This window comes from Staurois parvus, unplaced genomic scaffold (genome assembly GCF_062004578.1).
Source record: "Staurois parvus isolate SC_StPar_1 unplaced genomic scaffold, SC_StPar_1.0 ptg001011l, whole genome shotgun sequence".
Taxonomy (NCBI): Eukaryota; Metazoa; Chordata; class Amphibia; order Anura; family Ranidae; genus Staurois; species Staurois parvus.
Window position 1 is genome coordinate 1,471,861 of NW_028318807.1, and position 72,089 is coordinate 1,543,949.

The window sequence follows — 72,089 nt, forward strand, 5'->3', positions numbered from 1 at the left end:
CATAAGGGGGGATAAGATCTCCATGTATAATACATAACGGGGGATATGATCTCCATGTATAATACATAAGGGGGGATATGATCTCCATGTATAATACATAAGGGGGATATGATCTCCATGTATAATACATAAGGGGGGATATGATCTCCATGTATAATACATAAGGGGGATATGATCTCCATGTATAATACACAAGGGGGGGATATGATCTCCATGTATAATGCATAAGGGGGGATATGATCTCCATGTATAATACATAAGGGGGGATATGATCTCCATGTATAATACATAAGGGGGGATATGATCTCCATATATAATACATAAGGGGGGGATATGATCTCCATGTATAATACATAAGGGGGATATGATCTCCATGTATAATACACAAGGGGGGGATATGATCTCCATGTATAATGCATAAGGGGGGATATGATCTCCATGTATAATACATAAGGGGGATATGATCTCCATGTATAATACACAAGGGGGGGATATGATCTCCATGTATAATACATAAGGGGGATATGATCTCCATGTATAATACATAAGGGGGGGATATGATCTCCATGTATAATACATAAGGGGGGATATGATCTCCATGTATAATACATAAGGGGGGATATGATCTCCATGTATAATACATAAGGGGGATATGATCTCCATGTATAATACATAAGGGGGATATGATCTCCATGTATAATACATAAGGGGGATATGGTCTCCATGTATAATACATAAGGGGGATATGATCTCCATGTATAATACATAAGGGGGGATATGATCTCCATGTATAATACATAAGGGGGATATGATCTCCATGTATAATACATAAGGGGGATATGATCTCCATGTATAATACATAAGGGGGGGATATGATCTCCATGTATAATACATAAGGGGGGATATGATCTCCATGTATAATACATAAGGGGGGATATGATCTCCATGTATAATACATAAGGGGGGGATATGATCACCATGTATAATACATAAGGGGGGATATGATCTCCATGTATAATACATAAGGGGGATATGATCTCCATGTATAATACATAAGGGGGATATGATCTCCATGTATAATACATAAGGGGGGTTGCTGTAGGAAAGTCCTGGATTCTTTCTTGGATACACAGAATATAACTGGATATAACATTTATAGGGAAAGTTGATCCAGGGAATATCCGATTGCCTCTCGGGGGATCAGGAAGGAATTTTTTCCTCTGCAGGAGCAGATTGGATCGTGCTTTGTTGGGTTTTTGCCTTCTGGTGGATCAGCTGTGGGTGTCGGATTATAACTTTTATTTTTAATGGTTCAACTAGATGGAATGTCTTTTTTCAGCCACACTAACTATGTAACTATGTAGGTCCCACACCGCTGCCTCCCATCTCCTGAGACTGCACTCAGTGACTTGGGTCTGAGACACTACAGACATATCCCTCCACCCGGCACAGCCAGCAGATAACAGAGCAAGGAACCCTGGGAGAAATGTTCTGTCAGAGATCTTACTAGACCCGTACATGGGGAAGAATACCCAACTCACATGTCCCAGGGGCCTAGGTAGAGCTACACCTATGGTGAAAATGAACATTTTTCTGCCAGCTGAACCCCAGAACCTCCATAAATCCAGTCTAGATACATAAATTGTGTCTGCAGCACAGAGAAGGAAGATTATCCGAGAGAAATCCAGGAATACAGGACGGGGAACACAGCTCAGGAAAGTGACCAGGGGATTACAGGCTGATATCACCCAGTCCCCGCCCTACTCTGGACCAATCAGTGAGCAGTATGGGTGGAGGAATGGATTTAGTGTTCATGACCCACCTGTGCTGATCTCTGTAGGAGTGTCCTCCTCTATAAATGTCCCCGTTATTCCATCCTCCTCCATAGACTGCTGATCATCCCTCACATACGCCTCTTCTTCTTCTGCTTTCACCTCAAATTCTATATCGATTGGATCTCCACTCTAAATCAAGGAAATTAGAGAAAATATCATCTGTAAAAAAAAGCTCACATAAAAAAAATACACACATCATCTTTCAAAGTCCATGTTCTAGATGCTCCATCCCACTAACCTTGTAATGGTGAGGGATGGTGTGACCTTCCTGTGTGGAATCCCGGGAATACAGAGGACGGGGACATCTCTCTGGTGGGTTCCTGGTATTAGGTGGCTCCATCATCTCCTTGTGTCCTTCTGAAAACTCCTCCATCACTCCATACTCCTCATCCTCCTCTTTATACTCTTCTTTAACATCAATATTATCATCCCCGAGGATTCCACTCTGAAAGATATAATAAAACATTCATTGTAACAAACATGCTGTGTATAAATCACAACTACCAATAATTGTCATCATCTACCTGATGATGGTGAGGGATGGTGTGACCTTCCTGTGTGGAATCCCGGGAATACAGAGGATGGGGACATCTCTCTGGTGGGTTCCCATGACTGGATCCATCTGTAGGAAACACACACACTGACTGAATCCATTGTTTCTATGTGTTTATCAGATGATGGGGGATCTAGGTGGATCCTCCGTACTGCTCTCTCCTTTACAATAAAGTCTCCTCTTACCCGGTGATGTGAGGGGCGGCTGATTGTCCATCATGACGTCCTTGTAGAGATCCTTGTGTCCTTCTAAATACTCCCACTCCTCCATGGAGAAATAGACAGTGACACCCTGACACCTTATAGGAACCTGACACACACAATGATACAGTCACCATCCAGACACATCCCTTGTCTGTTACTGGAGAATGTCCCAGAATTCCCGGCACCGCTCACCTCTCCTGTCAGCAGCTCCATCATCTTCTTGGTGACTTCTAGAATCTTCTGCATGTTGTGTCTCTCAGGGTTTAGGGAGTCACATGGAGGCACTGTGATGGTCATATGATCACCTGACTTCAGAAGAGGAAATCTCTATATTGAGGAACCAATAGGAATATCATGTTAGACTCCCAGAATCCTCCTCACCTCTCCGGTCAGGTCTGTTTTATTAATAGATATGAGTAATGTCATGTGACCTCCCAGAATCCTCCTCACCTCTCCGGTCAGGTTTGTGTTTTATTAATAGAGATAAGAGTGATGTCATGTGACCTCCCAGAATCCTCCTCACCTCTCCGGTCAGGTCTGTGTTTTATTACTAGAGATGAGAGTGATGTCATGTGACCTCCCAGAATCCTCCTCACCTCTCCGGTCAGGTCTGTGTTTTATTAATAGAGATGAGAGTGATGTCATGTGACCTCCCAGAATCCTCCTCACCTCTCCGGTCAGGTCTGTGTTTTATTAATAGAGATGAGAGTGATGTCATGTGACCTCCCAGAATCCTCCTCACCTCTCCGATCAGGTCTGTGTTTATTAATAGAGATGAGAGTGATGTCATGTGACCTCCCAGAATCCTCCTCACCTCTCCGGTCAGGTCTGTGTTTTATTAATAGAGATGAGAGTGATGTCATGTGATGTCCCAGAATCCTCCTCACCTCTCCGGTCAGCAGGTAGATGATCTCCAGGGTGAGGTTTAGTATCTTCTCAGTCACGTGACTCCGGTCCTCCTCCATCCTCATTGGTGCCATCATGTGATCTATACAGGTCTCCTTGTAGACGGATAACTTTGGGAAATGAAAGTAAGAATGATTTGGATGGTATTGGTCACAAAATAATAGGATGTGGATGTGAGGGGGGATTAGGAGGGTTGCTGGACATTGAAGGACTACTCCCCCCATGGGAAGACATTTAATCTGAACTGTTTAGTATTTGCTACATCATGGAGGTCCTGGGACCCTCTTGACCTTCCAGATCAGAAATCCCCTTTTCTCTGTTGGGTTTGTTTGGTCTCTGAACTGGATTTCATGAGTTTTAGATCTGCAGACAAGGAATGATAAATATGATCCTTCCTATGACTAGTTTGCTCTGAGGCAGTGCTGTGAGGTCAATGTCGGCTCATCATGAGGTCCAGGAAGGGGAACTTGATGACTTTTGGCTGGAGTTGCTGACTTTAATAGCCAGAACTCTGACTGCAAGGCTCCAATCTCTGGCAGCCTGCTGACTGACAGGAGTGATGTCACTGTCACTCTCTGCAATAAGAGAAGAGGTTGGATTGGATAGCAGGAGGATGCTACTGGTGTAATAGAGAGCTCTGGGGGGGGAGTCTGTTCTCTTCCCTCCAATGACAGCCCATCGTGGGTAGGAGGAGAACAACATAAGGGAAGGGTTAGTTCTCTTCATTGCCAAGTATACTGTGATATCCAGGACATTGTACAGAGTGGTGGTGGCTTCCTGGGGCTCTGAATTCCAGCACCGGGCACTGCCAGAGCCTGCGTAATAGGATGCTATTGGAATGTCTCCAGAAGATGTTCAGCACTGACCCCTGACTACCTTTTAGTCGATAATACACCAACAGACCTCCTCTAAGAACAAGTACCCACCAAGGGGTGAAAGACCGCCCTCCTTCATTCCACTTGGTATACTGGAAAATAATGAGATGGTAAGAAGGTGAAGGTTGTCTTCCTTTCATGATAGGAGTTCTGTAAGGAGGTCTGGAAAGTAAATACAGCAATGTAAGGGGCTCTATGCTCCATACTCCTGACCCCGGCACTCCATCATTGAGTTGGCTGCATAGTGTAATGATTGCCCATTGGCTGCCTGTGTAGTGTCATCATTGCCCTTTGTAGGCCATGTATGGTCAGGATGGTCCTTGTCTTGTCTATTTATTGTCAGTGCTGTTTGTTTAGAGGACCATATTACTAGAATTTATCTCCACAATGAGGAGAATGTTCCGGCCCCGGAAGTGGGGGAATGTTCTGCCCCTGAAGGGGTTCATCTGGGTTCCCACACTATATATGTGTGTATCATCATCTGCTGGAGATAAAAGACGTCACAGTGACTATGGAGGAAGAGGACGGACGTGACTATAGAGGAAGAGGACGGACGTGACTATGGAGGAAGAGGACGGACGTGACTGTGGAGGAAGAGGACGGACATGACTGTGGAGGAAGAGGACGGACGTGACTGTGGAGGAAGAGGACGGACGTGACTGTGGAGGAAGAGGACGGACGTGACTGTGGAGGAAGAGGACGGACGTGACTGTGGAGGAAGAGGACGGACGTGACTGTGGAGGAAGAGGACGGACGTGACTGTGGAGGAAGAGGACAGACATGACAGGGGGTTACTGGGTGTAAATAGGAAATAACAACTTATTACCTCCTCTGCTGCCACGTCCACAAATGTCTCCTCTCTGCTTCCTCCCAACTCACCTCTGGGAATGTCCTGCCTGTACCTGACATCACTTCCTGTCTGTACCTGACATCACTTCCAGTCTGTATTCCATGGAGAAGTCCTGTCTGGGGAGAAATGAGATCACCATCTTGTGGATTTCATAGGAACTGCAGCCCCAAGAAACATCCCTACTAACCATTCCTGCATTGTATCTACCTTACAGAGATACCAGGGAAGTGCCAAAATAACTAAAAAAAAGTAAGAAACAATAAACCTAACTCTTATGCAACCAACTGTTTAAATAATATATTTTACTACAGATAGAATAGTCTTAAGGACACAGAACACAAGATAAAAACAAAATACATAATAAAACAGAGACCTCCAAAACAGATCTTTTTGGGTAAAATATGCAAAAATACATCCTAAAGTATAAAAATATCTATCAATCCACTCATAATGAAGATGTTAGACATAAATGACAAGGATGTAATGGTCACAGAGGAATGGTGGTGGAGATCTCTCACAGTAAGAACACTTCCTTGAATGGTTCTATAAATAAAGAATGAATCCTGGAGGGAATAAAGCTGTAAAGCAATAAATAATATATAAACTGGGCCATCCACTTCATCCATAAAGACATTGTGATTGAAGATCTTCTAGATCACATAGAAGGAGGACTCATCCATGATTTCATACATTTGTTTGGAAGGATAGAACAATCCTCAGAAGGGAACATGTAGGATGACAGGAAAGGCTCCTGACTGGTGAGATCCTCCAAACATAATGATGACATCCATGAACTGGAGCGAGCTCGTTGGGGTGATAAAGCCAATCTGGAAACACTGTGTAGACGTTCTCCAAGAACTCAGCACACTCCAGGTGTGGAGAAAGTCTCCAGGTGGGTTTAGCCTGTCATTTATCATAGGTAGGAATGTCCACACATGAACTTCCACAGGGGCCCCCAGACTACATATAGAACCTGTACTGTGTCCCCTGTAATGAACTGCTTCCCACCAGGCCTATAGAAGAATGACAGCTGAGCGGGATCTCTCCCATCCTGGGTGGACATCATATGAAGTCCTCCAAGTCTAGTGGCTCTGCTGTATCTTGATATGTCACCTGCTGTGTCCACCAGATGACAGATCATTGTACCAGGCCAGACCAGTACCATGTGATTGCTGCGACCAATCACAGTGATCACATGACAGTTGTACACAATGAATGGCTTTCATTCATATCCATCCATTGTGTACTATTGTGATAATCTCTGTGATTTGTCGCTGGCTCACTACCTCTACTGGAAATGTATTCCCGGCATCAACTACTCTTTCAGTAAAATAATACTTTCTGAGATTAGTTGTGAACTTTCCTCAAGTTAGTTGGAGGTCGTTTCCCTATGTTCTTCATTCATGTACTTCATAAATACCTTTATGTAAGTGAGATCTCCAGAACTGGACACAGTATTCTAAATGAGGTTGCTGGTGACCCCTCTTGTGATACAAAGATCTATATAGAGGAATCAGGACCTCCTTCCTCCTGCCGGTGACCCCTCTAGTGATATAAAGATCTATATGGAGGAATCAGGACCTCCGTCCTTACTCCGGTGACCCCTCTAGTGATATAAAGATCTATATAGATGAATCGGGACCTCCTTCCTCCTTCCGGTGACCCCTCTAGTAATATAAAGATCTATATAGAGGAATCGGGACCTCCTTCCTTTTGCCGGTGACCCCTCTAGTGATATAAAGATCTATATAGAGGAATGAGGACCTCCTTCCTCCTGCCGGTGACCCCTCTAGTGATATATAGATCTATATAGAGGAATAGGGAGCTCCTTCCTCCTACTGGTGACCCCTCTAGTGATATAAAGATCTATATAGAGGAATCAGGACCTCCTTCCTCCTGCCGGTGATCTTTCTAGTGATATAAAGATCTATATAGAGGAATCGGGATCTCCTTCCTCCTGCCGGTGATCTTTCTAGTGATATAAAGAACTATATAGAGGAATCAGGACCTCCTTCCTCCTGCCGGTGACCCCTCTAATGATGCATCCTAGAATTCTATTCACTTTCCTTACTGCCTGGCCACACTGTTTGCTCATTTTGCAATTGTCTGAAATAAGTACCCCCAAATCCTTTTCTTCTGAAGGGCTGGCCAACACTGTACCCCCAATGTTGTACTCTCTCAAGGGATTGTTTTTCCTGGGTGCATTATTTTACATTTAGAAACATTGAACTGCAATTTCCACTTTTTTACCAATCTTCCAGCAATGCCAGATCCTGTTCCATGTTACAGACACCTCCAGGGATATCCTCCCTATTACACACCTTTGTGTCATCAGCAAAGAGACATCCCCTTACCCAACAACCCTTTAGTTCTATCACTTACATATAGATTACATAGAACAGCTCCCAGTACAGAACCTTGGGGGACACCACTAGTGACTGCTCTCTGTTCTGAGTGAACCCCATTTACAACCACACTCTGGTATCTCTCCTTTATCCAACTGCACATCCACTGAACCACCCAAGGGCTAAGTCCTAGCTTGTCCAACTTCTGTATTAGATCATTATGTGGAACTGTATCACATGCCTTGCTGAAATCAAGATATTCTATGTCCACAGCACCACCCTGGTCCAAATCATTGGTGATATAGGCAAAAAGTCCAATCAGATGAGTCTGCCCTGGTCTGCCCCCAGTAAAGCCATGCTGCTTTGGATCCAGCAAGTTGTGTGTTTCTAGATGATCAATGATCCTTCCTTTCAGGAGTGATTCCATTAACATGACTACCACCGATGTTAGACTCACTGGCCTGTAATTGCCGGCTTCTACCTTGCTGCCCTTCTTGGATGGAACACACTGTGCACTCCATTACATGAACAATATTGGGAGTGCTGCAATCATCATCTGATCAGGATACACAGGGGTATGAGCCAATCATAGATCAGCAGGTGCCTACAGGTTACCACCCCACAGGGTTATGAGCCAATCATAGATCAGCAGGTGCCTACAGGTTACCACCCCACAGGGTTATGAGCCAATCATAGAGCACCAGGTGCCTACAGGTTATCACCCCACAGGGTTATGAGCCAATCATAGATCGGCAGGTGCCTACAGGTTACCACCCCACAGGGTTATGAGCCAATCGTAGATTAGCAGGTGCCTACAGGTTATCACCCCACAGGGATATGAGCCAATCGTAGATCACCAGGTGCCTATAGGTTACCACCCCACAGGGATATGAGCCAATCGTAGATCAGCAGGTGCCTATAGGTTACCACCCCACAGGGTTATGAGCCAATCATAGATCACCAGGTTGTCGGAACTGTTCTGGGCTCACAGAATGAAACAGGAAGGCTGAACTTATCATCTCTACATGGACATGCTGGAAGCCATTTTGTTCTGTATATTCTATTTCATGGTTTCTGAACACAGATTCTAAGAGCATTCCAAGGTGGTTACAGCTTATGTTCCCAGGTTATAAATCTGGGGGGAGGTATGGTGGGATCAGACGGCTACAAGATGGAGACTAGACATGACACTAGAGATGAGCGAATCGAACTCGGCGAAGTGGAATTCGTTTCGAATATTAGAAAAATTTCGAATCAAAATTTTTCCTAAAATGGCGGCGACATGTGCGGCGACGGAGCGGGGATGTCTGGGAAGGCGCGCAGACAAGGCGCGCTGACCCATAATGCATTCATTCATGACATGTGACCGCATTAGCCAATCAGCAGCCAGCCAGCCAGCCAGCACAGTGTAATGGTCGAGCTATAAATGGCGGCCATTTTAGAATTCTCCATTTGCCTCCAGTCATTCAACAGAGGCAGACCGCTCTGTATTAGGGACAGAGTTAGGGACAGAGAAACGTTACTTGGGGACAGAGAAACGTTACTTAGGGCCACAGAAACGTTACTTAGGGCCACAGAAACGTTACTTAGGGCCACAGAAACGTTACTTAGGGACACAGAAACGTTACTTAGGGCCACAGAAACGTTACTTAGGGACATAGAAACGTTAGTTAGGGACACAGAAACGTTACTTAGGGACACAGAAACGTTACTTAGGGCCACAGAAATGTTACTTAGGGACACAGAAACGTTACTTAGGGACAGACACAGAAACGTTACTTAGGGCCACAGAATCGTTACTTAGGGCCACAGAAACTTTACTTAGGGACAGACACAGAAACGTTACTGAGGGACACAGAATTGTTACTGAGGGCCACAGAACTGTTACTTAGGGCCACAGAAACGTTACTTAGGGCCACAGAATCGTTACTTAGGGCCACAGAAACGTTACTTAGGGCCACAGAAACGTTACTTAGGGACACAGAATTGTTACTCAGGGACAGACACAGAATTGTTACTGAGGGACACAGAATCGTTACTTAGGGCCACAGAAACGTTACTTAGGGCCACAGAAATGTTACTTAGGGCCACAGAATTGTTACTTAGGGACAGACACAGAATTGTTACTGAGGGCCACAGATTTGTTACTGAGGGCCACAGAACCGTTACTTAGGGCCACAGAAACGTTACTTAGGGACACAGAATTGTTACTCAGGGACAGACACAGAATTGTTACTGAGGGACACAGAATTGTTACTGAGGGCCACAGAACTGTTACTTAGGGCCACAGAAACGTTACTTAGGGCCACAGAAACGTTACTTAGGGCCACAGAAATGTTACTTAGGGCTACAGAAACGTTACTTAGGGCCACAGAATCGTTACTTAGGGCCACAGAATCGTTACTTAGGGCCACAGAAACGTTACTTAGGGCCACAGAAACGTTACTTAGGGCCACAGAATTGTTAGTGAGGGACACAGAATTGTTACTGAGGGCCACAGAACTGTTACTTAGGGCCACAGAAATGTTACTTAGGGCCACAGAATTGTTACTTAGGGACAGACACAGAATTGTTACTGAGGGACACAGAATTGTTACTGAGGGCCACAGAACTGTTACTTAGGGCCACAGAAACGTTACTTAGGGCCACAGAAACGTTACTTAGGGCCACAGAAACTTTACTTAGGGCTACAAAAACGTTACTTAGGGCCACAGAATCGTTACTTAGGGCCACAGAATCGTTACTTAGGGCCACAGAAACGTTACTTAGGGCCACAGAATTGTTACTGAGGGACAGACACAGAATTGTTACTGAGGGACACAGATTTGTTACTGAGGGCCACAGAACCGTTACTTAGGGCCACAGAAACGTTACTTAGGGACACAGAATTGTTACTCAGGGACAGACACAGAATTGTTACTGAGGGACACAGAATTGTTACTGAGGGCCACAGAACTGTTACTTAGGGCCACAGAAACGTTACTTAGGGCCACAGAAACGTTACTTAGGGACACAGAAACGTTACTTAGGGCTACAGAAACGTTACTTAGGGCCACAGAATCGTTACTTAGGGCCACAGAATCGTTACTTACGGCCACAGAAACGTTACTTAGGGCCACAGAAACGTTACTTAGGGCCACAGAATTGTTACTTAGGGACAGACACAGAATTGTTACTGAGGGACACAGATTTGTTACTGAGGGCCACAGAAACGTTACTTAGGGACACAGAATTGTTACTCAGGGACAGACACAGAATTGTTACTTAGGGACACAGAATTGTTACTCAGGGACAGACACAGAATTGTTACTGAGGGATACAGAATTGTTACTGAGGGACAGACACAGAATTGTTACTGAGGGACAGACACAGAATTGTTACTCAGGGACAGACACAGAATTGTTACTCAGGGACAGACACAGAATTGTGACTGAGGGACACAGAATTGTTACTGAGGGACACAGAATTGTTACTCAGCGACAGACACAGAATTGTTACTCAGGGACAGACACAGAATTGTTACTGAGGGACACAGAATTGTTACTGAGGGACACAGAATTGTTACTCAGGGACACAGAATTGTTACTCAGGGACAGACACAGAATTGTTACTGAGGGACACAGATTTGTTACTGAGGGACACAGAATTGTTACTGAGGGACACAGAATTGTTACTCAGCGACAGACACAGAATTGTTACTCAGGGACAGACACAGAATTGTTACTGAGGGACACAGAATTGTTACTTAGGGACACAGAATTGTTACTCAGGGACATACACAGAATTGTTACTGAGGGATACAGAATTGTTACTGAGGGACACAGAATTGTTACTCAGGGACAGAGACAGAATTGTTACTCAGGGACAGACACAGAATTGTTACTCAGGGACAGACAGAGAATTGTTACTCAGGGACAGACACAGAATTGTTACTGAGGGACACAGAATTGTTACTGAGGGACACAGAATTGTTACTCAGCGACAGACACAGAATTGTTACTCAGGGACAGACACAGAATTGTTACTGAGGGACACAGAATTGTTACTGAGGGACACAGAATTGTTACTCAGGGACACAGAATTGTTACTCAGGGACAGACACAGAATTGTTACTCAGGGACAGACACAGAATTGTTACTGAGGGACACAGAATTGTTACTGAGGGACACAGAATTGTTACTCAGCGACAGACACAGAATTGTTACTCAGGGACAGACACAGAATTGTTACTGAGGGACACAGAATTGTTACTGAGGGACACAGAATTGTTACTCAGGGACACAGAATTGTTACTGAGGGACACAGAATTGTTACTGAGGGACACAGAATTGTTACTCAGGGACACAGAATTGTTACTGAGGGACACAGAATTGTTACTGAGGGACACAGAATTGTTACTCAGGGACAGACACAGAATTGTTACTCAGGGACAGACACAGAATTGTTACTGAGGGACACAGAATTGTTACTGAGGGACACAGATTTGTTACTGAGGGCCACAGAACTGTTACTTAGGGCCACAGAAACGTTACTTAGGGATACAGAATTGTTACTCAGGGACAGACACAGAATTGTTACTCAGGGACAGACACAGAATTGTTACAGAGGGACAAAGAATTGTTACTGAGGGACACAAAATTGTTACTGAGGGACACAGAATTGTTACTGAGGGACACAGAATTGTTACTCAGCGACAGACACAGAATTGTTACTCAGGGACACAGAATTGCTACTGAGGGACACAGTATTGTTACTGAGGGACACAGAATTGTTACTCAGGGACAGACACAGAATTGTTACTCAGGGACAGACACAGAATTGTTACTCAGGGACACAGAATCGTTTAATTAAAGAGTATGTCAGACAACATGCATAGGAGTGGCAGAGGAGGCAATGTTTTAGGAGCGAGCAGACGTGGCAGCAGAGGAAGGGGTCGAGGCAGCACTAGTCGCAGCCAGAGGCCAGTGCTCCCGGTGTCATCCAGCGGTCGTGTCTCCACCGACAACCCTGCCGTCATCGATTGGTTGGCTCGGTCGTCTTCCTCTTCCCAGGTCACCTCTGACACCTACAGCCAACGGTCGGTGGGTACGTCAGACACAACCGTTAGTTGGCATGGCCCGGGACCAAGCCCACTGAAATCACCTGTCCTCGACCTGCCCCTGTCCTTTGGTGTTCCCTCACCAAGCGAAGTATCGCATGCTGTGGGCTCAGCTCCACTGTACAGTGAGGAAGAGCTAACAGAGGGCGGTCAGGAACGGGGGGAGACATCCGCCTCTTCAGCAGCCAGGCGAAGAAGTAGTGGCGAGGACAGTGGCTTGGTAGCCGGTCTAGAGACAGGTCTGTCTCCTGACCCACACGCAGCCGAGGGGTCTAGTAGTGAGGCGGAGACCCTAATTGATGATGAGGAGGTTGATCGCACTTGGCAGCCTCGTCGTCATCAGGCTATTGCTTCCGCATCATCAGGAGAAGAGGGTGGCAGCTTGGCAGCGAGCAAAACAGTCGGTGGGTTGCCCAGGAGGCAGCAGGGTCGCAGCAGTGTCAGTGGAGGCAAACGGCCACGGAGTAGAGCACCAGCTCCACTGCAGCCTACCACCACGGCCAGTAGTGGTGCCGGTGTGCACGGAGGAAGCAGCAGTCAGCCAGTGAGGAGTATCGGGGGCAAAGTTTCCTACTCGGCGGTGTGGCAATTTTTTGTCAAGCCGCCCGAGGAAGTAAACGTAGCCGTATGTCGACTATGTGGCCAGAAAGTCAAGCGTGGCCAGGGGGCCCATGTTGGGACTACAGCGTTGCGGCAGCATATGCAGCGTCGTCATTTGGTGGCCTGGGAAAACCGTGATAAAGATACGGCGGTTCTGCCTGCCCCAGCCCCCGCTCCATCACCCGCTCCGTTACTTGCTCCGTCACCCGACGTCAATCGCCCTCTATCAGCCAGTCAAGGCTCCAACACCTCTGCTGAGGGGAGTTGTCGCTCGTTGGCATCTTCCGCGCGTTCTGATGCTCCTTCTCCTGCTACTCCTCTTCACGGATTCCGTCAGCAGTCTTTCTTGGAATCCGTTTCCAAGAGACAACAGTTTGCGAGCACGCACCCGACGGTGCAAAAGCTGAACGTCCTCCTGTCCAAGTTGCTGGTGCTGCAGTCCCTCCCTTTCCAAGTGGTGGACTCAGCACCTTTCCGAGAAATGATGGCTTGTGCCGCGCCGCGGTGGAGAGTGCCAAGCCGTCATTTCTTCGCCAAAAAGGCAGTGCCAGCCCTGCATTCACATGTAGAAGAGATGGTGGGCCAGTCTTTGAGCATGTCGGTCTCTGCCAAAGTGCACGGCAGCGCCGACGTGTGGAGCTGTAACTACGGTCAGGGACAGCACATGTCATTTACGGCACACTGGGTGAACGTGGTGCCGGCACAGCCGCACCAGCAACTTGGACAGGTCACGCCGCTTTTGCCTCCACGTTTGCACGTCCTTGGTCCAGCAAAGATGTCCGCCTCTACCACCTCTTCTTCCGCCGTGTCCTCAGCCGCCACCCCCGTGCCAAGTCCCATTACCCGACCGGCATATCACATGTGCAGGGCGCAACGGTGTCACGCTGTGCTGCACCTGGTATGCCTTGGCGAACGTAGTCACACAGGGGAGGAACTTCTGAGTGTAATGAACAGAGAAATCGACAGATGGCTGTCTCCGCGCAAACTGAAAATCGGAACCATGTTGACCGACAACGGAAAGAACATGGTGTCTGCTCTGCGTCAAGGAAGGTTGTGCCATGCGCCATGCATGGCTCACGTGTTCAATCTGGTTGTCAAGCGGTTCCTAAAATCCACCATCCCACTGCAAGACATCCTTAAAATGTCACGTAAACTTTGCATGCATTTCAGCCATTCCTACACCGCAAAGCACACCCTCCTTGAGCTGCAGCGGCAGAACGGAATTCCACATCATCGCCTGATCTGCGACGTTGCAACAAGGTGGAATTCAACCCTACACATGTTAGACCGCCTTTATGAGCAGCGAAAGGCCATCACCGATTTCCTGATGTTACAAGCGGATAAAGGTACTCCCCTGTGTAACTTAGATGTCAGCCATTGGCAGCTCATGCGTGACACCTGCGGCTTGCTCAGGCCCTTTGAGGAGGCCACGCTATTCGTGAGTCGGCAGGACTATGGGATGAACGACGTCATTCCTCTGTTGCACGTCCTGGAACAAATGCTGTTAACAATGGCTGGTCAGGGTGCGGTAGACGTGGCGCACAGATCTCAACGCCACATGACCCCTGTGGGGGCAGGACAGGAAGAAGAGGAGGAGGTAGAGGAGGACATTTGTGCTCAGGAATTATTGAGTGAAATGGGTGGTTTTTCCACTCAGCGGACAGGAGTGGAGGAGCAGGAGCATCTGGTAGAGGAGGAGGAGGAGGAGACAGAGGACCCAGACGCACCGTGGCAGTATGCTGTGGAGATGGAGGCAGGGAGTCCCTCGCATTCCATGGCACAAATGGCCCATAGCATGCTCGGTTGCTTGCGTAGCGACAGCCGAATAATAACCATCAGACAGAGGGATGACTTTTGGCTGTCCACCTTCTTGGACCCTCGCTACCGTTCAAAAATGGTGGCCTTTTTCACACCTGCTGAGAGGGAGGCCAAAATAAAGTACTATAAAAACCACCTATGTAGTCATGCAGTATATAGCCCTATCGGCCACTTTCTGGCATCCAGTCGCTGTAGCCCCCATCACCACACTGTGCCACGGGCCCCTGTACCGCCTTCTCATACTGCTGCCAGATCCATCCTCTGCCATGTGTGTCTTTGTCGTCTGCTCACGCTGCTGGGTTCCAGTTTTAAACCTAGGCCTGTGTATGGCTTCCGAATACTGCTGCCTCCACCGCCACCCTGCGCCATGTGCCTCTGTCGTCTGCTCACGCTGCTGACGGCTTCCGCTTTTTAACCTAGGCCTGTGTATGGCCTTCAATTGAAGCTGCTTCTGCTCCGCCACTCTGCCATTGGACTCTTGATAGTCGTCTCCCCACGCTGCTGCTGGGGGGACTTTTTAACATAGGCCTCTGTATGGCCTTCAATTTTAGCTGCTTACGCTCCGCCACTCTGCCATGGGCCCCTGTACCGCCTCCTCATGCTGCTGCCAGGCCCGTAATCTGCCATGGGCCCCCGTACCGACTCCTCATGCTGCTGCCAGGCCCGTAATCTGTCATGGGCCCCTGTACCTCCTCCCCATGCTGCTGCCAGGTCCAGAGTGTGTCATGGGTCCCTGTACGGCCTCCCATTGCTGCTGTCTCCATCGCCACACTCTGCCATGTGCCACTTTCAGGTCTCCTCACACTGCTGGTGGGTTCCATTTTGTCATAGGGTGCTGTATGGCCTCCCATTGCTGCTGCCTCCACCACCACACTGTGGCTCCACACTCTGGTTTTGGCCCCGTGACTGCCCAAATGAGTGAAGTGTGCGGTGATTCTAAGATCGACGGCACTCATCTGCATGTCATACTGACTGACAGTATTATTTCTCTTCCCCAGCAGACTCCAAGGGCATTTAAATTAAAGGTACAGTGTTCTGCACTAATATAAAGGCTCTCTGAAGCCTAGAAACACCCTTTTTATAAGTTAAATTTGCAGCGAATATATTCGGCTCGAATCGAATTTATTCCGCGAATTCGGCGAATCAGCCGAATCGAATTTTTGAATAATTCGCTCATCTCTACCGACGACACACAAATCTATCTGTCTACCCCTCACCTCACCCCTTCAGTCTCCTCCTCACCTCACCCCTTCAGTCTCCTCCTCACCTCACCCCTTCAGTCTCCAATCGCATCACCAGCCTACTAAGCGACATATCGGCCTGGATGTCACTGCACTTCCTCAGACTCAACCTTTCCAAAACTGAGCTCCTAGTATTACCCCCAGCCTGTGCCCCCTCCCCTGACTTCTCCATCAAGAGCAATAACACAATCATCAGTCCCTCCCCTCACGCCAGGGTACTAGGTGTAATCCTAGACTCCCATCTGTCCTTTCAGCCCCAGGTCCAATTGCTGACAAACTCATGTAGACTTCACCTCCACAACATCTCCAAGATACGCCCGTTCCTAACCTCGGAAACCACTAAGCAACTTATTCCCTCCCTTGTTATATCTCACCTTGACTATTGTAACTCCCTCCTCATTGGCCGACCTCATCGCAGGCTATCCCCTCTTCAGTCTATCATGAATGCTGCTGCCAGACTCATCCACCTTACTAACCGCTCTGTATCTGCCACCCCTCTCTGCCAATCCCTCCACTGGCCTCCATTCAGTGTCCTCCACCCCTCTCTGCCAATCCCTCCACTGGCCTCCACTCAGTGTCCTCCACCCCTCTCTGCCAATCCCTCCACTGGCCTCCACTCAGTGTCCTCCACCCCTCTCTGCCAATCCCTCCACTGGCTTCCACTAAGTGTTCTCCATCCCTCTCTGCCAATCCCTCCACTGGCTTCCAATTGCCCAACGGATAAAATTCAAAACACTAACACTGACGTATAAAGCCATTCATAACACTGCCCCTAACTACATCACCGACCTTGTCTCTAAATACCACCCAAACTGTACTCTCTGTTCCTCGCAAGACTTACTACTCTCTAGCTCCCTTGTCTCCTCCTCCCATGCTCGTCTCCAGGATTTCTCAAGGGCTTCACCCATCCTCTGGAACTCCCTACCCCAAACTATCAGGCTATCATCTACTCTGAAAACCCATCTCTTCAGGGAAGCCTGCGCCGACCCCAGCTAATATTGGAATCCACTACACTTCCTACCACTCCATCCCCCTCAGCTAATTACCTCTTGTACCACTATCCTCTCCCTCCTAGATTGTAAGCTCCCAGGATCAGGCCCTCTAATCCCTCTTGTATTGTATTGTATTGTTACTGTACTGTCTCCCTCCATTTTGTAAAGTGCTGAGCAAACTGTCGGCGCTATATTAGTCCTGTATAATAATAATAATCATAATAATGAGGAAACAAAGCTCTTTAAAAGCCTGAAGGTGCTTATTGGATTTTGAGGTCCTGTACTTGGCTAGACTGGCCAAACTGTCTCTCACATGTGGTACCCCCATACTCAGGAGAAGTAGCAGAATGTATTTTGGGGAGTAATTCCACATATACCCATGGCATGTGTGAGCAATAAATCATTTAAGTGACAATTTTGTGTAAAGAAAAAAAAATTTTTTTTGTCAAACACCCTAGTGAATAAAATGGTGGGTGCTGCAATTTTTTTATGTCACAATTTTTTTATGTCACAATGTACTCGCGCAGCAATTTTTCAAACACATTTATTTAAATACAGTTTTTTTTACTTTTATTGGACAAAAACACAATATATTGTCCAAACAATCAGAAACAGACTTCATGAGGGTGGATTGAGGGCCCAACGTCCTCTAGTGGGTCCTATGCTCCCTGCTCAGCACCATAGAGCTGGATTGGCATTTGCCATTGAACACTAGAATTGGCAGGTCCACCACTGGCACCCTGTGCTTTTCACAGATGAGAGCAGGTTCACCCTGAGCACATGTGACAGACATGCAATGGTCAGGAGAGGTCGTGGAGAATGTTATGCTGCCCATAACATTGTTCAGAATGACTGTTTTGGTGGTGGGTCAGTGATGGTCTGGGGAGGCATATCCATGGAGGAACGTACAGACCTCTCCAGGCTAGACAATGACCCCCTGACTGCTATTAGGCCATTGTCAGACCCTATGCTGGTGCAGTGGGTCCTGGGTTCCTCCTGGTGCAGTGGGTCCTGGGTTCCTCCTGGTGCAGTGGGTCCTGGGTTCCTCCTGGTGCAGACAATGCCCGGCCTCATGTGGTGAGAGTATGCAGGCAGTTCCTGGAGGATGAAGAAATTGATACCATCGAATGGACACCAAACCTAAATCCAATAGAACACCTCTGGGATGTCATGTTTTGGTTCATCCAACTCTGCCAGGTTGCACCTCAGACTGTCCAGGAGCTCAGTGGTTCCCTGGTCCAGATCTGGGAGAAAATCCCCCAGGACACCATCGGTCGTCTCATTAGGAGCCTCCCCCGACATTGTCAGTCAGGCATGCATACAAGCACATGGGGGCCATACAAACTACTGAGTATCATTTTGAGTTGCAATTAAATTTCAGCACAATGGACTCGTCTGCTGCATCATTTTTTCACTTTGATTTTCATGGTGTCTGAATTCAGTCCTCTGTAGATCAATCAGTTTCATTTCCTTCAAACAATGGGGCGTCCTTACATTGCCCTGTCCATATCAGTCTACATATTCAGCAAGAGACTTTTCCCCATTGAGATCTGATGGGTTTTCAAAGTGTTCCTTTTATTTTTTGAGCAGTGTGTGTGTGTATATATATATATATATATATATATATATATATATATATATATAGCCAAAAGTATTGTATTGGCCCCGCTCTCCAAATCATGTGATTCAGGTGTTCCAATCCCCTCCATGGTCACAGGTGTATACAATCATCCCCTAGGCATGCAGACTGCTTGTACAAACATTGGTGAAAGAATGGGTCGCTCTCAGGAGCTCAGTGACTCCAAGCGTGGTCCCGTGATAGGTGGCCACCTGTGCAACAAGTCCATCCGTGACATTTCCTGGCTGCTAAATATTCCACTCTCAACTGCTGGGGTATTATAACAAAGTGGAAGCAACTGGGAACAACAGCATCTCAGCCACCAAGTGGTAGGCCACGTCACATGACAGGGCGGGGTCAGCGCATGCTGAAGCGCACAGTGCGCAGAAGTCACCAACTGTCTGCAGAGTCAATAGCTAAAGACCTCCAAACTTGGTGTGACCTTCAGATGAGCCCAACAACAGTGCGTAGAGAGCTTCATGGAATGGGTTTCCATGGCCGAGCAGCTGCATCCAAGCCTTCCATCACCAAGTGCTCCAGGCCCCAACAATGCACACCCCCATATTAATATGACACGTGTACTGGTGGTCCCATCAGAACCCTCCAGGCCCCAGCAGTACACACACACAGATTTATATGTACACATTTTCTGGTGGCCCAATCAGAACCCTCTATTCCCCAGCAGTGTCCCCAGCCCTGAATTCTCTCCAATGGAACTCTCCAGTGAAATCTCCTCTCATCAATTACTAGCCGGATTCTCTCTATTACCTCCTGTATGTACAAAACTCACCCAAATCTCTCCCCTCCTCACCATCCAATAGAAATTGGAGGAATTGTTTCTTCTTCCTGAAATCCAGACCTAGAGAGGAATAGAAAAGATCCAACAAACCCCACAAAGCCTTTTTATAGAGATTTATTCCATCAAATCCAAACTATTCTACACATATTTATTCCATGGAATATGAAGAGATTTTTCTATCAATAATCCCATCAAATCTGCGTGTTTATTGGACTTTATTCCCAGCAATAATCAATCAGGAATCCATGCCAGCAATCATCAGATCAATAGGAATGTTTCCAATATCCAGTGATCACGGTTTGATCCTCCAACATAACCAGTGCACAGAATGATAAATCTATCCCATGAAATGGATCTTATTGATTGGTTGATGTCATTGATTGATCTATTGATTCCCTTCTATGATAGAATAGATTGATTTCTCCATGTATTGATCATCCTCTCCATATATGTCTTCACCTTGTCTAACATCATACAAATCCTGAATGCTATAAATCTCAGTCCTGTCCATGAATTGTATGTGACTCGGGTCTTTATAATACCATATACTGGACTGTTACTTCATTCCCTATTTTTATATCGTCTTCTTACACCTGTCCTGATGAAGTGACACTTTGAAGCCATGAAACGCGTTGATGGTGTATTTTACATTCACTTGTCCAGTAAACTCCGACCTTCTGAAGAAAACATTTCAGAGTTTCCTCCTTTACTATGGGCTCCTCTGCTGACCTCACCCTCATTTTTTCTTGGGGTAAAAGTTCTCCACCGGGATCCAAATCCTGCTTAGTATATGATGATCTGGAATTCCCCGAAAATTACCAAAACTTTATTCTCCAGGGCCTCTAATAATAGATGTTTGGGGGTTTATCTCATCTTCAGGACCAAAATCTGCATTTTCCCATGTGTGCAAAATCATGCAGAAACAGCTCTGGCAGTGAGAGGGTTAATGTGGGCTAGATGGGATCACTCTGCTGGGGTGACACTGTACACATTAGAGCGCCCCCTAGCTGCAGCCTGGTAATAACATTGCTGGGAGGTCTATGCACTGCTACATACTTCCCACCTTTATAGAAACATATAATGGTTAGCACTTCCTCCTAGAAGAACTGGGGTTGTCAGTCACCGCTCTCTGCCCTGCCCCCCCCCACACTCACTGGGCTGTGGAGGGGGAGGGTGCAGCTGGTCCAGACTCTGATGTTGGGATCTTTCCCCAGACTGGACTGGCTGAGTGACGTCAGCTGACAGCGGGCTTCACCTGAAAACGGGTCACAGGAGTTCAGAATGAACTGCACTCCTCTGATCCACAGGGGAAGTACAGACAAAAGAGCTTTGCCTGAACTTCTCCTTCAAAGAATATGTTCCTCCAACATATCCTATTCCTGATCTGTGCCGGCTGTCCCATGTCCTGGTATGAAGACGTCTCCTCTTCTCTCTGTATTGCTTCCTTTGTGTGAGATCCCCGGTGATCCTGCCAGTCCCTCTAATTTCCTATTAAAACTGACCACACTAGGCATTAGAGCTCAGCATGGTCAGTTCTCTAACTGTGCTGGGAGCTAAGCCTGCTCTCCTCCAATCATCAGACTTGTCCTGACAGCCCCCTCCCTGTGCAGCCATTCACTGGGAAGACCAGTGAACAGAAGACAACTGACAAAGGAAACCAAGGGCTCTATTTATAGAACATTCATTGGACCAATGAGACAATCATTCCTCCAGCTGTTACAACACCCGGCCCTATGTTAAGTAACACAAGGATTTCCTATGATCGCCGGCTCCATCTAGTGGCCACAATGAGGTGATTTTTTTGAAATATCTCCATCAGTAAAACTAGCCCAATATGATATTATGGCCACTAGATGGAGCCAATGATCATAAGAAATAAAATAAGGCCAAAACTCCTCCCAGCTGGAGAATGCTGGTCACATCCGTTCAACATTGTTCTCCATAGACCTCCAAGTGTTGGTGAAATCTCCCACCACAAAATGTACTCAGCCAATCACAGGGCAGGACTCCATTTTTATTCTTCTCCTGCCATCAATGGCCAACCCGGTCCCACACTTCATCCATGTCTTTGGGACCTCTGATCTCCTTATGAACTGTTTCTTCCATGATGAAGATCAGCCATGGAGTATATCTGAGGTGTATATCAGGGTGTGCTTCTTCCCCACATGAGAGCTGGGATGTCCAGCAACATTCATCTGGAAGACATTTCCCGCATTTAGGGCACCAATACACCTCCAGGGTGTACCAATACACCTCATTGATGTACAGGAACACAGGACTTCAGTGAGGAACATTTCCCTCACTCAGGACAGGAAAGTACCTTCTCCCCCGTGTGAGATCTTTGATGCTTGTAAAGTTTAGACTTGTCTGAAAAACATTTCCAGCACTCAGGACAGGAATACGGCTTTTCCAGTGTGAGATCTCTGATGTGTGTAAAGATTGGACTTCTGTGAAAAACATTTCCCACACACAGGACAGGAAAACGGCTTCTCCCCTGTGTGATATCTTTGATGTGTGTGCAGACTGGACGTCTGTGAAAAACATTTCCCACACTCAGGACAGGAATATGGCTTCTCCCCTGTGTGAGATCTCTGATGTGTGTGAAGACTGGACTTGTCTGAAAAACATTTCCTGCACTCTGGGCAGGAAAATGGCTTCTCCCCCGTGTGAGATCTCTGATGTTTATAAAGTTGGTACGTCTGTGAAAAAAATTTCCCACACTCAGGACAAAAATATGGCTTCTCCCCCGTGTGAGAACTCTGATGTCTGACAAGTTTTGATTTTTCTGCAAAACATTTCCCGCACTCAGGACAGGAATATGGCTTCTCCCCCGTGTGAGATCTCTGATGTATGGAAAGATTGTCCTTCTTTGAAAAACATTTCCCGCACTCAGGACAGGAATACGGCTTCTCCCCTGTGTGAGATCTTTTATGCACATTAACAAGGGATTTAGAATGGAAACATTTCCCGCACTCAGAACAGGAATGCGGCTTTTCTCCCGCATGAGACCTCTGATGTATTATAAGTTTTGATTTTTCTACAAAACATTTCCCGCACTCATAACAGGAATACGGTTTCTCCCCCGTGTGAGATCTTTTATGCACATTAAGACTAGTTTTAGAACAGAAATCCTTCCTGCACTCAGGACAGCAATACAGCTTCTCACCTGTATGAAATCGCTGATGTCTATAAAGATTGGACGTCTGTGAAAAACATTTCCCACACTCAGGACAGGAATGCGGCTTCTCCCCTGTGTGAGATCTCTGATGTGTGTAAAGATTGGACTTCCTCGAAAAACATTTCCCGCACTCAGGACAGGAATATGGCTTCTCCCCCATGTGAGATCTTATATGCACATTAAGTTTGGATTTAGAACAGAAACCCTTCCCACACTCAGTACAGGAGAAGCTTCTCCCTGTTGGAAGGCCGGCCCGGTCCCGCACAGTCTGAGGTTCCTCAGGATACGAGGAATCCGATGGTCCATCTACACTGGGTGGTGCCGGATGGACATTGGAGGGAGCCGGGTTTTCTCCTGGACTAAACTGTGTGATGTCCTCATCTTCTACTTTCCAGTCTGGAGACAAAGTGAGACAATCCTCGGAGGTTTTCCTCATCTCCCGGCCATGGACTAAAATACAAAGACAAAGAGGATTACTAGACAGGAGCTGATTGGTTACCCCAAACCAGGACTCCACCCACATCAGGCAGCTTGGTCTCTGAGGAGCTTACAATTCCACCCTCAAGGGAACTAGGAAATGGCTCCTCTGATCTCCTACCAGGTCATTTCTTTATTCATGGACCTTAGTCAGAGAGTGAGGAAACAACCAGAACTGTCTTTTATAGGAGGGACAGTGATGAGGGGATTATAGGACGAGGGTCCCCACCCCCTCTATCACTCATTGCCATCTTCTCAATGTTTTCCTATGTTAATATATAACAGTGGGTAGATAGAGAGCAGAAGTCAGGACTATGTAATGTATAAAATGGAGTATATAGTGCAGGGGTCAGGAGTATGTAATATAATCGTGCTGGAGCGAATATGGCGTAAAACCAAATCCCACCAAGCATTCACCCAATATAAATCTGCTTTTCTAACATACAATTCCTCCCTTCAAACTGCCAAACAAGCCTACTTTGTCACTCTCATTAATACCTTCTCTTCGAGTCCTCATCGGCTCTTCTCTACCTTTAACTCTCTACTTTCTCCGCCCCCATCGCCACCCAGTCACTGCCCACGAGATTGCACACCACTTCCGAAACAAGATCGACGCAATTTATAGGGACAACGCCACTACACAGACACCCACTCCACTTAGTATCCCTCACACCATACCTCCCTCAACACAGTCCTCCTTTGACCTCGCTACCACTGAAGAGGTCACTAAGGTTTTGTCAGAAGCCGAACTCACCACCTGCCCCCTGGATCCTGCCCCCTCACAACTCCTTTGGTCCCCCTCCTCTTCCATCCTATGCGCCCTCACTCACATCTTCAATCTCTCCCTCTCTACTGGTGCCTTCCCCTCCCCTCTAAAGCATGCACACATCACTCCCATACTAAACAAGCCCTCCCTGGACCCCACCAACCTGAACAACTTAAGTCCCAACTCCCTGCTGCCATTTACCTCTAAACTCCTAGAACGCTTAGTCTACAATCACCTGAGCTCCCACCTCACCGACAACAACCTTCTTCACCCTTTACAGTCTGGCTTTCACTCACTACACTCCACTGACACCGCCCTACTAAACCTCACTAATGATCTACTAACTGCTAAGACCAATGGCCACTACTCCGTACTCATCCTAACCAATGGCCACTACTCCGTACTCATCCCAACCGATGGCCACTACTCCGTACTCATCCCAACCGATGGCCACTACTCCGTACTCATCCCAACCGATGGCCACTACTCCGTACTCATCCCAACCGATGGCCACTACTCCGTACTCATCCCAACCGATGGCCACTACTCCGTACTCATCCCAACCGATGGCCACTACTCCGTACTCATCCCAACCGATGGCCACTACTCCGTACTCATCCCAACCAATGGCCACTACTCCGTACTCATCCCAACCAATGGCCACTACTCCGTACTCATCCCAACCAATGGCCACTACTCCGTACTCATCCCAACCAATGGCCACTACTCCGTACTCATCCCAACCAATGGCCACTACTCCGTACTCATCCCAACCGATGGCCACTACTCCGTACTCATCCCAACCGATGGCCACTACTCCGTACTCATCCCAACCAATGGCCACTACTCCGTACTCATCCCAACCAATGGCCACTACTCCGTACTCATCACAACCAATGGCCACTACTCCGTACTCATCACAACCAATGGCCACTACTCCGTACTCATCCCAACCAATGGCCACTACTCCGTACTCATCCCAACCAATGGCCACTACTCCGTACTCATCCCAACCAATGGCCACTACTCCGTACTCATCCCAACCAATGGCCACTACTCCGTACTCATCCCAACCAATGGCCACTACTCCGTACTCATCCCAACCAATGGCCACTACTCCGTACTCATCACAACCAATGGCCACTACTCCGTACTCATCACAACCAATGGCCACTACTCCGTACTCATCCCAACCAATGGCCACTACTCCGTACTCATCCCAACCAATGGCCACTACTCCGTACTCATCCCAACCAATGGCCACTACTCCGTACTCATCCCAACCAATGGCCACTACTCCGTACTCATCCCAACCAATGGCCACTACTCCGTACTCATCCCAACCAATGGCCACTACTCCGTACTCATCCCAACCAATGGCCACTACTCCGTACTCATCCCAACCAATGGCCACTACTCCGTACTCATCCCAACCAATGGCCACTACTCCGTACTCATCCCAACCAATGGCCACTACTCCGTACTCATCCCAACCAATGGCCACTACTCCGTACTCATCCCAACCAATGGCCACTACTCCGTACTCATCCCAACCAATGGCCACTACTCCGTACTCATCCCAACCAATGGCCACTACTCCGTACTCATCCCAACCAATGGCCACTACTCCGTACTCATCACAACCAATGGCCACTACTCCGTACTCATCCCAACCAATGGCCACTACTCCGTACTCATCCCAACCAATGGCCACTACTCCGTACTCATCCCAACCAATGGCCACTACTCCGTACTCATCCCAACCAATGGCCACTACTCCGTACTCATCCCAACCAATGGCCACTACTCCGTACTCATCCCAACCAATGGCCACTACTCCGTACTCATCCTAACCAATGGCCACTACTCCGTACTCATCCCAACCGATGGCCACTACTCCGTACTCATCCCAACCGATGGCCACTACTCCGTACTCATCCCAACCGATGGCCACTACTCCGTACTCATCCCAACCGATGGCCACTACTCCGTACTCATCCCAACCGATGGCCACTACTCCGTACTCATCCCAACCGATGGCCACTACTCCGTACTCATCCCAACCGATGGCCACTACTCCGTACTCATCCCAACCAATGGCCACTACTCCGTACTCATCCCAACCAATGGCCACTACTCCGTACTCATCCCAACCAATGGCCACTACTCCGTACTCATCCCAACCAATGGCCACTACTCCGTACTCATCCCAACCAATGGCCACTACTCCGTACTCATCCCAACCGATGGCCACTACTCCGTACTCATCCCAACCGATGGCCACTACTCCGTACTCATCCCAACCAATGGCCACTACTCCGTACTCATCCCAACCAATGGCCACTACTCCGTACTCATCACAACCAATGGCCACTACTCCGTACTCATCACAACCAATGGCCACTACTCCGTACTCATCCCAACCAATGGCCACTACTCCGTACTCATCCCAACCAATGGCCACTACTCCGTACTCATCCCAACCAATGGCCACTACTCCGTACTCATCCCAACCAATGGCCACTACTCCGTACTCATCCCAACCAATGGCCACTACTCCGTACTCATCACAACCAATGGCCACTACTCCGTACTCATCACAACCAATGGCCACTACTCCGTACTCATCACAACCAATGGCCACTACTCCGTACTCATCCCAACCAATGGCCACTACTCCGTACTCATCCCAACCAATGGCCACTACTCCGTACTCATCCCAACCAATGGCCACTACTCCGTACTCATCCCAACCAATGGCCACTACTCCGTACTCATCCCAACCAATGGCCACTACTCCGTACTCATCCCAACCAATGGCCACTACTCCGTACTCATCCCAACCAATGGCCACTACTCCGTACTCATCCCAACCAATGGCCACTACTCCGTACTCATCCCAACCAATGGCCACTACTCCGTACTCATCCCAACCAATGGCCACTACTCCGTACTCATCCCAACCAATGGCCACTACTCCGTACTCATCCCAACCAATGGCCACTACTCCGTACTCATCCCAACCAATGGCCACTACTCCGTACTCATCCCAACCAATGGCCACTACTCCGTACTCATCCCAACCAATGGCCACTACTCCGTACTCATCCCAACCAATGGCCACTACTCCGTACTCATCACAACCAATGGCCACTACTCCGTACTCATCCCAACCAATGGCCACTACTCCGTACTCATCCCAACCAATGGCCACTACTCCGTACTCATCCCAACCAATGGCCACTACTCCGTACTCATCCCAACCAATGGCCACTACTCCGTACTCATCACAACCAATGGCCACTACTCCGTACTCATCACAACCAATGGCCACTACTCCGTACTCATCACAACCAATGGCCACTACTCCGTACTCATCACAACCAATGGCCACTACTCCGTACTCATCCCAACCAATGGCCACTACTCCGTACTCATCCCAACCAATGGCCACTACTCCGTACTCATCCCAACCAATGGCCACTACTCCGTACTCATCACAACCAATGGCCACTACTCCGTACTCATCCCAACCAATGGCCACTACTCCGTACTCATCCCAACCAATGGCCACTACTCCGTACTCATCCCAACCAATGGCCACTACTCCGTACTCATCCCAACCAATGGCCACTACTCCGTACTCATCCCAACCAATGGCCACTACTCCGTACTCATCCCAACCAATGGCCACTACTCCGTACTCATCCCAACCAATGGCCACTACTCCGTACTCATCCCAACCAATGGCCACTACTCTGTACTCATCCCAACCAATGGCCACTACTCCGTACTCATCCCAACCAATGGCCACTACTCCGTACTCATCCCAACCAATGGCCACTACTCCGTACTCATCCCAACCAATGGCCACTACTCCGTACTCATCCCAACCAATGGCCACTACTCCGTACTCATCCCAACCAATGGCCACTACTCCGTACTCATCCCAACCAATGGCCACTACTCCGTACTCATCCCAACCAATGGCCACTACTCTGTACTCCTCCCAACCAATGGCCACTACTCTGTACTCCTCCCAACCAATGGCCACTACTCCGTACTCATCCCAACCATTGGCTACTAATCCATACTCATCCCAACCAATGACCACTACTCCATACTCATCCCAACCAATGGCCGCTACTCCATACTCATCCCAACCAATGACCACTACTCCATACTCATCCCAACCAATGGTCACTACATCCGTACTCATCCCAACCAATGGCTACTAATCCATACTCATCCCAACCAATGGCCACTACTCCATACTCATCCCAACCAATGGCCACTACTCCGTACTCTTACTACTTGACCTCTCTGCGGCTTTTGACACAGTGGACCATCCCCTCCTCAAAAAAAACCTCCACTCTTTTGGCCTCAGCAACTCCGCTCTCTCCTGGTTCTCTTCCTACCTATCCCAATGCTCCTTCAGTGTTACCTATAATGCTGCCACCTCCCCCTCACTCCCTCTCTCTGTAGGGGTCCCTCAAGGTTCTGTCCTCGGGCCCCTTCTCTTCTCCATCTACACCTTCTCCCTTGGTCACTTGAAAAACTCCCACGGCTTCAACTACCATCTCTATGCTGATGACATGCAAATCTATCTTTCTACCCCTCACCTCACCCCTTCAGTCTCCTCCTCACCTCACCCCTTCAGTCTCCTCCTCACCTCACCCCTTCAGTCTCCTCCTCAGCTCACCCCTTCAGTCTCCTCTCGCATTACTAACCTACTAAGTGACATATCGGCATGGATGTCATTCCACTTCCTCAAACTCATCCTTTCCAAAACTGAGCTCCTAGTATTCCCCCCTGCCCGTGCCCCCTCCCCTGACTTCACCATAAATATCACTAACTCCAGTCTAACCTCGGAAACCACTAAGCAACTTAATCACTCCCTTGTTATATCTCGCCTCGACTACTGTAACTCCCTTCTCACTGGCCGACCTCATCGCAGGCTATCCCCCACTCCAGTCTATCATGAATGCTGCTGCCATACTCATCCACCTTACTAACCGTTCTGTATCCGCCACCCCTCTCTGCCAATCCCTCCACTGGCCTCCATTCAGTGTCCTCCACCCCTCTCTGCCAATCCCTCCACTGGTCTACATTCAGTGTCCTCCACCCCTCTCTGCCAATCCCTCCACTGGCCTCCATTCAGTGTCCTCCACCCCTCTCTGCCAATCCCTCCACTGGCCTCCATTCAGTGTCCTCCACCCCTCTCTGCCAATCCCTCCACTGGCCTCCATTCAGTGTCCTCCACCCCTCTCTGCCAATCCCTCCACTGGCCTCCATTCAGTGTCCTCCACCCCTCTCTGCCAATCCCTCCACTGACCTCCATTCAGTGTCCTCCACCCCTCTCTGCCAATCCCTCCACTGGCCTCCATTCAGTGTCCTCCACCCCTCTCTGCCAATCCCTCCACTGGCTCCCAGTTGCCCAACGGATAAAATTCAAAACTCTGACAATAACATATAAAGCCATCCACAACTCTGCCCCAATTTGCATAACCGATCTTATCTTTAGATATCACCCAAACTGTACTCTCCGATCCACGCAAGACCTCCTATGCTCTAGCTCCCTTTTATCCTCCTCCCATGCTCATCTCCAGGACTTTTCCAGGGCGTCACCCATCCTCTGGAACTCCCTACCCCAATCTATCAGATTATCACCTACTCTACTTGCCTTTCAGCGTTCACTGAAAACCTTTCTCTTCAGGGAAGCCTACCCCACCCTCTGCTAATTCTGGTATCCTCTACTCTTCCAATCACTCCTTCCCCCACAGTGACTACCTACTGTACCACTCACCCCGCCCTCCTAGATTGTAAGCTCCAGGGAGCAGGGCCCTCTAATCCCTCTTGTATTGAACTGTATTGTTGCTGTATTGTCTCCCACTATAATGTAAAACGCTGACCAAACCATTGGCGCTATATAAATCCTGTATAATAATAATAATGTACACCATAAGAGTATACAGTGTAAGGGTCAGGACTCATAATATTGTTATTCAGTAATTAAAGGTCCTTAAAGGGTTGCTTGCCTCCCATCTCCTGAGACTGCACTCAGTGACTTGGGTCTGAGACACTACAGACATATCCCTCCACCCGGCACAGCCAGCAGATAACAGAGAAGGTCCCCTGGAAGAGTCAGGCACAAGGCAGGAGACCCCAGTCACATGTCCTGGGTGCCTACATTATGCAATGCTTATAGGAAAAATCAACATTTTGCTGCCAGCTGAACCCCAGAACCTCCATAAATCCAGTCTAGATACATAAATTGTGTCTGCAGCACAGAGAAGGAAGATTATCCCAGAGAAATCCAGGAATACAGGACGGGGAACACAGCTCAGGAAAGTGACCAGGGGATTACAGGCTGATATCACCCAGTCCCCGCCCTACTCTGGACCAATCAGTGAGCAGTATGGGTGGAGGAATGGATTTAGTGTTCATGACCCACCTGTGCTGATCTCTGTAGGAGTGTCCTCCTCTATAAATGTCCCCGTTATTCCATCCTCCTCCATAGACTGCTGATCATCCCTCACATACGCCTCTTCTTCTTCTGCTTTCACCTCAAATTCTATATCTATCAGATCTTCAACCTAAAACAAAATAATAATAGAAGAGGTCACCTGTAAAACATGAACTCCAATATTGTGGCATCACATTAAAAAAATCACTTCTATGAGTCCTTTTTCTGAATGCTCCATCCCACCAACCTTGTAATGGTGAGGGATGGTGTGACCTTCCTGTGTGGAATCCCAGGAATACAGAGGACGGGGACATCTCTCTGGTGGGTTCCTGGTATTAGGTGGCTCCATCATATCCTTGTGTCCTTCTGAAAACTCCTCCATCACTCCATACTCCTCATCCTCCTCTTTATACTCTTCTTTAACATCAATATTATCATCCCCGAGGATTCCACTCTGAAAGATATAATAAAACATTCATTGTAACAAACATGCTGTGTATAAATCACAACTACCAATAATTGTCATCATCTACCTGATGATGGTGAGGGATGGTGTGACCTTCCTGTGTGGAATCCCGGGAATACAGAGGACGGGGACATCTCTCTGGTGGGTTCCTGTAGCTGGATGACTCCACCATGGTGTCCTGGTACAGATCTATGTGTTCCTTTAGAAACTCTGACTCCTCCATCTTCCCATCCTCATCCTCCTCCTCTTTTATCTCTTTTTTAACCTCAACTTTAGGATCTCTCAGGTTTCCACTCTGAATATATAATAAAAATGACATCAATGGTAACAATGCAGATAATGTACAGATCCTAATGATACTATCAGTGATTGTTCCTCATCTACCTGATGATGGTGAGGGATGGTGTGACCTTCCTGTGTGGAATCCCGGGAATACAGAGGACGGGGACATCTCTCTGGTGGGTTCCCATGACTGGATCCATCTGTAGGAAACACACACACTGACTGAATCCATTGTTTCTATGTGTTTATCAGATGATGGGGGATCTAGGTGGATCCTCCGTACTGCTCTCTCCTTTACAATAAAGTCTCCTCTTACCCGGTGATGTGAGGGGCGGCTGATTGTCCATCATGACGTCCTTGTAGAGATCCTTGTGTCCTTCTAAATACTCCCACTCCTCCATGGAGAAATAGACAGTGACACCCTGACACCTTATAGGAACCTGACACACACAATGATACAGTCACCATCCAGACACATCCCTTGTCTGTTACTGGAGAATGTCCCAGAATTCCCGGCACCGCTCACCTCTCCTGTCAGCAGCTCAGTGATCTCTCTGGTGACTTCTAGAATCTTCTTCTTCTTTCTCTCTTCTATCAGGGAGGGAGGTGGAGGCAATGTGATGTCATATGATCTCCAGACTTCACAGGAGGAAAACTCTACATCTGAACACAAATAGTCACATCAAATGATATTCCCAGAATCCTCCTCACCTCTCCATTCAGGTCTCCATTTTATTAAAGCCCCACTTCAGGCTGAGGTATAATTTCCCCCCACAGGACCCCCACACTACACAGGGTATAAGGAATTCTGACGTCATAACACAACGCAGGATCTACAGTTCTGTTTTGCTTATGAGGATGCCAAGCGTTCTCCCACATCCTAAGACCATAGAATAAAAAGAAAGGAGCCAGATGGAGGGACATTGGGAGGAGGAGCTGTGAGGTCAGTGTGATGTCATAGGATTCTCTGACTCTGGATGGAGGGACATTGGGAGGGGGAGCTGTGAGGTCAGTGTGATGTCATAGGATTCTCTGACTCTGGATGGAGGGACATTGGGAGGGGGAGCTGTGAGGTCAGTGTGATGTCATAGGATTCTCTGACTCTGGATGGAGGGACATTGGGAGGGGGAGCTGTGAGGTCAGTGTGATGTCATAGGATTCTCTGACTCTGGATGGAGGGACATTGGGAGGAGGAGCTGTGAGGCCAGTGTGATGTCATAGGATTCTCCATCCCCTGCCACTTATAAAAGTGGTATAATCCTTTGGTATAGACTGATGAGGTGAGAAGGTGACACCTCTCCACAATGAGGAGAAAGTTCCGGCCCCGGAAGTGGGGGAATGTTCTGCCCCTGAAGGGGTTAATCTGGGTTCCCACACTATATATGTGTGTATCATCATCTGCTGGAGATAAAAGACGTCACAGTGACTATGGAGGAAGAGGACGGACATGACTATGGAGGAAGAGGACGGACATGACTATGGAGGAAGAGGACGGACATGACTATGGAGGAAGAGGACAGACATGACTATGGAGGAAGAGGACGGACGTGATTATGGAGGAAGAGGACGGACGTGATTATGGAGGAAGAGGACGGACGTGACTATGGAGGAAGAGGACGGACATGACGGGGGTTACTGGGTGTAAATAGGAAATAACATCTTATTACCTCCTCTGCTGCCACTTCCAGCAACGTCTCCTCTCTGCTTCCTCCCAACTCAGCTCTCACCCGCAACTTCCTGTCTGTGCCTGACATCACTTCCTGTTTGTATCTGACATCACTTCCTGTCTTCCATAGAGACTTCCTGTCTGGGTAGAAGTGCAATCCCCACCTTGTGGAGCTCAGAGGAACTGCAGCCCCGAGAAGTGTCTGGTAGTGTGACCCCGGCCTTGTGCTGGGTGTGTATGGACTGTAGATCCTTGTGTAGGGAGGAAATGACTCCTATCTGTGACTGCTGTAACCTGCTGACTGGCATCTCCTGTGAAATCTGACACTTGCACTGGATACACACAAGGCAGTCAGGGATTTCAGCCCCTCCCTTCTCCTCTCAGACTGTAATACAGAGAGAGCCAATCAGAAGAGGTATTAAAGGAGCCAATGACAGGGACTTTCTCAAGCAGGAGATGCAGCTGCAAAGCATTGTGGAATATGCAGTCCTGAACAGAAATGGCCTGATAGGCTGATATGAGGAATGGAACTACAGAGACCAGCATGCTTAGTGAGGAGAGTGAAGGACTCCATCTTGTTTTTCCTGAGGGGAGGCAGTCTGCATGTGGCAGGAGACAGTCTGGACCTGGCAGAGAAGTGCTCAGGGTCAGTTCACTCCATGTTTAGGTATCTGCATCAGTCAGGGAACATCCAACCTGAGAGATGTGGCCTACAGTACAGTGCCTACACCGACAGTGTGAAGGGCTCATCGTGAGGTGACCACAGGAGCCGGTCATTTCCAGGACCATGGTTTGGGCCTTAGTCCCAGGATCTGGTGAGAGGGATTTTGCCCCCTGGCAGATGACAGGAACACGGCACACAGAGACATGACACTTCTCCCATACTCACCAGGCACTGGGTTGTGTAGATGGTCCTGCTATACAGACACAGTGTTTGCTTTGCTATACAAATCCTGCCACGGGATTACAATGATACTTTACCATAGGAGTGTAAGTGCACCAATGAAAGTGTTTCGCTGAAGACCCCAACATTCATCCTGTTACCAAGAGACTGAAGTTACTGGTGCCATACGGGCACGCGCATGCGTATTCAGGCCTCTATATTGCATGGTGTGTGAGGGAATAGCTCTACCTTGGAAAGTAGCTATGAAGCATCAGTTGGGCGCAGTGTTTGCCTATTGGGCTTGTGGTGTCGGGGGTTAGAAGGGAGAAGTCTGACACCACAGAGAGTCATCCTTCTGCTCTCCTCCAGGCACACCTAGGATCGGCACAAGGGGTGATGCCAGTTAGAGGGGTGGGAGATTAGTGAACATTCTCTCCTGGATCTCCCCTTCTTTCATTGAACATTTACTCCTAAATTTCCACATCCCATGGTGAACGTTCACTCCTGGATTTCTCCCTCCTGGAGTGAGCATTCACTCCAGGATCTCCCCTTCCTTTAGTGAATGTTTGCTCCTGAATCCCTCTTCCTTCAGTGAACATTGACTGGTGGATATCAGAGGATGGGGAGACGTTTATTGGTCCATCAGCTTCATCAGATGACAGGAGAGACATTAGAGGTCTATCAGCTTCATCTGAGAACAGGGGAGACATCAAAATGTCCATCAGCTTCATTGTAGAACAAGGGAGACATCAGAGGTCCAGCAGCTTCATCAGATGACAGGAGAGACATTAGAGGTCTATCAGCTTCATCTGAGAACAGGGGAGACATCAAAATGTCCATCAGCTTCATTGTAGAACAAGGGAGACATCAGAGGTCCAGCAGCTTCATCAGAGGATAGGCAGACATCAGAGGTCCATCAGCCTCATTGGAGACAGGGGAGACATCAGAGGTCCATTAGCTTCATCAGAGGACAGAGGAGAAATCAAAGGTCTATCAGCTTCATCAGAGGACAGGGGAGATATCAAAGGTCCATCAGCTTCATCGTAGGACAAGGGAGACATCAGAGTTCCATCAGCTATATTGGAGGACAGGGGAGTCATCAGAGGTCCATCAACTTCATCAGAGGACAAGAGAGACATCAGAGGTCCATCAGCTTTATTGGAGGACAGAGGAGAAATCAAAGGTCTATCAGCTTCATCAGAGGACAGGGGAGACATCAGAGGTCCATCAGCTTCATCGTAGGACAAGGAAGACATCAGAGGTCCATCAGCTTTATTGGATGACAGAGAAGTCATCAGAGGCTGTCACAGATCCCACCCACATGCACACGGCCACAGCGACTAGCTAACTGAGGCGTGCATGTCTAGCCGTGACTTGGTGTAAAGAGGGAATGAGGGGGACTTATTTTGTCACAGCCCGCACTACCTCTCCTCTCATATTAGGACCCATGCAGTTTATGTTGTCTATATGGAGGAGGTGTAGGGTTAGATTCATCCTAGGCTCTAAGTGTTCCCCCTTGACCAACATCATTTTTAATCCAAGTCTCCCAGATAGTCTGGCCATTGGTTGAGTCCGTCCTTGGGCTGAGGTTAATCTATTCCAATTGTGACATTTGGTCAATCCCGTAATTCACAACCTTAAATCCTTCCGACATTCAAAAAGCTGCTCGCATTCCACCCCATCAGTATTTTGTTTGTCTACAGATACAACACTTTTTTGCCTCCAAAGCCTCTTCTCTGACTCTTGAACAACCTACCCCTTTAGAGCATATCTGCATCCAAGGCCCACACCACCGGGACATCATTTCCGCTACGTATACATTGCTTGTAGATGTCACCCTTTTTCTATTGATTCTCCCCTTTATATGTGTAAATGGTCCCGTTTCCTTCAATGTGATATTGGGTTGGATCAATGGAGTAGGATTTGGGAGGCCTCTTCTAAATCTTCTGTGTGTGTAATGTGTACAGAAAATCCTTCTAAGACCCCGATGTTTTGGTATCGGACCCCTGAGGTTCTCCATGATAGTAACCTGAATGTTTCTTCTGTTTGCTGGTGTTGTGGGACGGAAACTGACACTCTTTTCCAAATTTTTTGGGATTGCCGGTCCATTGCGCCCTTTTGGGGGAGGTCCTTACCCCATTGTGGTTACTTCTACGGGCTCCTGTCCCTTTTGAGCCCATTTACTTTCTGTTGGGTCTACCTTTTCGGGTCTCTCTAAATGTGCGAGGAAACTTTCCACCTCCATTCTGAGGGCAGCCAGGAGAACCATTCCCATGCATTGGCTGTCTTCTATGTCCCCCATGTTACCGGCACTGATGAAGGTCAGAGCAGAAATGAGAAAGTTGGAGTACCTACCTGCTTTACACCCTGCTACTGTCCCTGTGCTGGAGGCAGTTCAGGACCCACGGGACACCTATGACACCGATCTGTCTGCTCCAATCGTTTGTGATTGATGGCCATGTCACTGTTTTGTATTGACATTGTATGTTCTTATGTACCTCTCATCGATGAGCTGCTTTATCAGCCTTCTCTCCCTGTCTGCTTTTATTTTACATTTACCTTTGTGACAGCTTGTTGTAATGTGTGACATAGAGATGGAAATGGGTGCTAATAGGCTGCAGGAGATCTACTGAGACATAGAGGGAAATGGGAGCTAATAGGCTGCAGGAGATCTGCTTAGACATAGAGAGGGAAATGGGTGCTAATAGGCTGCAGGAGATCTGCTGAGACAATGAAATGTGTATGAAATGGATGGATGTGCAGACACTCCCAGAAGATGATGTCATTATGAGTGGATTGATATATATTTTTGCATTGTCCCCCCCAGAAGGATCAGGTTTGGCGGGATCGCTCTCATTAGCTATACATTTGTATTTTGTGTTCTGTGTTTGTAAGACTTTTCTATATGTAATAAGAGATGTTTGTTGAACAGTTGGTTACATAAGAGTTACATTTATTTCTTCTTCCTTTATTCAGTAATGTTTCATCTCCCGTAGTATCCCTGTAAGGTACATATTATACAGGAAGGGGGATTATGGGATGGATCTCGGGGCTGCAGTTCCTCTGAACTCCACAAGGTGGGGATCTCATCTATACTCACACAGGAAGTCTCTATGGAATGCAGCCAGGAAGTGATGTCAGGTACAGACAGGAAGTGATGTCAGGCACGGACAGGAAGCATATCAGAGACGTTGCTGGACATGACAGCAGAGGAGGTAATAAGATGTTTTTTTCCTATTTAACCCCCGTCATGTCCGTCCTCTTCCTCCACAGTCACGGCCATCCTCTTCCTCCACAGTCACGGCCATTCTCTTCCTTCACAGTCACGTCGGTCCTCTTCCTCCACAGTCACGGCCGTCCTCTTCCTCCACAGTCACGGCCGTTCTCTTCCTCCACATTCACGGCCATCCTCTTCCACCACAGTCACGTCCGTCCTCTTCCTCCACAGTCACGTCCGTCCTCTTCCTCCACAGTCACGTCCGTCCTCTTCCTCCACAGTCACGCCCGTCCTCTTCCTCCACAGTCACGGCTGTCCTCTTCCTCCACAGTCACGTCGGTCCTCTTCCTCCATCGTCACGTCCGTCCTCTTCCTCCACCGTCAAATCCGTCCTCTTCCTCCACCGTCAAATCCGTCCTCTTCCTCCATAGTCATGTCCGTCCTCTTCCTCCATAGTCACTGTGATGTCTTTTTATCTCCAGCAGATGATGATACACACATATATAGTGTGGGATCCCAGATGAACCCCTTCAGGGGCAGAACATCCCCCCACTTCCGGGGCCGGAACATTCTCCTCATTGTGGAGATAAATTCTTGTAATATGGTCCTCTAAACAAACAGCACTGACAATAAATAGACAAGACAAGGACCATCCTGACCATACATGGCCTACAAAGGGCAATGATGACACTACACAGGCAGCCAATGGGCAATCATTACACTATGCAGCCAACACAACGATGGAGTGCCGGGGTCAGGAGTATGGAGCATAGAGCCCCTTACATTGCTGCTCAGGAGGAAGAAAACATTCCTTTGTAACAGAAAATGTATATAAATCTGAGGCTCTTTTAGGAATGTCCGGGGGGGTTAAAGAATGAAAGGGGCTTTGGTGTCTCCAGACCAATCAGGTTTTATCCCGGACAGATTTATCAGTGACAACATTCTCCTTACATTACACATTAGTCAGGAGCCAATTTGCACTCCAGAGAAGTTTTGTTACTGAGTTTGGACACTAATGAGGCCTTCGATGGTGTCCTTTGGCCTTGTTTTCCTGGGTGCAGAGAATGGGTGTCAGTGATGAGTGTTTATCTGGTATACTCGCCCTCTATGACTCTCCCATAACAAGGATCAGACTTCCCGGCTGTAACTCTGACTTTGTTACATTGGGTAGAGGTACCCGTCAGGGTTGTCCTCTGTCATCCCTATTGTTTGCACTGGTGTTGGGACCTTTGGTGATTGCAATCAGATCACATTCGGAGATCTCTGGTTACCCTTTATTGGTTTCACCTTTCAGAATCTGTATGTATGCTGATGATGTAATGCTTTTCCTCACCATCCCGTTAGTATCATTGCCTAATCTATGGCGGTATTGAACGACTTTGCTCCAGTGTCAGGTCTGTTCATGTCACTAAATCAGTGGTTATGCCATCAATGTTCCTGATTCCCTGAGTGCCTCTCTCCGTAGCTCTTTTCCATTTCGTTGGGCCACGGATCGGATTTCCTATTTAGGTATCAACCTCACTGCCAGATACTCAGATATGTTTGCTGCTAATTACCCCCCATGTGTGTGGCCCCTCTACTCTACTGAAGGTTTGCCATGGGTACCCCATCTCCTTCCTGGGTAGAGTCACGGCAGTCACAATGAATATTCTGCCTAAACTACTTTATCTATTTACATCACTTCCAGTCTCCGTCTCCAAAATGTTTCTGGATCGCTTTCAGCGGCTGATTAACAATTTATTTGGTGTAATAAACGTCCACGTTTTACCTCATCGGTTTTGTACCGGTCACAACGGACGGGGGGCCTCGGTCTTCCCAATTTTTGGCTCTATTACCTTTCAGCGTGTTTTGCACAATTATCACAATGGGTGACTGTTAACTCCCAGATCCCGGGGGTTAGATTTGAATCTCAATCTATACGCCCATTTTATTTACCGGGTATTTTATGGTCCAAAATCCTCCCTCGATCGTTAACTTTTTCTAACTCTGTTGTGGCCATTCATTGACACTTTGGTCTCGTTGGAAACTTCAATGAAATCTGGTCTCTTCTGTTTCCCCAGGTGTATCGTTTTTTGGTGGCCCTAACTTTAGTACAGCATTTTCTTCTCCTCGGGCGTTTCGTTGGTGGTACGATAGATCCTTTATTAGGTTGTCTGACTGTCAAAGTGGAGGATCTTATATTCCCTTTGATATAATGTGCGGACTTTCTGATGTTCCGCTTCGTGAATATCATCGTTATCGACAGATTAGACATTTTTTAACTCACATTTTTTCCTTACACCTTGATCTCTGATTTTGTTTTTTGAACGTATTAGCCGTGACTCTCCCAGGGGCAAAGGTCTTATCTCTGATCTGTATCACCAATTCCTGGTCAGTCTCTCTCCCTCACCTCCTTTATAGAGACAAAAATGGGAGGAGGATAGTGGTATCACCTTTTCGGATGAGGATTGGGATTCCATGGTGGATAACATATGTAAGAGCTCTCAATCTCTTTCTGTCCGTGAGACGGCCCTCAAGGTATTAACCAGATGGTATTATACCCCGCCAAGGCTACACGTTTTGTACCCACAAACGTCCCCGTTACGTTTCCGGGGCTGCGGCCTCACCGGTACTTTGGTACATACGTTGTGGGCTTGCCCAACTTTATCCTTGGTGTGGCGCAGGATATCTGCGTTGGTGACTTCACTGGTGGGTGTTCCGGTACGTCTGACTATACAGTCTTCCTATTGGGAGCTCGTATCCCGGGGGTTCCTGATAATGTTATGACATTGATACATACTATTTGTATTTCTACTTTGTGGGCTATCGCCCTACATTGGGAATCTATCACTGTACCATTGGCCTCTGTATTACATAGAGTAGATGCTGTGATGCTCATGGAGAGAATTCATTATAACTTACTGGACAAGATGCACTTGTCTGATAGAAAATGGGAATCATGGAAGGTTCAGAGACATTTACTACATGAATAGTGGCATTCCATGTGAAGGTTGATTGACGTGTCCTGTTCACACATATATCATTCAGTCTACTTTTCCTTTATATTTCTCATGTACTTAGGATCTATTCTCCTTTCCTTTCTCTTCTTTTTTACCCTTTCTATATGATGTGCCTTTCTGAATTGTACGATTCAAGTGTGCCTTGTTAATACTGTACACATTGTTTGACGCTGTACTGTTATTTTCAGTCTACTCTTTGAAAAATAAATCGTTTGTAAACAAAAAAAAATGAAAGGGGCTTTATAGCAACTTAAATGTGTAATATGTGTAACATTGCGCTGTTTATCTCCTCCTCCCCTCCCCCGCCTGTCTCCAGCACCCGGGACTAGCAGGGAGGGGAGAGACCTTGCAGTGTAATGAGAACTGATTGGCTGCTCCTCAGGAAAGGGGAGTGTCCGGCTTATCCTTTCTCCCTTTCACTCCCAGAGCTGTTTTTGCATTTTTTGCACATTTAAAAAATCATTTTAGCCCTAAAGATGACACAAAACCCCCAAAATATCGATTTTCTGAAAGTAGAGACTTTAGAGAATAAAATAGCGGCAGTTCTAATGTTTTATGTCACAAAATATTATCACAAAGTCTAGGAAATGCCAAAGGGCACAAAAAAGCAATAAATGACCCATTTATGTGTAAAAATATAAAAGCCGAGGTTGCAGCGAGTAAATAGATATCCAACATGTCAAACCTTAAGTTGTGTGTGCTGAAATGGTGACAACCTTTAGTCCCGGTATTATCTATAGGTGACACATTTATAGCCCCTTCTAGGTCATCAGTATAGAGTACGGAGGAGGTCTGCTCCTAGAATTATCCTCTCATTCTGGTGTGACCGGCGATATGTAACGTGTATCACAATCAATGTTATCACGTGTAGGCCCTCCAGCGTGTGCTCTTATGTTTGGGTGTGCATATATGTGGGGGTGGGGAGCCTCAACATTTTTTAAGGGGAGGAGTTATATACTTGGGTGTAACTTTAATTGTTTACAATTAAAAAAACATTTTTACTTAAGGGGACAAAGTCCTCTTTGTGATGACTTCTGATGACAGGTTCTCTTTATGAGACATCCAGGGTCTAAAAGACCCCCAATGTCTCCCCTGTACTCCATTGGATGTAATGTAGAGCACATCGCACCGCATTACATTCTTTGCCGGCCTCGATGGTCGGGAAATCTGTCATAACGTCACCTCTGGGTCAGGACAAGAAGGGAGTGAACATGTCCGCTCTCCTGCATCCCCTCTACCCTCCGACACCCGCTGACCCGGGCCCACAGATGGGCAAGCAGAGCCGGGGAAGCATAGTAGGTACAGGAGAGGATCACACACACGGGGTGGCAGAGGCTGGCACCTGAAAGGAGAGCCCTGCGGCTTGCCCTCAGCAGGGATAAAGATTAAACACAATACTTGCCCGGCCCCCAGAACTACATGTCCCGGGCGTCGGGTGATGTAAAGTGACCATCCCTGCATGATGAGCCGACATTGACCTCACAGCACTGCCTCAGAGCAAACTAGTCATAGGAAGGATCAGATTTATCATTCCTTGTCTGCAGATCTAATACTCATCAAACCAGTTCAGAGACCAAACAAACCCAACAGAGAAAAGGGCCCCGGACCCCAAAATTGTAGTAAACACTAAACAGTCCAAACAAAATGTCTTCCCATGGGGGGAGTAGTCCTTCAATGTCCAGCAACCCTCCTATTCCCCCCTCACATCCACATCCTATTATTGTGTGACCAATACCATCCAAATCATTCTTACTTTCATTTCCCAAAGTTATCCGTCTACAAGGAGACCTGTATAGATCACATGATGGCACCAATGAGGATGGAGGAGGACCGGAGTCACATGACTGAGAAGATACTAAACCTCACCCTGGAGATCATCTACCTGCTGACCGGAGAGGTGAGGAGGATTCTGGGAGGTCACATGACATCACTCTCATCTCTATTAATAAAACACAGACCTGACCGGAGAGGTGAGGAGGATTCTGGGAGTCTAACATGATATTCCTATTGGTTCCTCTATACAGAGATTTCCTCTTCTGAAGTCAGGTGATCATATGACCATCACAGTGCCTCCATGTTGCTCCCTAAACCCTGAGAGACACAACATGCAGAAGATTCTAGAAGTCACCAAGAAGATGATGGAGCTGCTGACAGGAGAGGTGAGCGGTGCCGGGAATTCTGGGACATTCTCCAGTAACAGACAAGGGATGTGTCTGGATGGTGACTGTATCATTGTGTGTGTCAGGTTCCTATAAGGTGTCAGGGTGTCACTGTCTATTTCTCCATGGAGGAGTGGGAGTATTTAGAAGGACACAAGGATCTCTACAAGGACGTCATGATGGACAATCAGCCGCCCCTCACATCACCGGGTAAGAGGAGACTTTATTGTAAAGGAGAGAGCAGTACGGAGGATCCACCTAGATCCCCCATCATCTGATAAACACATAGAAACAATGGATTCAGTCAGTGTGTGTGTTTCCTACAGATGGATCCAGTCATGGGAACCCACCACAGAGATGTCCCCGTCCTCTGTATTCCCGGGATTCCACACAGGAAGGTCACACCATCCCTCACTATTACAAGGTGGGTGGGATGGAGCATCTAGAACATGGACTCATAGAGACAATGTGTGGAGTTTTTATGTGACCTTACATTTTACAGATGATATTTTCTCTCATTTCCTTGATTTAGAGTGGAGATCCAATCGATATAGAATTTGAGGTGAAAGCAGAAGAAGAAGAGGCGTATGTGAGGGATGATCAGCAGTCTATGGAGGAGGATGGAATAACGGGGACATTTATAGAGGAGGACACTCCTACAGAGATCAGCACAGGTGGGTCATGAACACTAAATCCATTCCTCCACCCATACTGCTCACTGATTGGTCCAGAGTAGGGCGGGGACTGGGTGATATCAGCCTGTAATCCCCTGGTCACTTTCCTGAGCTGTGTTCCCCGTCCTGTATTCCTGGATTTCTCTCGGATAATCTTCCTTCTCTGTGCTGCAGACACAATTTATATATCTAGACTGGATTTATGGAGGTTCTGGGGTTCAGCTGGAGGCAAAAATGTTCATTTCACCATAAGTGTTACTAGACCTAGGCACCTGGGACATGTGATTTGAGTCTCCTTCCCCATGCTTGGGTCTAGTAAGATCTCTGACAGAACATTTCTCCCAGGGTTCCTTGCTCTGTGGTCTGCTGGCTGTGCCGGGTGGAGGGATATGTCTGTAGTGTCTCAGCCCCAAGTCACTGAGTGCAGTCTCAGGAGATGGGAGGCAGCGATGTGGGATCTCTGCAACTTGTCTACAGTAAACATTTAATGTTCTACTGATTACTGAATACCAATATTATGAGTCCTGACCCTTACACTGTATCATTTATATTGTACATTACATACTCCTGACCCCTGCACTATATACTCTATGTTGTACATTACATACTCCTGACCCCTGCACTATATACTCTATGTTGTACATTCCATACTCCTGACCCCTGCACTATATACTCTATGTTGTACATTACATACTCCTGACCCCTGCACTATATACTCTGTTGTACATTACATACTCCTGACCCCTGCACTATATACTCTATGTTGTACATTACATACTCCTGACCCCTGTACTATATACTCCATGTTGTACATTACATACTCCTGACCCCTGCACTATATACTCCATGTTGTACATTACATACTCCTGACCCCTGCACTATATACTCTATGTTGTACATTACATACTCCTGACCCCTGCACTATATACTCTGTTGTACATTACATACTCCTGACCCCTGCACTATATACTCTATGTTGTACATTACATACTCCTGACCCCTGCACTATATACTCTATGTTGTACATTACATAGTCCTGACTTCTGCTCTCCCCCTCCCCCCACTGCTATATATACACATAATATGGATTCTCTTTTGTTCCCCCCATTTCCTCCCAGCTGGACATTTTATATCGGATGATGTGATTGGAGCACAGACTTTTACATGGTGATAATAATGTGATAACATCCTCCAAATTTGGACCCTTAAACAGAAAGTGATAATGAGGGAGGAGTCAATACCCCAATGATGGTGGTCTTCAGGATCAATCCAGTCTTCATCTTGGTTGTTCTCCCCCCATCCTCACTCTCTGACCTCTGGTGGGGCTCAGCCCCGCTGTTCTTCATGACTAAATCATGGACTAAATAAGGAAGTGCAGTACTTCTTGTGTTGGGAAGATGGCGATGAGTGATAGAGGGGGTGGGGACCCTCGTCCTATAATCCCCTCATCACTGTCCCTCCTATAAAAGACAGTTCTGGTTGTTTCCTCACTCTCTGACTAAGGTCCATGAATAAAGAAATGACCTGGTAGGAGATCAGAGGAGCCATTTCCTAGTTCCCTTGAGGGTGGAATTGTAAGCTCCTCAGAGACCAAGCTGCCTGATGTGGGCGGAGTCCTGGTTTGGGGGAACCAATCAGCTCCTGTCTAGTAATCCTCTTTGTATTTTAGTCCATGGCCGGGAGATGAGGAAAACCTCAGAGGATTGTCTCACTTTGTCTCCAGACTGGAAAGTAGAAGATGAGGACATCACACAGTATAGTCCAGGAGAAAACCCGGCTCCCTCAAATGTCCTTCCGGCACCACCCAGTGTAGATGGACCATCGGATTCCTCGTATCCTGAGGAACCTCAGACTGTGTGGGACCGGGCCGGCCTTCCAACAGGGAAGAGGTTCTCCTGTACTGAGTGCGGGAAAGGTTTCCATTCTACATACCATCTTAATAGGCATAAAAGATCTCACACAGGGGAGAAGCCGTATTCCTGTCTAGAGTGCGGGAAATGTTTTTCAGAAAAGTCCAATCTTTACACACATCAGAGATCTCACACAGGGGAGAAGCCGTATTCCTGCCCTGAGTGCGGGAAATGTTTCAGTTCTAAATCCCATCTTAATGTGCATAAAAGATCTCACAAGGAGGAAAAGCCGTATTCCTGTCCTGAGTGTGGGAAATGTTTTTCAGTGAAGTCCCGTCTTTACAATCATCAGAGATCTCACACAGGGGAGAAGCCGTATTCCTGTCTAGAGTGCGGGAAATGTTTTTCAGAGAAGTCCAATCTTTACACACATCAGAGATGTCACACAGGGGAAAAGCCGTATTCCTGTCCTGAGTGCGGGAAATGTTTTTCAGTGAAGTCCAGTCTTTACAAACATCAGAGATCTCACACAGGGGAAAAGCCGTATTCCTGTCCTGAGTGTGGGAAATGTTTTTCAGAGAAGTCCAATCTTTACAGACATCAGAGATCTCACACAGGGGAAAAGCCGTATTCCTGTCCTGAGTGCGGGAAATGTTTCAGTTCTAAATCCCATCTTAATGTGCATAAAAGATCTCACAAGGAGGAAAAGCCGTATTCCTGTCCTGAGTGTGGGAAATTTTTTTCAGTGAAGTCCAGTCTTTACAAACATCAGAGAACTCACACGGGGCAGAATCCACTTTCCTGTCCTGAGTGAGGGAAATGTTCCTCACTGAAGTCCTGTCTTCCTGTACATCAGGGGTCCCACACAACCCTGGAGGTATATTAGTGCCTTGAGTGCGGGAAATGTCTTCTAGATGAATGTTGCTGGACATCCCAGCTCTCATGTGGGGAAGAAGCACCCCCTGATATACACCTCAGATATACTCCATGGCTGATCTTCATCATGGAAGAAACAGTTGATAAGGAGATGAGAGGCCCCCAAAGACATGGATGAAGTGCAGTAAATGTCGGGGTGCAGAGTGGTCAGTAGATCCTGGAAATGAAGGACACAACTTCAGCCCTTCTTGGGTGTCGGAGTTGCGTTTCCTGATAATGATATAGCGGGTTACAGAGCTAGAAGCCGGGAGAGCCCAGATCTCGTTATCGGGGAACTTTACACAGACAACAAGAACTTCTGAAGTTGATGTCCTTCATTTCAAGGCTCTACAGAACAGTGGTGACCCCGAAGCGTCTCTCTGTCTTCAGTCCATCCTTCTCCCATCCCCCAACAGGAGGGAAGGAGAACTCCGCCCCAAACTAGGGGGGAACTTTCCTCTCATTATTTCCCTTGGCTCCTGTGTTGGTTTGGGTGGTTGGAGGAGTGCGGCACGAGAGGGAACACCGCTTGTTGTTCTATGTCTACATATGGGGTCTGGGTAGAGGGGATCCACCGGAAAATATTTCTACTCTTTGATTTTGTGCAAATCGTTTCTGTTTTCACTTTGAAGGGCGATATTATGTGTGGTTTGTAAAAGGGATTGGCCCAATAGATACCACCCCACTTAGAGAATAGATGAACTAATATGACCAGCAATCATTCAGCCATGTCACATGTTGGGATCTTTTCTACAATACTTTGTTATAATAATGGAACACGTTGTGTATTGTATTGTACACCAATAATAATGACTCCGCCCCCACATTCCAGACAAGGGATCTTCCTGACCAATCAGATTCCTTCCTTTGTTATTTCCTGATTCTATGATTACAATCTTGTTAGAAATAAAACTATAATAAAGAATTTATTGAGTGAAAAGAATTGTGTGTGTCGGGGCCACGATGGGGATCTTTGGGGGCAAAACATTTCTCACAGAAGACACTTTACAAGCCTTTACAGGTCATCCAGTTTTTGGTTCACCATGAATAATGGCCCAGAGTGCAGGGGTCAGGAGACTACTTCATACAGCCCTGCAAACAACGTGCAGTGGTCAGGAGTATGTGATTTCCATCCCAGAGTACAGAGTGCAGTGGTCAGGAGTATGTGATTTACATCCCAGAGTACAGAGTGTAGTGGTCAGGAGTATGTGAGTTACATCCCAGAGTGTAGTGGTCAGGAGTATATGATATACAATCCTCATACAGAGTGAAGTAGTTAGATGTAGTATGTCAGTACAGCACACAGTGGGTAAGTTCATGTCTTATATTGTCTCAGCAAAAAGAGTGCAGTGGTTAGGAACATGTCACATACAGCCCATCAGACTGCAGTGATCAGGAGCATATCATATACAGCTCTGTGAACAGAGTGCTGTGGTCAGGATTATATCTTTGGCCCGTGTACAGAGCACACTGGTCAGGATTATATCTTAGGCCTGTGTACAGAGTGCAGTGGTCAGGAATATATCTTACGCCTGTGTACAGAGTGCAGTGGTCAGGAGTATATAATATACAGCCCTGTGTACAGAGTGCAGTGGTCAGGATTATATCTTAGGCCTGTGTACAGAGCTCAGTGGTCAGGAGGATGTCATATACAGCCCTGTGAACAGAGTGCTGTGGTCAGGATATCTTAGGCCCGTGTACAGAGCGCACTGGTCAGGATTATATCTTAGGCCTGTGTACAGAGTGCAGTGGTCAGGATTATATCTTAGGCCTGTGCAGTGCAGTGGTCAGGATTATATCTTAGGCCTGTGTACAGAGTGCAGTGGTCAGGAGCATATCATATACAGCTCTATGAACAGAGTGCTGTGGTCAGGATTATATCTTAGGCCTGTGTACAGAGTGCAGTGGTCAGGAGTGTATCTTAGGCCTGTGTACAGAGTGCAGTGGTCAGGATTATATCTTAGGCCTGTGTACAGAGTGCAGTGGTCAGGATTATATCTTAGGCCTGTGTACAGAGCGCAGTGATCAGGAGTATGTCATATACAGCCCTGTGTACAGAGTGCAGTGGTCAGGAGTACACCTTAGCCCTGTGTACAGAGTGCAGTGGTCAGGAGTACATCTTAGGCCTGTGTACAGAGTGCAGTGGTCAGGATTATATCTTAGGCCTGTGTACAGAGTGCAGTGGTCAGGATTATATCTTAGGCCTGTGTACAGAGTGCAGTGGTCAGGAGTATATCATATACAGCCCTGAGTACAGAGTGCAGAGGTCAGGATTATATCTTATGCCTGTGTACAGAGCGCAGTGGTCAGGAGTATGTCATATACAGCCCTGTGTACAGAGCGCAGTAGTCAGGATTATATCTTAGGCCTGTGTACAGAGCGCAGTGGTCAGGAGTATGTCATATACTGCCCAGCATGCATAGTACAATGGTCAGGATGTTGTGGTATACAGCCCGGTATACAGAGTACACTGGTGAAGAATATAAACCCTTGTAAGGAATGCAGGTATCCAGTGACAGCAGGGATGACCAGATCGGTGGGCTATGCCTAAGAAATGTGGAATAAGACGGAGTAGGAGGAGTGTGATTACAGGGGGTGTAAAGTCAGGAGGTTTGTTACCTCCATGCATTCTATATATGAAGGTAAATACCCTTCTCTGTGCAGCAGCCCCCCCAATACTCACCTGAGCCCCATCCTGATCCAACAATGTGCACAAGATCCTCAGCAGTCTGGGGACTCTCACTCCTTATTGGCTGAGACAGGAGCAGGGGCCATTGGCTCCTGCTGTTGTCAATCACAGCCAGTGAGCCAATGAAGAGGGAGAGGGGGCTCTGTGGACACACAGAGCAGCGGCTTGCTCCTGAGCCTGCTTGGATGCCCCATAATGAGCTGCTTGCTGTGGGGGCACTCAGCAGGAGGGAGGGGCCAGGAGCACCTGTGGGGGACCTGAGAAGAGGAGGATCCAGGCTGCTCTGTGCAAACCATCACACACAGCAGTAAGTATGACATGTTTGTTTTAAAAGAAAAAAAAAATTTCCTTTACAGTCAATTTAAATGGAGTTTACTAATGGACACGACACCCTCCGACACCCACAGACCATAAACAAAGCAAAAGTGACAAATAAATGTGACAGCAAATAACCAACCCAACAACCTGACTATAATACACTGTGTACAATGGAGGGAAGCTGACATACACCGGGCAGACCCAGGACTGGGAATCAGGGGAGCAGAGATGGGGAACAGGATGCAGGAAACCAGAATCAGGGGAAAGTATACAAGATACAGGACGCAGGATCCAGCAGGGAAGCGGCTCACAGGCAGAACACTGAGGCACTGATGAAAACTACGGGGGGATTATATACCTTCCCAGCAGCCAGCATCAGGTGGAGCCTCATTACTGACACCTTCTGTCTCCTGGGAGACACAGCAATGTCTCCTCTCTACTTCCTCCCAACTCACCTCAGCCAGAGCTTCCTGTCTGTACCTGACATCACTTCCTGTCTGTACCTGACATGCTTCCAGTCTATACCTGACATCACTTCCTGTCTGTACCTGACATAATTTCCCCTCTGTACCTTGCATCACTTCCTGTATGTGCCTGACATCACTTCCTCTCTGGATAGAAGGGAGATCACCTGGTGGAGCTCAGAGGAACTGCAGCTCCAAGAAATGTCTCATAGTTTGAATCTTGTTGTTTCCAAGTGTTCTGGAATGTCCATGTCCATGTCTGGCAGGTTCCAGGACTCTTCAGAGTGGCAGTGAGGTGATGACTCCGGAACACTCTCTGGGTTCCATCACCAGGCACTGCAATTATACCCGACTGCTGGGAGCCACCATCTCCTTTCCTACAGTGAAAGTATAATTGTGACATCAGCAGAGAGGTAGTGGGAGGGTGGGATCAGGTAAGTACCACCACTGACCACCAATGCTGGGCTGGGGGTACACTTTGTTCTCACTGACACCAACAATGGGGCTTATTTTATCTCACTGACACCAACGAAGGATGTCAAGGAAGTCATGCCCACGGTGACTTGGTAACTGGAGATCCATGATTGGTGGAGAAGTAATGAGGGTGGAGCTTTCTCTGAATTCTCTAGAATTCTCATCTGTTGACAATTGATGGACTGATCTGAGTTCTGTGTGAAATATATCTGGTTGTTAATGATTGGCTGGAAATCAGGCGGTCACACCCCTAACCGATGACTCCTCATCTGTCGGCAGGTTTCCCCACTGACAGCTGAATGTCCACAAAAGAATTGTCAGCAATTACAAATTGTGGAAAACCCCTCAGAATGTCTCTGAGAAGAAATGATATTTTATCTTCTCTCCAACTCAGACTATATTTGTCTTAGACGTAAGAGGCCCAAAATCCCGAGTCCCTGTCAGGTCTGAGCTCCAGCCGGATACAATCACCTTCTCCACTCACAGAGTTTGCTTTTGTAAATGAAGTGAGTACAGAATTGAGGAAAGCGAGGACACCCGGCAACAATGGGATTCTGTCCTATCTCCTGCTCAAGGAGCAAATGAACAACATGTACCAGCCTTCCCAGCCCCATCAATGTACACTGTGGAGGCATCTTGTATGTAGACTCTGGATTCAACAAACCAGCAGCCTGGCCATTCAGGAACGTACCATTGTTCAGCTCTGGGGGGGAACAAACATCTCTCATGGGAAGGAGCTCTGGGGAGTCAACAGACCAATCTTTCATCTATACATATGTTTCCATCTCTCCACATCACTCCATTCTTTTTCTGGACAAAACCATTATAAATATCAGCGACAGATTTACAAATCTAGGATTTTACAATGAGAACACAATGTCACAAGGGATCTATAAAAGATTTTATCCGAACACAAGATCCCATTGTAAGAAAGGAATTCTGAATATGAACAGCGACTGTTATGTGGGATCCCATTATATTCAGTGCGGGGAAATGTATCTTTTATATTTTACTGAAACCTTAGATAATAAATTACATTTATGTCCCAGAAATTAACTTTTCTGTATTTTTAACTGAAATTGTACCTTTCATAAATCATTGCACTAATATTGTGTAAAATAATAAAAATCATAAAACATCAGAACTACTAACAATTTATCCTCTAGTGTGTCTGCTGTTGTGAAGAAATATATATAATATTTGGGGGATTTAAGTAATTTTAAGGTATAAATTATTTTTAAAACATGTAAACAAAAAAATTTAAAATGTCTCCAGGACTCCATGGACCCCTTCATTCCACACAGTCTCCAGGAACTGGGAAACCACAGAGAAACCAAGTGTCCCCCGACTTCCTCTCCAGGCTGGGATGTCCCCCTGGTTGGGTGCCCCCTACAGTAGAAGAAGCAGACTGCACCTGCCTACATCTTCTTTATGCTTTGTCTGATCAGGATGGCGGTCATTTCTCCCTGAACACGGAGCCCCCTAAACACGAGGTAAACGTGGTGCAGCATTGAGCCCCGTCCAGCTGTAGTGTAGACTTTGACAGGCTGCAGGCAGCGGGGCTGGACGCTGTACCTGTGCCTACCAGGTGTATTATAATGCCAGCATTGCACCCACAGGGGCTGGACCCCCCATGTACAAGGGGCCTAAGAGATACCATCAGCTGGTGTCCCATTCCACCAGACCCCTATAACTGTAAGATGATATGTTTGGGGGGATGTGTTGTAGAAGAACCCAGACCACGGTATTGTGTGATGAAATTATAATTCAACTTTATTAAACATATATATGTGACACTTTAACAACAGAAGAAAAGAGATAAATCGGTTACATTTCAAGGATCTATTTATACCATTTATATCATCTATGCTAAGAAACTCATTAACACAAGCCACACCCCTCATTAATACCAGCCCCGCCCACTTATGTGACCCTGTAAACATCCAAATCCCTGTAAATTCCCAGAAGACATTTTCATCTTTTATCCATAACAAGCTGATTGGGTACAAGAGAACCCGGAGCCCCTCCTGCTCATTCCCACACAAGTCCATGTCACCATCTACAAGGTGAGAGGACCTGATGGAGAACAAGACCAGGACCACCAGGACCATCGCCTGACTGAAGCCATGCTCACATTTCTTTCTAATGCTGCTTCTATGGTCTACTCAGATACGGATTTAGCAGATGTACATTAGTGGAACCCTTTCACTCCGGCCAATGTAAGGTTTCCATCAGCAGCAGCACGGCCTTATAGCTACAGCACCCGGGGGTTGTCTACATTTGTTAGGTCAACTGTCAGCTTTCTGGTGGAAGTGATTCAGCCGCACTGAAGGTCCTCCCCCCACCATGTATACCGGGCTCAGATGTCCCTCCTGCAAGCCCAAGACAGACATGGTGGGTGTCAGCGGTGAGGGCAGAAGGAGATCAGCAAACATCTGATCTCTGATCTCCCCTTCAGTGAATGGATGTGGGAGGTGGGAGATTATGTCATTTCTGGGTTCAGCTCTGTCATTCTCCAGTCACTATGGTTTGGGAAGGAGCTGATTAGGCATGATCTGTGCTTGACCATCTTTCTTGGGGTACAGAGGTGACATTGGGGGTCTAATAATGTTCTGATGTCTCTTTAAAAAGGACCTGTGACCAGAAATATGTACCACAGGGGGGCTATCAACCCCCTATATGATAGAAGCCATGTTAAGTGTAAAAAGAGTTGAAAAAAATTAAAGTAACACTATAAAAATTTTAAAACCCACAAAACAAATCACACAACACATTTTACATATCATTGCACAAGCGAGAGTGAGAACAATCATTCTGAGGCCATCGTTCACGGATAACTATCTGAACTGATAACCTATAAAGGCTCTTAAAGAGTCCCCTTTGAACAATTTTTGGTACTGATGTTTGTCACCATTTCACAAATACGCACAATTTGTAAAGTTTGACATGTTTGGTATCTATATACTTGATGCCAACCCCATATTTTATATTTCACCAAACAAATTGGGTCATATATTGTGTTCTTTGTGCACTAACATTATCTTTAGTGATTTTTACAGAAAAAAAATTTGATAAACAGCTGTACTAATATTCTGTGACATGAAAAATGGCAACTACCACCATTATATTCTCCAGTCTCTGATTTCAGAAAATAAAAGAAATGTTTGGGGGTTTAACTAATCATATGGCCTGAAATGTGAATTTAACTAAAAACAAAAGCAAAATAAACTCTGGCAGTGAAAGAAAATACAGCAATATATAACATTTCAAAACCAAATCTATGGTAGCAACTAATGGCTTAAGAAGCAAACCCACCATATTACTCAACCAGGTTCCAACTAAACCCACCCAAAACATTGGATCCCACCTCCCCCCACCCAGGTTCCTGTTGGAACTCCTTTACCTTGTGTAGATATCCCCTTCTGAGATCCTCATGATCTAATATAAATGTACAACACTCTCCATCTGACACCATTTGTAGAGTCCACCTTGGTCTGCCAAGAGATAGTCAGCTGCCAAGCAGTTCTGTGACACCATCTTAGGTGGTGGAGCCACTTCTGCTGTCAGCTCTGCTATAACATCAATGGTGTCATTGGTTACCTGATCCATGACTCCAGTACACCGGTCCATCTTACTTATCTTAGATTCCCCATCCCGTCTATGAAGGGCTCAATGCATAAAGCATCTCCAATCCAGAGAAAATGTTTCTTCTCACTGGAAGGCCAGGGGAGTATTGGGAGAGATTGAGGCTTTCCCTTACAGATATGGGGGAGGGGCAACATAACCTCAAGTACAGCTATGGGTGGAATTGAAGGGAAGACATTTTAGGGTGCTCCTTCTACAAAAGAAGCAAAATGTTATCTGGAAGGACTAGGAATCCATTGGACCAATGGGGATTAAACATTCTGCAATTACATTGAGAAACCATTTTGTTTGAGGTGATTGTAGCCGTATTAGTGCATTTGTGACAGAAACAATTGAGTACTGTCCGGGATACTTTTTTTATTTGCACTAACATACAATTTTGAGGACAAGCTTTCGGGGAATGTCCCCTTCTTCAAGGTCTAAGCAGTGCTACTCACAAAGTTAGCAGAATGTTAGAAGAGATGAAAGGGGAAAAAAAGGAGGCTAGAGATAAGATGCAGTCAAAGCGAGGGGGGAGGGGGGGATACTACACTCACACAGAAGGAGTCAAGCTAGCTAATAGTCATAAAACTGTGGGATAATGATTGAGGAATCCCATGTCCAAATTCAGGCCGTTATCTCTGGTGTCAAACAGAATTAGCATTCTTAGTTCAAAAGTTTTCCTTTCCTGAATGGATTTGAAATTTCCTTTAAGTACTAAAACATTGAGGTCTCCCATTGTGTGGTCTGGTTGTGCGAAATGGTGTCCTACAGGTGTGCAGAGGTCATCTTCTTTATGTTCCTTGATGGTATGTCTGTGCAGATTCATCCTTGTTTGCAATTTCCCCAACCCCCCAACCTCAGAAATAAACTAATCAGTAGGAAACTCCCTTCTGATGATGATGTCACAAATAATGGAAGCGAACCCTGCAATAAGAAACGCTGCAAACTGTGCAACCAAATTAATCCATCAAAAAGTGTCCGACACTCAAAAGGGATCTTCAATATCTCCGGATCATACAGCTGCACCTCCAGTAATGTTGTGTACCTTATCCAGTGCAGAAAATGCAGCAAAGGATCTTATGTTGGTGAAACAGGACAGAAGTTACAAACAAGGATGAATTTGCAGACATACCATCAAGGAACATAAAGAAGATGACCTCTGCACACCTGTAGGACACCATTTCACCCAACCAGACCACACAATGGGAGACCTCAATGTTTTAGTACTTAAAGGAAATTTCAAATCCATTCAGGAAAGAAAAACTTTTGAACTAAGAATGATAATTCTATTTGACACAAGAGATAACGGCCTTAACTTGGACATGGGATTCCTCAATCATTATCCAACAGTTTTATGACTATTAGCTGTAGCTTGACCCCCTCTGTGTGAGTGTAGTATCCCCCCCTCCCCCCTCGCTTTGACTGCATCTTATCTCTAGCCTCCTTTTTTTTTTCTTTCATCTCTTCTAACATTCTGCTAACTTTGTGAGTAGCACTGCTTAGACCTTGAAGAAGGGGACATTCCCCGAAAGCTTGTCCTCAAAATTGTATGTTAGTGCAAATAAATAAAAAAAGGATCACGGACAGTACTCAATTGTTTCTATTGAGAAACCATGAAATGTTACTGGCCTGTGATTGGCTCTCCTATTGTTAGTGAAGTAAGTGAGACTCCCCTTGTTGGTGTCATTACTGGAATTTCAGAAACCATGTGAAATGTTTCTTCCAAATCCAAAAAGGTGATCCCCTTGGGTAAGTACCCATCCTACTATTCCTGATATGAGTTTGTAGTGCCTGCTACTACAGGAAACATGTGGGCAATCATTTGCACCTTTTACAGCAGGACAGTAAATATCAGAACACAATTCAAACAGAAGACCAACAGCAGGAAGTCTGCTAACTGAATATGTAATGCAATCTGTCATTAGCATTCCCAGAGTTCCCTCTGCAACATAGTTGTATCAGCTGTTGGTCCTGTCTGTAGATCTGTTATTTCCCCACCTTCTGTAACAGGGTGACAACCCTGATCATTCTGCAGGAACATTACACAGCAGCGTTGTCACCCTGTACAGGGAAGTCTTAGATAGATTATAAGTAAGACACACAACAAGTAAAGTCCAACTCCAGCTAACACTTCTACAGCAGTTACAGCACCAGGATTTCTATAAGGTTCAACCCCCCATATGAATGGAAGATGACAGTTGTAAGCACCCCCAGCAGTGTTATATGGTGTTTCTCAACCCCCCCCAACTTTAATTTTTGCCAAATAGCTTGGCCTTCTACAGGAAGCAGAAAAAACAGATCTACTAGGAGGGTCAAAGGGTAATAAAAAATGTTACAAGGGGAGACTTGGAAAAACATAAAACGTTTATGCTAATGACAGATTGCACCATTTATATAATTATTGATTTTGCCCATTGTTACACTTTAGTGCCAATGTCTTAGCATTTCCAGGAATAATTAGTGCTCTTTGCACACTTTGCCCCAAAAAGGGACCCGTTCATTCAGAGTCATTAAGGTGAACCCCAATAAGAGGAATTTCAGTCTCCCAGAAGAAGTGGTAGGAATATGACCGCACACTTAGCACTTTGTAAGTTCAGATCTCTTGCAGTTGTACCGTGTGAATAGTTTATGGAGATGAGCAATAGCTGGAGAAAAAAAAAATAATGACATCCAATCTTCACCTGATAGAATCCCTTTTGAGAAAACCAGATGAAGTATAAGTGGCCAGCTGGGATTAGGTGATACTGTTGAATATGTCCCCTAAAACAGCATTAACTCCATGTTGGAAGGCCTACACCAGCTTAAGAAGTTACTCTCTAACCAAACATAGACCTCTATCTGGCTGGTATCTCAGCTACAGACCTGCCTGCAAAGATGTCATCCATGAGAGGAGATGGAACATGGAAAGGAGGCATTGATCATGGGAGAGGAGGTGGTACATGTAATGGGAGGTGTGGACAAGGTGGGCTTAGCTGGGACCCTCAAGCATAGCTCATGGTGTATCAATTCTCAAAAGAACATGGATTGGACTCTCCTAATGAGGTTTCAGAGGCTTGGCAAGAAGCCATTGGACCCCATCCTAGACTCTGGTACTGAGGCATTGTTGGTCATGTATTGGTTGGTCAGATTCTGGCAATGAAGAAAACACATGGGAACATAGCTCAGTTAGTGAATGATGAAAATGCATTACATGTTCAGTCAATGCTCCATAAAAAAGGATAAAGATGAGAATGATGAGGAATACACTTCAGTCATTGCTGCTTGTCTGAAGAAATGTCCAAAGGTGAAATATTGACAGGCCTTCTAGGTGTGTTTCTGAAGGACATAAGCACTAAACCCGATGAATCCGATCATTAGAGTCCTGTTTGTTCAAATTTTTTTTTTTTAAGTAACATCATGTCTTCCTTAGTTTGTGGGAAGACATTGGGCCTGTGAATCTAATGGGACATTCTGAACATTGATATGGCTTCTCTCCAGTATGAACCCTCTCATGTATGACAAGGTTTCCTCTCCGTTTAAAAGTTTTATCACATTCAGAACACTAATATGGCTGCTCTACAGTGTGGACCCTCTGGTGTACTATGAGAACTGACTTCTGTGTAAATGTTTTATCACATTCAGAACACTAATGTGGTTTCTCTCCAGTGTGGATCATCTGGTGTATGATAAGATATGACTTCCATGTAAAAGCTTTGTCACATTCAGAACACTGATATGACTTCTCTCCAGTGTGAATCCTCTGGTGTGTGTTTAGACTTGACTTCTGTGTAAAAGCTTTATCACATTCAGAACACTGATATGACTTCTCTCCAGTGTGAATCCTCTGGTGTATGATAAGATTTGACTTCTGTGTAAAAGCTTTGCCACACTCAGAACACTGATATGGCTTCTCTCCAGTGTGGATCATCTGGTGTGATATAAGATACGCCTTCCGTGTAAAAGCTTTGTCACATTCAGAACACTGATATGACTTCTCTCCAGTGTGAATCCTCTGGTGTCTGATAAGATGTAACTTCCATGTAAAAGCTTTGTCACATTCAGAACACTGATATAGCTTCTCTCCAGTGTGAATCCTCTGGTGTGTGTTAAGACTTGACTTCTGTGTAAAAGTTTTGTCACATTCAGAACACTGATATGGCTTCTCTCCAGTGTGGATCATCTGGTGTGATATAAGATACAACTTCTGTGTAAAAGCTTTGTCACATTCAGAACATTGATATGGCTGCTCTCCAGTGTGAATCCTCTGTTGTGTGATAAGATATGACTTCTGTGTAAACACTTTGTCACATTCAGAACACTGATATGACTTCTCTCCAGTGTGAATCCTCTGGTGTATGATAAGACATGACTTCCATGTAAAAGCTTTGCCACATTCAGAACACTGATATGACTTCTCTCCAGTGTGAATCCTCTGGTGTCTGATAAGATGTGACTTCCATGTAAAAGCTTTGTCACATTCAGAACACTGATATGGCTTCTCTCCAGTGTGAACCTTCTGGTGTGTGATAAGATGTGACTTCTGTGTAAACACTTTGTCACATTCAGAACACTGATATGACTTCTCTCCAGTGTGAATCCTCTGGTGTATGATAAGACATGACTTCCATGTAAAAGCTTTGTCACATTCAGAACACTGATATGACTTCTCTCCAGTGTGAATCCTCTGGTGTCTGATAAGCTGTGACTTCCATGTAAAAGCTTTGTCACATTCAGAACACTGATATGGCTTCTCTCCAGTGTGAACCTTCTGGTGTGTGATATGTTTTGCCTCCATTGTAAAATCTTTGTCACGTTCCAAAAAGAAATCGCTTGAAATGACTCCTCTTATGTATACTTGGGTTGGACTTTACTGTAAAGCAATTGTCACATCCAGAACACTGAAATGACTTTTCTCATGTTGTCCTCTGAGGTTGGATCAGTGTTGAAGAGGACCCAAAGCACTTATGACATTTAGAACACGGATATGACTTGTGTCCTGTGTGACTCCTCCAGTGAACTGCAATTAAAACTTTCAGTCAATTAAGACACCCAGATGTTTGGTTTCCCATGTGACTGAGTTGTATTCACGAAGACCAGCATGACCAAAAACGTGGTTCATCAATCCACCTGTACAAAAAAAAAAAAAAAAATCAGAATTCTATATAAAAGGGCTAAAGTTGGTTTTTATTTTTAATGATCATTAATAAATATATCTTATATATCCTCGCAGGCTGTGTCAGTATTATGGTTGTCCTCAAAGGGCCAGTTGTAACTGTAAGACTAGATGTCCAGAGCACCCCCCCCCCCATTACATCAGATGCCAAGAACCCCACACCCTCCCTAACATCACCGTGCACATCCTTTGGGAGCAGAGCGGGAAAGCAGAAAGTGCAGGGTCTGGAGGAGGACCAGAGGAGAAGTTGACTCAATTACTAGAGTCTGCTGAATGCTGAGACCAAAGGAGGTGGAGATGAGGGGATGCTGCAGCTGCACTGAGAGGTGCAGGATTTGGCAGAGGAGTTCTTTTCTCCTCTCTGCTGCTGACTGCTGAGACAAGGTGGGGGAGGAGACAAGGGGGTACCTGCAGGAGAGGTGTAAGGGCTACATGAAATAACTTAGAGGGCAGGATCTGGATGCAGGTGTTTGACACCTGTGTTATATATATAGAAAGCATATGTACATCATCATTTGTATATATACTGTATATATATATAAAATATTTTTTTTTAATTAAACTAAATTGTATTATTTAAGTTTTTAAGTGCACACAGTATATCCAACATTCAGCCCAGACAATGGAGTCATACATTCTCATGTATAAGCAGTTGTGGCAATGTTACAGATCATACAGAACAATAACTTGCTTTGTCTCTGGTGTCACTTTTACTTTCTATAAACAAATGAAAAGAGAAAAAAGAAGCAACGTAGAACAATTCACCTGTACATGGCAAGTAACTCTCCCCAGTACATACATAGATAGCTGACTCCGTTCAAGTAGGCCTGTGTCTACAGGATCATACACCAAGTATCGGCCTCCAATGTAGTTACCATTTAGTAGGGTACAGTTGGCCGGGTCCATTTTTAGGGGCCTAAAAAAGTTAAACCTATAAAAACCTATGACAAATGAAGTATGGGGAGTGAGTACCGGAGTATCCAGCCAGTTCTGCCAGAGAGCCATAAGTCTAGGAGAAGTTAGGTTTTCATGTATTATTATGGAGTTCACCTGCTCAATCCATGCCTGGTGGGAGTATGAGTTGATAACCAGAATGCTTGGATTCGATTTGCAGGTTCGTTCAGAAAGTGCATCTAAGGATCCAAAAATTGGAAGCTTAATCTCAGCTAGGGAGAGACTTTGTTCAATTAAAAGAAAAACTTCAAAGACAGGTGAGAAAAATGTAAATGAGAAGCTGAGAGAGGAGCTAAAAACACTAAAAATACCCCCACAGATCTATCCTAGAAATTCAATCTAAAATGTAACAATTACACCAAGAAAACCCTCAACTGAGGGAAGAGATAATGACACCAAAGATACAAATGGAGCTCAACAACCAGGAAAGAGAATCAAAGAGGATGATTTATACAAAGTACCCATCAAGGAACAACAGACCGGTGAGACCAATCAGCTTCCGAAATGTAACAAGACAAAGACCAGCAATAGCCAAGACAACTCTACTAATCCTGAGACCACAAATAGTGATGGCCGAACACCCCCCTGTTCAGGTCGCGGTCAAACATCCGAACCTACAGAATGTTCTACAGTGAATGTCGAACACGAAGGACTGAGAGGTGTCTTACCGCATCTGAGTATGAAGATACCGCTCAGTTACTAATATCCGGCATGAGTTCTATGATGAAGTCACGCGGTATTTTAGTAGTGAGACATTCATTCATGTTCCTGGTGTCAGTGGGGTTTCCTGCTGACAGCTGAATGTCAAAAGAATTGTCAGCACTGCCCATCAATTAAAAAAAAGCAAGCCCATCGAGACTGGTATGGATTTTGAGAGGAACCTTCCATGACAATTTTTTTTTAACCCCTTCCATACCGGGCACTTTTACCCCCTTCCTGCCCAGGCCGATTTTCAGGTTTCAGCGCTCTCACACTTTGAATGACAATTGCGCTGTCATACAACATTGTACCCAAACTAAAATGTTATCATTTTCTTCACACAACTAGAGCTTTCTTTTGGTGGTATTTAATCACTGCTGCAGTTTTTATTTTTTTGCTAAATTAACGAAAAACAACCGAAAATTTTGAAAAAACACATTTTTCTTTGTTTCTGTTATAAAAGTTTGCAAATAAATAATTGTTCTTCATAAATTTAGGACGAGATGTATTCTGCTACATGTCTTTGGTGAAAATAACCCAAATTAGGATGTATTTTTTAGTCTGTAGGGAAGTTATAGAGTTTACAAACTATGGGAGATATCTGAATATTGATCAATCCTGAAGTACTGACAGCCAATCTAATTTCTTGAGGACCAAGAATGTCAGAACAGTACAGATATCCCCCAAATGTCAGGACAGTACAAATATCCCCCAATTGTCAGAACAGTACAGATATCCCCCAAATGTCAGGACAGTACAGATATCCCCTAAATGTCAGAACAGTACAGATATCCTCCAAATGTCAGGACGGTACAGATATCCCCCAAATGTCAGGACAGTACAGATATCCCCCAAATGTCAGGATGGTACAGATATCCCCCAAATGTCAGGACAGTACAGATATCCCCCAAATGTCAGAATGGTAGAGATATCCCCCAAATGTCAGAACGGTACATATATTCCCCAAATGTCAGGACGGTACAGATATCCCCCAAATGTCAGGACGGTACAGATATCCCCCAAATGTCAGAACAGTACAGATATCCCCCAAATGTCAGGACAGGACAGATATCCCCCAAATGACCCCTTTTTGCAAATTACACAGTCCAACGTACTTCATAAGAGGCATGGCGAGTTTTTTGAAGTATTTTTTTTGTCAGAATTTTTCGGAAAACGAAAAAATAAAAAAAAATATTTTCACTATGTTTTTACATACTGTCACCAGTGCAGTACAGCATCATCATATAACTGGCATGGCGGTGATCAGGGACACTGACTGGCGACAGTATGAAAAGAAAAAAAAAAAATATATATATATATTTTATTTTTTTTAATTATTATTTTTAATTTTTTATTAATTTTTTTTCTTTTTTAATATTTTTTTTTATATTTTACTATGTCCAAAGTAGTACAATGTTACCATAGTAACATTGTACTACTTTGGGGAAGTGATCAGTATTTTTTTTTTTTTTTACACAATGTGCTTATAGCAAAGAATTACTTTGCTATAAGCAAGCATTTACCTGAATGACATCAATTCATTCAGGGTTTTTTTTTTTTGTGCTTAGCTGTGATTTGGACACAGATAGTCACATGACATGTGCATGTGATCGCTCTGACCATTCACAGCTAGACACACTAGTATACAATGGATGGCATGAATGAAGCCATCCATTGTATACAACTGTCATGTGACCTGCTGTGATTGGTCACAGCAGGTCACATGGTACCAGCAACGGGGCTGGTACACAGATCTGTCATCGGCCATGTTCGAGGTACACGGCCGGTGACAGATTGCGCTGCTGCGCACTCTGCAAGTGCGAAAACTGTGCATGTGTGGGAGGACGCCACCCGGAAATCTACTGCCTTTTTCTGGCCACCAAATAGCTATTGGCCGGATGGCTATTGGTTAAAAATGGCATGGGGGTCCCCCCAAAATCCATACCAGACCCTTATCTAAGTATGCAGCCTGGCAGGTCAGGAAAAGGGTGGAGAGTGCCCCCCTTCCTGAACCATACCAGGACACATGCCCTCAACATGGGGGGGTGCTTTGGGTCGGGAGCCCCCCAAAGCACCTTGTCCACATATTGATGGGGACAAGGGCCTCTTTCCCACAACCGTGTCCTGTGGTTGTGGGGGTCTGCAGCCTGGGGGCTTATTAGAATCTGAAAGCCCCCTTTAACAAGGGGACCCCAAGATCCCAGCACCTCGCCTATGTGAATGAGTTGGCGGTATATGATACTGCTACCCATTCACAAAAAAAAGTGTAGTGTAAAAAGTGATAGGAGTCAGTCTTTGACCAGTCCTTTATTAAAAATAAACATTTTAAAAAAAATGTCCCCCAAAGTAGATGCAACATCAATCACGATGCCGCCGCCACCATCGCTACCCAAAAAAGGGGGAAAAAAGCTCCGCTTGCGACACTGGCTGTCTGACAGCTGGGGCCATGACAACAGTTTTTATATACCCCACCCCCTTGTGACATCACCACACGCTGTGATTGGTCAAAGTATTACAACTGACTTGTGGTTAGGTGCATTGCTTTGTCCAATCACAATGCACTGTCAGGGTGCAGTGCATTGTGGGGCGCGGTGGGCAAACAGCCCACTGAACACCCGTACTTTTTGTGTTTGCCGAACACATGAACGGCCCATGTTCAAATCAAACTTAGGTTCAACTGGAACATGTAGCCCATCCCTACAAACAAACAATCATCAAACCACAAGAACAGCCAACAAACTCCGGATTCTTTTTGTTAATAATAGACTCCAATGGGAAATATCTAAACACCAAACGGCTCTTCCCAGGAACAAGAGACAACAAAATTCAAGTCCAACAACTGAACAAGCGATAGGAGTCATCAATGATCCGTATTTCACCAACCCCAAACATATCATCATACACACCGACCCAAACATATCATCATACACACCGACCCAAACATATCATCATACACACCGACCCAAACGTATCATCATACACACCGACCCAAACATATCATCATACACACCGACCCAAACATATCATCATACACACCGACCCAAACGTATCATCATACACACCGACCCAAACATATCATCATACACACCGACCCAAACATATCATCATACACACCGACCCAAACATATCATCATACACACCGACCCAAACATATCATCATACACACCGACCCAAACATATCATCATACACACCGACCCAAACATATCATCATACACACCGACCCAAACATATCATCATACACACCGACCCAAACATATCATCATACACACCGACCCAAACATATCATCATACACACCGACCCAAACATATCATCATACACACCGACCCAAACATATCATCATACACACCGACCCAAACATATCATCATACACACCGACCCAAACATATCATCATACACACCGACCCAAACATATCATCATACACACCGACCCAAACATATCATCATACACACCGACCCAAACATCCTCCAGGGACAAAAGGAAGCCTCTGAGAATAAACTATTACAACTAACAGAGACCGCACAACAAAAATGTCCTCACTCCAACATCATACTGTCCTCCCTAATTCCAAGGATGGACATAACAAACAATAGAAAACTCAGCGAATCAACACAGAGCTGGCAGATAAAACCAGGTCAGAGCCTACCATTCACCTGACACAACATCATTCCATCATGACCCAACACCTCTATGACTACAAACACCTCAACTAACAAGGGGGCAGTCAACTAGCAAGAGAACCCAAAGACATTGTACTGAATGGAACTCACAACCCGGGATCTGGCACAAACCATCTCAGATGGACACAATGGGGCTGATTTACTAAAACTGGAGTGTGCAAAATCTGGGGCAGCTGTGCATGGGAGCCAATCAGGTTCTGACTTCAGCTTGTTCAATTAAGCTTTGACATAGCTGATTGGTTCCTATGCAGAGCTGCACCAGACTTTGCTCTCTCCAGTGTCTCATTGTCATCACATGCTGTGTCCATAATGACCACCCATCCCCCCTTATCAGCTGGCTTCAATGTTATATCTCCCCTTGCTGCTAATGATGGCAATGCACCTTTCTCCTCAATGGTCCCATTATTAGGATATGACCCCAGAGTTCCTGATTATAGACTGTCATACTTTACCATCTTTATCATCCAAATGAAGAAACATTTCTGCTGCTGAATATGTAGTGGGTGGTGGAAACTTCCATTTTGTCTGTAAACCTCAGACAGACCTACTCAGTGATGTGACTACAGATGATCCCTCAATATCACCTCTCCAAGAATAATGTCCCTTCTATCTAATATTCCTAAAACATCTATACAAGTCCTGTGCCAACAACAACTTCTTCATGATACCTTTAGGGCTAAAGCCCAAACCTTTCCCCAGAAGGTCCATCTTACCCGATGTCAGTCCAGCTGAGGAGAAGGTGAGAATTCCGTCTATTTCTGTTGATGATGAATCATCTGTTGGGATGGTTGGATGAGTGGGAGATCCCTTGTTGCAGAGTTGATGTTTCCTACCTCCCCTGTGGCCGGATCTCTGCTGTTTCCTTGATTCTGATGTACAAAACGAGGCCGGTGTTGTCCCTCTATAGATCCCAACAATGTGCCTCCAGCAGAGGAAGGAAGGGATGGGTCAGAGGCTGTAGAAGAAGCTCTAGTGAGCAGTCTAGATGGACGAGGTGAGTCTTGTGTAGGTGGTGCTCCAAGAGTACACCTGATTAGTAGACGTTTAGATGTTGGACTCCTTCAGCTGCTCGGCTGACAATGCAGACTGCAGTGTAGACTCCACCTGTGTGATCTGTACAGCCAGAACAGGTTCTTCCTTCTGGAGAAATGAAACTCAGAGAACAATGGAGCTTTTGTTTAGGACTTGTGTAAACAGACCATTGAACTCCTCCCTGTCCACAAACAAAGCTGGGGTCAGTTTACCTCCTAGCCCCCGTATAATAAGCTGTGCTTTCTAAGATTCAGCTAAAGCTATCTTTTTACATAGACAAGACAGTTGTCTTTTTAGGAACTTCTCAGGAGGACTTTGATCTGGTGTCATTTACCCAAAAAACCCTTCCCGTCCTCCACTAAGAACACCCCCTTTCTCCCCCCATAGAGGACACCCCTCCCCCACTAAAGACACCCTCTCCACTGAAGATACCTATTCCTCTCTTTTCCTCCTCTGAAGACACCCCTTCCCCTCCTTTCCTGCACTGGGGACACCCTTACCCTTCTGAGGACACTCTCTCCCTTAGTGTTGTCACCCCTCCCCCACTCAAGACACTCTTTCCACTGAGATCACCCCCTCCAGTTTAAGAAGCTCCGGGTAGTTCTGGTTATTAAGGATACGTGTGAATGTGGTAAAACCTTGAGATTGGAAATAATATTTGGCCTTGCTCCAAATTCTGTCAATCAGTGCTAGAGTGGGGAACTGGGCTAGGGCTTTGAACTCACCTGCTTCCAGGCATTCCACTAAATGATCTGTGGACACAATCCCTAGAAGAAGTGAACTGACCGGGTCTGGGTGTGGATTGTCCTGCCAGGCTGGAAAGTGTTGTAACTGGGCCACAATATAATAAAGAGAAGGATTGGGAACCTCGGGGCCTCCCATATATTTAGCCTCCTGTAGAGTTTCTAGTTCAATCCGAGGCGTGGCATCCACCAGATTAAGGAGCCAAACACCATATCCAATCTTCTAAAGATCAGTATAGGAATCCAAACAGGGATGTTGTGCAGAATATAAAGTCATTGAGGGGCCCAGATCATCTTGATTAAGTTACACCTCCCTACCACGGATCGAGGGAGTTTAGTCCAGCTAGTTGTTTTCTGTTGAAATCTTTTAATGAATGGAGGTCAGTTTAGATCTGTATATTTCGATAGAGTGGGGTGAATGATAATACCCAGATATATAAAGGAGGCCACTATTTCCATCCGCACAGCTTCAGGTGGTATGGGATGTGTAAGGGTGTCCAGTGGGAGAAGGGTGGACTTATCCCAATTTATTGAGAAGCCGGAGAAGAAGCCAAATTCACTGATTAATGTCATTAGGTGTGTCAATGACACGCAAATGTATCACCCAAAAACAGAAGGGTGTCATCGTCATAGAACGCTACTTTCTCCATCTGCTCTCCTCTACAAAAACCATTTACCCGGATCCTCTCCAATGGCAGCCACCAGAGGTTCTATCACTATAGCGAATAACAGCGGGGAGAGAGGACAGCCCTGCCGTGTTCCTCTGCCTAGTGTGAATGAGATGGACAGGGCATTGTTAACCCGAATGGGCACAATAGAATAATTGAATCCACAAAATGAAAGTGTCCCCCAGGGTTACATTTCACAAAGACTTGCCAAAGGTATCGCCATTCTACACTGCCAAACACCTTAGCAGCATCGGGAGACAAAATCACTGTCACCCATTGTCATGGACTGCCAGTGCCTCTCCCATCCCCCGCCATATCCCTCCACCCCTCCCTTCCCCCTTGCACATTCTGAAGTCTGGGGAGCTTCCATGGACAATGCTGGGCTGGCCGTTGCCGAGGCAACCTAGCGTCCCACTTGATTTTCAAAACTCTCGCACAGGAAGTAGCCCTTCTCTCTCTGCTCCTGTCCAAGCGGCTGGAACCATATTGCTCCCAGAAAGATGCTGGGAGGCTCGGGTGAGGGGGACTGAGCCTCCCCAGCCATTCCCCCTGCAGACCCCAAAAGGTCAGGACTGTAGCCCTCTACAATACCCCAGGGTTGGGAGTCTCCACAGCTCTGCATGAGCCTTCTCCTCAAAGGTCAGACCCCACAGCTGAGGCCCTGCCAGTCTGTAAGCCTGTCTACTGGGCACCCTTACACCCTGTCTGCTGCTGAGTGCCTGAGAGCTGCTGCTGAGGGAGTCTGCACACTGTCCGTGGCTGCGTGTCCCTGGAGGCTGTCTGCTGCTGAGTGCCCTGGGAGCTGCTGCTGTCTGCTGATCACTGGTTGTCCCTAGAATGCTGACCGCTGGTCATCCCTGTCTGGAGCCGCCTGCCGCTGAGGGTCTGCAAGCTGCTTACCGTGAGTGTCCTGAACTGTCCCCGCTGTGTGCACTGACCACCCATGTCCTGAACTGTCCCCGCTGTGTGCACCGACCACCCGTGTCCTGAACTGTCCTTGTTGTGTGCACTGACCACCTGTGTCCTGAACTGTTCCTGTTGTGTGCACCGACCACCATGTCCTGAACTGTCCCTGTTGTGCGCACTGACCACCTGTGTCCTGAACTGTGTCGGCTGTGCGCACCGACCACCCGTGTTCTGAACTGTCCCCGCTGTGTGCACCGACCACCCGTGTCCTGAACTGTCCCTGTTGTGCGCACCGACCACCCATGTTCTGAACTGTCTCCGCTGTGTGCACCGACCACCCATGTCCTGAACCGTCCCTGTTGTGCGCACTGACCACCTGTGTCCTGAACTGTGCCTACTGTGTGCACCGACCACCCGTGTTCTGAACTGTTCCCGGTGTGTGCACCGACCACTCGTGTCCTGAACTGTCTCCGCTGTGTGTGCACTGACCACCCGTGTCCTGATGGCATGCCCGGAGTATAGCTACCTGTGGTGCCCCTGAGTGTTTGAGCCATCGCTACCTGTTGAGTCCCCGTGAACCCAATGACCCTAGAAAGCTGGGTGGGAGCTGTGCTGTGGCCAGTCTCCACAGCTAGAGTCCCGTTGAGTCCCCGAGGCCCCTGCCCAGGGGTAGATTGCCGCCTGTTGCTCGAGACCCCTGCCCAGGGGTAGATTGCCCCTTGTTGCCCAAGGCCCCTGCCCAGTGGTAGGTTGCCGCCTGTTGCCTGAGGCCCCTGACCAGTGGTAGGTTGCCGCCTGTTGCCCGAGGCCCCTGCCCAGTGGTAGGTTGCCGCCTGTTGCCCAAGGCCCCTGCTCAGTGGTAGGTTGCCGCCTGTTGCCCGAGTCTCCAATCCGCTGTCCAGTCACGGAGGGAGCTCGGCTGAGGCCCCAAGCCTAGGGGGGAGATTGCCTGCCTGTCGCTGAAGACCCCCCGTGCCTGGAATCGTCCCTGGTTTGCGCACACATCACCCTCCCTGCCATTTCCCCATTGAGTGTCTGTCAATTTGTTGCTTTAATAAAGTTTTCTGTGTTCCCCATCTTCTCCGTGTGCTCTGTCCTGCCTACGCTTCCGTTACACCCATATTATCAGAAGGGATTTGAAGGTTAAGATAAAGCCTATGACTATTGATTGCTGTAGATCTGTTAGGAATGAAACCCGACTGATCTGGGTGAATAAGTGTAGAGAGAACCCTAGTTAGTCTGGTCACCAGTACATCAGTAATAATTATGAGGTCTGAGGTCAATAGCGATATGGGCCGGTAGGATTCTGCTAAGGTTGGGTTCCTCCCTGGCTTCAAGTACGACTATTATTGCCACATACATGGGGAGGGAGTTCTGTTCCAATGCCACCTGGAGTATTTTAAGTAGTTCAGGTAGAAGTATTCCCCCAAAAGATTTGTAAATTTCCATGGGCAGCCCATCTCCGCCGGGAGCCTTGGAATTGGAGTATGAAGCTCCAGCCATCTGCAAGTCTTCAGGAGTGAGTGGTGTATTAAGCTTTTGCCTTTGTTGGATAGTAAGTTGAGGAAGTGTTAAAAACTCCCACATGCTAGAGTCATCAGAAGACACTTTGGTAGAGTAGAGCGTTTCATGAAAAGATCTAAAGCCTTGTAAGATGGAGGATGGAGGTATCTGTGACCAATTAAGTCAAGGGCAGTTTTAAAGAAGAGATATGAGAAGATGGTTACTGAGCTTTTGCAATGATTGCGAGAATATGACCCGTCTTTTCCCCCTCCTCAAGGCTTGAGAAGGAAAAAATGTTTATTTTCAGCATGCTGAAGTTGGACAGTGCGCAGAAACTGTTGTGCCGCAAGCACCCCCTCTCTGTATCAGGGTTGTTATTGCTAAGATAGGCTTGTCCTGCCTTAGTTACAGATTGGCCGGCCTCAACCCCCCATTGTCTGGAGTTAGTCTTCATTCTGGAAATTTCTCTGATACACGTGCCTCTAATATATGCTTTCAAAGCATCCCAAACAATCATAGGAGACATTGAGGCCCTGATTTACTATTGTGCCTGGGCGCATATCCGTGGGCGAACGTCTAATTTTTACAAGCGACCGTCTACTTTTACCCCGCAACGAGATTAACTATTGAGCAGCGTCCATAAGTAGACGCCCAATCGAATTTACTAACGAGACACACGCCAGGAATCAGACTCACAAAGCAGACTTGGTAAGAGGCATGTCTAACACCATGAAAAATCACTGCAGAGTTCCCATTGAAATTTGCTTTGCCAAATATCAGGACTTCACTTTAAACAATATCTGCCATTTCAAAAAAAAATTAAGAATGTGTTAAAAATTGTTTTTTAAAAACAAATCAACACAGTAAAAACTAGACGCCCGTGCAGCTTATTTGGCCGATATAAATGCGCATGCACAGAACACATTTTAGACGTCCTCTGTGGGTGCTTGCTTTTTAGCCACTGCTCAGTAGTAAATCTCAGTGTGGAGTCCTCTGACAGCCGGCACTCGGTCGCGTCTCCTGTGTGTGGAGTCCTCTGACAGCCGACACTCGATCACGTCTCCTGTGTGTGGAGTCCTCTGACAGCCGGCACTCGGTCACATCTCCTGTGTGTGGATTCCTCTGACAGCCGGCACTTGGTCGCGTCTCCTGTGTGTGGAGTCCTCTGACAGCCGGCACTCGGTCATGTCTCCTTTGTGTGGAGTCCTCTGACAGCCGGCACTCGGTCGCGTCTACTGCGTGTGGAGTCCTCTGACAGCCGGCACTCGGTCACGTCTCCTGTGTGTGGAGTCCTCTGACAGCAGGCACTCGGTCACGTTTCCTGTGTGTGGAGTCCTCAGACAGCCGGCACTCTGTCGCATCTCCTGTGTGTGGAGTCCTCTGACAGCCGGCACTCGGTCGCATCTCCTGTGTGTGGAGTCCTCTGACAGCCTGTACTCGGTCACGTCTCCTGTGTGTGGAGTCCTCTGACAGCCGGCACTCTGTCGCATCTCCTGTGTGTGGAGTCCTCTGACAGCCGGTACTCGGTCACGTCTCCTGTGTGTGGAGTCCTCTGACAGCCGGCACTCGGTCACGTCTCCTGTGTGTGGAGTCCTCTGACAGCCGGCACTCGGTCACGTCTACTGTGTGTGGAGTCCTCTGACAGCCGGCACTCGGTCACGTCTCCTGTGTGTGGAGTCCTCTGACAGCTGGCACTCGGTCGCGTCTCCTGTGTTTAATAAGAGGAAGGGGAAGAGGCCCTTGTTCCCATCAACATGGGGACAAGGTGATTTGGGGGGGAGCCCCCCTGCCCCAAAGCACCCCCCCATGTTGAGGGCGTGTGGCATGGTATGGTTCAGGAGGGGGGGCGCTCGCTCTCCCCCCCTTTCCTTACCTGCCGGGCTGCATGCTCGGATAAGTGTCTGGTATGGATTTTGGGGGGAACCCCACGCTGCTGTTTTTTTCTTTAATTTCGGCGTGGAGTTCCCCCTTAATATCCATACTAGACCCGAAGGGCTTGGTGTGGATGGGAGGGGGACCCCACGCCGTTTTTTGTTTACATTTTGGGGTGGAGTTACCCCTTAAGATACATACCAGACCTGAAGGGCTTGGTGTGGATGGGAGGGGGGACCCCACGCTGTTTTTTATTTATTATAGTGCTGGTTTTTAAATGTAATTCTCCATTTTTTTTCTTCAGAATAGCTCAGAAATTCACCTGTCACTTCCCCCAGCTAAAATAAAAAGTTTTCTTGGAATTTATATCCCTAAAGGAAACAATGTTTACTTTGAGTTTATTAAAAGATACAAAGTTTTCTGTAACTTCGGGGAAAGTGACTTCTAAGCTTGTGAACTATAGTGAAGAAAAAAAAAAAGGCGGCATTTGCATTTGAAAATCAGTGCCGACATACACTTTGTATTGTGAAAAAAATTATTAATTGTGTAATCCGAGGCATTATTTTCAATGGATTTTCATTCGGAAACCAAAAATTCCCTTAACCGAGGCGTTGGTAAACCGAGGTACGCCTGTATTAGTATTGCAATCCTTTGTATTGGGATACATAGAACCAACATACATCAGAATTGGCAACATAGCACAACATTTGTGTCACATTGGAGACATCTGGCTAGTTACACTGACCTTGCCCAGGGACTTAGGATTGATTCACACCACAGAAAGCAGCATCTTTGCTTTCTGTCTAAATGATCCCTAGAATGTGAATTAGAATGAGGTCTTGTCTGTTCAAACACCTTTAAAGTAGCACCTTATGTGAATGTCAAACGATGGGATGAGATAAGGGCCTGGACTAATGATTGATTGGATAATGCTGGTTTGCACTCCACCCCCTTTTGGGAAAGTTTATCAAACCATGAGAAGAGTGAGCGAGAGAGAGAAAAGGATTAAAAAAAAAAAAAATAAAATAATGGCATGGAGTCCCCCCCCCAAATCCATAACAGACCCTTGTCTGAGCATGCAGATACCGCATGCCTTCAAAGATTTATTTCCTTTGTTGAATTACCTGCTTGGTCACACTAGATGTGATTTAAAATTGTGCTTTTTGTTGGCAATTTCACCGTGTTTTCTGTAGATTTACCAATGAGTTATTGAATTTTCAATTGTGTTTTGCACTGCGGTTTCTATTGTAGTCTATATGTGAAATCGCTACAAAATGCTGAAAAAGTTATACAAGAACAACGTTTGAAATTGTGCTGCAGCAAATCGCTTACGTTAAGACACTCACATCCACATTCATTAGATCAGATATCAGGTACAATTTCAATTACCAAATCGCACCTGAAATCGTACACCCTGGATGCGACTTGGCATGCGATTTGCATGATATGCGACTTACAAATCGTATGCCAAGTTGCACCCTATTGTCTGATATTAGAGCAGTCACATGGGTGCGTTTCCAACACTGATTTCTGAAGTAGTACATGTACTACTTTTGTGACGATTTGCATAGATATCT

The 72,089-nt window shown here is 46.5% G+C and overlaps 1 pseudogene; it reads right to left on the reverse strand.

Moving 5' to 3' along the window:
* Positions 1 to 19,831: 19,831 nt before the first annotated feature.
* On the reverse strand, positions 19,832 to 58,077 carry LOC149441245 (uncharacterized; annotated as a pseudogene).
* Positions 58,078 to 72,089: the final 14,012 nt, after the last annotated feature.